At 39.8% G+C, this 72,089-nt stretch overlaps 2 non-coding genes and 1 pseudogene across 2 annotated transcripts; 1 reads left to right on the plus strand and 2 right to left on the minus strand.

Annotated features, from left to right (window-relative positions):
• Nucleotides 1-215: 215 nt before the first annotated feature.
• LOC113001036 (small nucleolar RNA R71) lies at nt 216-322 on the minus strand. The gene has a single exon (XR_003266369.1). It is a non-coding gene; the product is annotated as a small nucleolar RNA R71 (small nucleolar RNA).
• Nucleotides 323-21,853: 21,531 nt separating this feature from the next.
• On the minus strand, nt 21,854-24,917 carry LOC106797489 (1-aminocyclopropane-1-carboxylate oxidase-like; annotated as a pseudogene).
• Nucleotides 24,918-37,627: 12,710 nt separating this feature from the next.
• LOC113001044 (small nucleolar RNA R71) lies at nt 37,628-37,734 on the plus strand. Its single transcript, XR_003266378.1, has one exon. It is a non-coding gene; the product is annotated as a small nucleolar RNA R71 (small nucleolar RNA).
• The last annotated feature ends 34,355 nt before the right edge of the window (nt 37,735-72,089 follow it).

Below are 72,089 nucleotides of genomic sequence, written 5' to 3' on the forward strand. Positions count from 1 at the left end.
ACCCGCACAAACATTTGAAGGAATTTCATATTGTCTGCTCCACCATGAAACCCCCAGATGTCCAAGAGGATCACATATTTCTGAAGGCTTTTCCTCATTCTTTAGAGGGAGTGGCAAAGGACTGGCTGTATTACCTTGCTCCAAGGTCCATCACGAGCTGGGATGACCTTAAGAGAGTATTGTTAGAAAACATTTTCCCTGCTTCCAGGACCACAACCATCAGGAAGGATATCTCAGGTATTAGACAACTCAGTGGAGAGAGCCTGTATGAATACTGGGGGAGATTAAAAATACTATATGCCAGTTGCCCTCACCATCAGATTTCGGAGCAGATGCTTCTCCAATATTTTTATGAAGGACTTAGTAATATGGAGAGAAGTATGATAGATGCTGCCAGTGGTGGAGCCCTTGGAGACATGACTCCTGCTGAAGCCAAAAATTTAATTGAGAAGATGGCTTCCAACTCCCAGCAGTTTAGCGCCAGCAATGATGCTATAGTCATTAGAGGAGTGCATGAGATAGCTACAAACTCAGCTGCATCATCTGAAACTAAGAAGCTTGAAGGCAAACTGGATGCATTGGTTAACTTGGTAACCCAGCTGGCCTTGAACCAGAAATATGTACCTGTCGCAAGGGTCTATGGTTTGTGCTCCTCTGCTGACCACCATACAGACCATTGCCCTTCCATGCAGCAACCTGGAGCAATTGAGCAGCCCGAAGCTTATGCTGCAAACATTTACAATAGACCTCCTCAACCTCAGCAGCAAAATCAACCACAACAGAACAATTATGACCTCTCCAGCAACAGATACAACCCTGGATGGAGGAATCACCCTAATCTCAGATGGTTTAGCCCTCAGCAACAACAACAACAGCCTACTCCTTCCTTCCAAAATGCTGCTGGCCCAAGCAGACCATACATTCCTCCACCAATCCAACAACAGCAATAGCCCCAGAAATAGCCAACAGTTGAGGCTCCTCCGCAACCTTCCCTCGAAGAACTTGTGAGGCAAAGGACCATGCAGAACATGCAGTTTCAATAAGAGACCAGAGCCTCCATTTAGAGCTTAACCAATCAGATGGGAAAATTGGCTACACAATTAAATCAACAACAGTCCCAGAATTCTGACAAGCTGCCTTCTCAATCTATCCAAAATCCCAAAAATGTCAGTGCCATTTCATTGAGGTCGAGAAAGCAGTGTCAAGGACCTCAACCCGTAACACCTTCCGCATATGCAAATGAACCTGCTAAACTTCACTCTACTCTAGAAAAAGGTGATGACAAAAATTTACCTAACAATTTATGTGCAGGTGAATCTTCCATTGGTAATTATGATTTGCAAAAGCAGCACATCCCTCCTCTTCCATTCCCTCCAAGAGCAGTTTCCAACAAAAAATTGGAAGAGGCAGAGAAAGAGATCTTGGAAACATTTAGAAAAGTAGAGGTAAACATACCTCTGCTGGATGCAATAAAGCAAATTCCAAGATATGCTAAATTCTTGAAGGAGCTGTGCACTAATAAGCGGAAGCTTAAAGGAAGTGAACAAATTAGCATGGGTAGAAATGTCTCCGAACTAATTGGTAAATTTGTTCCCCAAATTCCTGAAAAATGTAAAGATCCAGGTACATTCAGCATACCTTGTATTATAGGGAATAATAAGTTTGACAATGCCATGCTAGATTTAGGAGCTTCTGTTAGTGTTATGCCTCTGTCTATTTTTAATTCTCTATCTCTAGGTCCCTTGCAGTCAACTGATGTGGTAATTCATTTAGCTAATAGAAGTGTTGCCTACCCTGTTGGTTTCATAGAAGATGTCTTAGTTAGAGTTGGTGAACTGATTTTCCCTGTTGATTTTTATATTTTGAATATGGAAGATGGATTTTCTCAAGGATCAGTTCCCATCATTCTAGGCAGACCCTTTATGAAAACTGCAAGAACTAAGATAGATGTTTATGCAGACACACTATCCATGGAGTTTGGTGATATAACTGTTCATTTTAATATTCTGGATGCTATGAAATACCCATCTGAAGATCTTTCTATATTTCGTGCTGAAATAATTGACCATGTTGTTGATGAATACATGACTGATCTTTACTCTAATCTGCATGCCTCTCACTCTTCATGCATTGAGTCTGAAATTGTACTTGATCATATGTCTGAATTTGATGCTGAGAGTGAATCTGAAAGTGATATTGATTGCATGTCTGGTGGTGGTGTTTTACCTCTTGAGATTGATTTTATAGAGTCAGATAGGACTAACCATGTTTCAAGAAGTACACATACCTCTGACTTTCTTTATGAGGTACAGGCTGAGAAACCATCTCCTTCTACCACTATCCAGCCGACCACACCAGAATTGAAGCCTCTGCCATCAAATTTAAAATATGCTTACTTGGATGATAGCAAAAGTTTTTCGGGGATTATATCTGCCTCCCTTGCTGATGAGCAAGAGGAGAAGTTGTTGTCTGTTCTCAAGAAGCATAAGAAGGCTATAGGCTGGACCTTGGCAGACATTCCTGGTATTAGCCCATCCACATGTATGCATCGAATAAATTTAGAGGATGGAGCTAAACCAGTAAGACAGCCACAGAGAAGACTCAACCCGGTGATTCTTGATGTAGTGAAGAAGGAGATAACCAAGCTTTTGCAAGCTGGAATCATTTATCCTATCTCTGACAGCCAATGGGTGAGTCCCGTCCAGGTAGTCCCGAAGAAGACCGGCCTCACAGTGATAAAAAATGAGAAGAAGGAGCTGATTCCTACTCGGGTGCAGAATAGTTGGAGAGTCTGCATTGACTATAGGAGGCTGAACCAGGTTACCAAAAAGGACCATTTTCCCATGCCATTCATTGACCAGATGCTTGAACGCCTGGCAGGTAAATCTCACTACTGTTTCCTTGATGGTTTTTCTGGTTATATGCAAATTACTATTGCTCCTGAGGATCAGGAAAAGACCACATTCACCTGCCCCTTCGGCACTTTTGCCTATAGGAGGATGCCTTTCGGCCTGTGCAATGTCCCTGGTACCTTCCAACGGTGCATGATTAGTATTTTCAGTGATTTCTTAGAAAATTTCATAGAGGTGTTTATGGATGATTTCACTGTGTATGGATCCTCTTTTGATGGTTGTTTGTATAGTTTGGAAAAAGTTTTGAATAGATGCATTGAAACTAACCTTGTTCTAAATTTTGAAAAATGTCATTTTATGGTTGAGCAAGGTATAGTTTTAGGCCACATTATTTCCAATAAGGGTATTGAAGTAGATCCTGCAAAAATTTCTGTTATTTCACAATTGCCTTACCCCTCTTGTGTGCGAGAGGTGCGATCTTTTCTTGGTCATGCAGGATTCTACAGGCGCTTTATAAGGGATTTTAGCAAAGTAGCCCTTCCACTGTCCAACTTGTTGCAAAAGGAGGTGGAGTTTGACTTCAATGACAGATGCAAAGAGGCTTTTGATTGCCTCAAAAGAGCGCTGACTACCACCCCCATCATCCAGGGACCCGATTGGACAGCCCCTTTTGAGCTTATGTGTGATGCATCAAATTATGCATTGGGGGCTGTCCTTGCTTAGAAAATTGATAAATTGCCCAGGGTGATATACTATGCTTCTAGGACTTTAGATGCTGCCCAAGCGAATTATACTACTACTGAGAAGGAGCTTCTAGCCATAGTTTTTGCTCTTGAAAAATTTCGATCTTATTTGCTTGGTACCCGCATTATTGTTTATACTGACCATGCAGCTCTGAAGTACTTGTTGAAGAAGGCTGATTCTAAGCCTAGGTTGATCTGATGGAAGCTGTGGCTCCAAGAGTTTGACTTGGAGATCCGTGATAGGAGCGGAGCACAAAATCTAGTTGCCGATCATTTGAGTCGGATTGAACATGTATCAGATGCGGATTCACCCATTCGGGATGATTTCCCGGATGATCATTTGTATATACTGTATAGTATTTCTGACTCTCTTTCTACTCCTTGGTTTGCCAACATTGTCAATTATTTAGTTGCTTCTGTTTTTCCTCCCTTAGCATCTAAGGCCCAAAAAGATAAAATTAAAAGTGATGCTAAGCATTTTATTTGGGATGACCCCTACCATTGGAAATTGTGCAGTGATCAGGTCATTAGACAGTGCATTCCAGATCATGAGACTGACTCAGTCCTGCAGTTCTGTCATTCTTCCGCACCGGGAGGCCATCTGGGTGTTCAAAGGACAGCTCGCAAAGTGCTTGATTGTGGTTTTTATTGGCCCACCATCTTTAAAGATGCGTGGAAGATCTGCAGCACTTGTGACCAGTGTCAGTGAGTAGGAAATACACTTACATGGCGACAACAAATGCCTCAGCAACCTATGCTATTCTGTGAGGTGTTTGATGTCTGGGGTATAGATTTCATGGGCCATTTTCCTGTCTCTTTTGGTTATGTTTACATTCTCCTTGCAGTTGACTATGTTTCAAAATGGGTGGAAGCCAAGCCCACTAGAACTAATGATGCTAAAGTTGTTGCAGATTTTGTCAGGTCTAATCTGTTTTGCAGGTTTGGAGTACCTAAAGCAATTGTTAGTGATCAAGGAACCCATTTTTGCAACAGAACAATGCATGCCCTGCTTAAAAAGTATAGGGTGGTACACAGGTTATCCACACCATACCACCCCCAGACCAATGGACAGGCAGAAATTTCTAACAAGGAGATCAAAAGAATTTTAGAGAAGATTGTACAGCCAAGCAGGAAAGATTGGAGTACCAGGCTTGATGATGCTCTCTGGGAACATCGGACTACCTACAAAGCACCCATAGGAATGTCTCCTTATCGTGTTGTCTTTGGAAAGGCATGTCATCTTCCAGTGGAAATTGAGCACAAAGCATACTGGGCAGTGAAGACTTGCAACTTCTCTATGGATCAAGCTGGTGAGGAAAGAAAGTTGCAACTGAGTGAGTTAGATGAAATCCGCCTAGAAGCCTACGAGAATGCCAAGTTCTACAAAGAAAAGACCAAGAAGTTCCATGATAGCATGATAGTTAAGAAGGACTTCATGGTTGGGCAACAAGTGTTATTGTATAATTCTAAGCTCAATGTTTGACTGATCCAGACTATGATGAGATCTCACCACGTGCTTGCCGGTGGATTGACAATTCCTGATGTTTGTTGGATGCCATATGGTGAGTGCTGAGAAGTTCGGGAGTTTGATTTGATTTCATGCTTTTTAGGTCATCTACGATGGGGGCCCATTGTCGTCAGACACCGACCAGAGAGGGTGATGCGACAATTTGGAAACGTTCAAACCATTCCTCTAGAGACTACGGGTTCCAGGTTTTCATTTGAAGATATTGACGACAGGTGGATGCATTACTCTAACTATCTTGCAGCAACGGGGCAGATTTGTGTTGTGCCAGGACAGTGTGCATCCGATTACATGGACTAGTTCTTCTTGATTTCTCATCCGTTGATGACACCTGCACAACTTGCTGATCCGCCCAGACAACCACCTGTGACGCAAGATGACACATATGTGGAGCCACATATCCATGAGGTCCCAATGCCACCAGCCGCAGGACCAACACATGCCCCTTCTAATGTGGAGCAACCTAGACATGCCGTGGTAAGTAATCTTGCTTTAATGTTTTATCAAATGTCATTTAGTTCACTTATTTTGATACTATATGGGTTGTTTTCAATGTCATAGGAGGCTTGCCAAGCGATCGCAGAAAGGTTGGAGCGTCTTCTTAACCTAAGGATAGTCACCGTAGGTACAGAAATACACGAGGTCATGGAAGACTACATAAGGATCGCTAAGGGTGTAACACCAGATGGCAATGTTTATGTCAGGTCATGACAAAGGTGGCGCACGGATCAGCCATAGACGTCATCCATTTTATATATATATATATATATATATATATATATATATATATATATATATATATATATATATATATATATATGGATAATGTTTATATTTTTCTTGTATTTGACAACATTGTGGATTTCCCAAACATTTTGTAAATGTTAACTTATTTTGGTTTATAATTTTTATGCTATGTTTATTCGTCTAAATATTAGAGTTGACATTCAAAAATTATTTTAAATTACGTAACCATTAAATGTACTAGGTATTCCTGTTAATGATGTAACAATATTTCCATAACTTCTACACGTCTGGAAATTAAATTTAATGTAATAAACCAACTGACAATTATGTTAATTTGTAGTGTAACAATTATATATTCATGTATGACATTATAAAGGCCACTGCTGCATGTTCAGTCTTCAATTATGTCAACATAGTCTCTTTTCAACATCATGAAGCTTTTGTACTGCTGCATTCTACTAATATATGGAGTTGGCCATTACTTTGCTCGAGGATGACAATTCCTAGACCATAACAATACTTGAGGCAGTAAAGGACAACGGTCTTTTAAATAAACCCGTTGTACATGCACAAAGAATATTACATCAATAGAACACAAATGATTGCATAAATTTAAAAATAGGAGTATCTTCAATGTACTTGAACAAAATGATTGCCATAGATGTGACCGATACATATTATGCGATGCACAGAAGAATCTGTCGGTGGTTGACTTCTAAGAGGAAAGAACGTCATGCTTATTGTAGCAACAGTGATACAAGGATTACATTATATATTGATGCAATCACATATCCCATCTCGGTTATATCCATCCATTTATCCACAGTAACCTGAATCAAACAAATATACACATCAAAGTTATTTAAAGTTAATTCTTAAAAAGCAAAACATAAATTACATATCATGGATAATCCATCAACAAGTAGGGACCTCCTTAATTCCTCGAATCTGTCTGCGGCACCGAAGAGCTTTATATAGTCATCTGACCATTTGCTAAGTTCAATAAGAAAATGGTTGCACACCAATGATCAAGAATCTTCACCCATACCTAATACAGTGGCAATCGAGCGATATCCACAGTTACCGTCAACTTTGACATCCACAATGTTGTCAGTGAAATCGTGTATAAATGGCTGAAATTGATCCAACATCGGCATAGTCCTTATTAGAGTCGGCTGGTCAGATGATGATGCCCTACACTTCACTGAAGAATTGCTATTTTGCATAAAATGTAAAGCATCAATATACTCCCAGTAAGATGGATCATGCTTTGTTGATCTTTGGTTTCTTCTGTGCACCTTTAGTGTTGACCTTTTGTAGAGGAGGGCACATAGAGTTTTGATTAGGGTATGCAATTTCCCGAAGTTTACTCTTTAGAGTTACTTTACCACAAACGTCAAGTTCCTCAAATCTTTTAGATATAGTTTCCATCTCTTTCTTTATGGTCACTTGCAGTTTAGATAACCCTTGGTCTGAAAAACTCAGTCTCCTCCAAAACATATGGATTGAATCTAGTGGGATGCTACTAAGAACATATTTAGATAGCTCACATGCACAAGGAAGACCGTGCGTAGTTCTCATGACACAACCACAAGAAGAAGGATTCCTGCCAGCATAATGTACATGCTCAAACTTAGCAGCAATCTGATTTAAAGCATACCTTGAAACCATACCAACAAGCCTCTTGTATAAGGTAACTTTAAAAACATGTCCAACCACATGTGTACTTGTTTCAAAGGATGTTTTAATTTCAGTGTGTTGCAGCATGATCATGTTGTTCATGGCATCCCAAACACTACATAAGTCTCTAAGGCTATTTTGTAATACTCTTTTTAAAGCCCAATGAGCAATTTCAACCCTACATTTGAAATACACAAAAAACAATAAACAAATACAATAATTAAAATCCATCAATTCATCAACCTTAATAGAAAAACTTGAACATTTTCATACCTGTTTGTTGTTGTGTTTCCTAAGTGCATCATCTTATTTGTCCAGACTGTAACAAATTTTTCCTTGTGAGGGATTCTCCATGTTTCGTTAACATAGTCAACAAACATTGGCCAAGGTGAACAAGAAATTTCAAACTTCTTAAGACATTCATCGAACTTCTGTTCTGAAGGACAATCAACCAGACTTCCCTAGGCATCTATGACATACGCCTAAGCATTTTTTTGACCAATTAGGGATTTACATTTTACCTTGACATTCTTGTCGATGTGAAACCTGCACAACAAATTTGTACACTCAGGGAATACAGTATTCACTGCATTCATCAATGTTAGGTCTCTGTCAGTCACAATAACTCTAGGGAGGGCATCACTTCTTAGAAATATACCTCGAAACCGTTCTAAAGCCCATACCACATTATTAACACGTTCACCCTCCAGATATACGAAACTAGTAGAGAATGTCATCCTCGTTGGTGTCACACCAACAAAGTCAAGTAGTGAGAGTCTGTACCTGTTTGTTTTGTAGGTACTATCTATCAAAAACACCAAATTACATGCATTGGATAACTTCACTACATTAGGGTGACACCAAAGGATATCACGTACCACATTTTCATCCTTTAATCTATGCTAATGAATATATTGATCCCATTCAAGAAGCTTTATTAGATGTTGCATTTCAGTATCACTTCCTCTAATGGAAGAACGGTATGCACTTCTTGCATTGTACATCTGTTTGATTGTTGTACAACTATTGGCATTGTGCTCCTTCAACGTTAGCAGAATGTTTCTTGGTTTCACTATTGACTTGGTCATATCAGCAATAATTGTCTTTTCATCCTTAGTCAATTGCCCAACATATGGATGTTCAACTAATTGTTAGACAAGTGGCCTCAGATATCTTAAGAAGGGGGGGTTGAATTAAGATATTCCAAACTACTTCCCCAATTAAAAATCTATTTCACTTTTTATTCAAGTTATGAATTCCCTTAATGACAATCTTCTTAAATATTGATTCAAATAAAACAATTTGAATATGAATATAAAGCAATAATAAATAAAGGAGATTAAGGGAAGCGAAAGTGCAAACTCAGATTTATACTGGTTCAGCCACACCCTTGTGCCTACGTCCAGTCCCCAAGCAACCCGCTTGAGAGTTCCACTATCTTGTAAATTCCTTTTACAAGTTCTAAACACACAAGGAAAATCCTTCCTTTGTGTTTAGAATTCCTTTACAACAAGAGACTCACGGTCTCTTAATCCCTTAGAGAATGAGAAGAAGAAGAAGAATAAATCTCTCTAGAAAGAGATGGATTTTACAGATTGAGCACTCAAATAATTCCTTAATGAATTGCAATTGAATTGGCCAAGGAATTCTTAAGAGGATAAAATGATTTTGCTCTTTGAGAGGATAAACACTTGTTGTTCTGAAAAATCTCTTAGCAAATTCGTGTTTAAGTCACATATATATAGACCATTGGTGGTCAACAATAAAGCCTTTGAAAAGTTGTGACTCTTAGAATTATTTTTCTGAAAATCCTGTCTGGTAATCGATTACAGGAATTGTGTAATCGATTACAGCTTTTAAAATTTGAATTAAAACGTTTATTAACTGCTAGTAATCGATTACCAAAATTGTGTAATCGATTACACAGTCTAAAATTTCGAATTCAAATTTCAGTAGCTGTTATAAAATATATTTGGCCACTGGTAATCGATTACATCCTCTGGTAATCGATTACCAGAGAGTAAAACCTTTGAAAAACACTTTTTAATTAAAATTACTTGGCCAAACCTTTTGCTAATTCAATTAGGAATTCCCTTCCTAATTTACTAGTGATCATCTTGATGTTGTGACTTGTAATCTTGAAGTATTGTCTTGAATTTTAATCTTGAAAAGCCCATTTGCATCAATTGCATCATATCATCATGATCATCACCAAAACACCAAAGGCATTTGCATCTACAATCTCCCCCTTTTTGATGATGACAATACAATACCTGAAATCAAGATTCAAGCAAGCAACAAACAATTGTATATAGATAAAATGTGCGTTTACTCCCCCTATATTTCGGAATTTATGATCACTTGATTTCTAAGGTTGTTAAGCTTTTTCTACAACCAACCTTTTCTCCCCCTTTGGCAACATCAAAAAGCCAAAGAACTAGGGAATCAACACAGATATAACAATGGAGTAGAAAGATATAAAGATCAGAGTATAAAGCATAACCATCCAAACTCATAAACAAGAAATAATCAATCCAGAATCCAAATAACTCAAAATGTCAACAACCACAAAATGTCAAAGCAGAAAAAACAAGGCTGAAATTTAAATACCACAAGATAAATAAGCAAAGTACTTAACATAATAATTTAAACCCTAAGAGACTAAATAGCCAAAATACACGGCTTATAAAAGACATATAATCAGAAACTAAAATCTAAGAAGACGGAGGTGGTGGTGGAAGATCGAAACTCTGACGAATGTATCCGACATCCTCTTCAAGCTGTGTGAGGTGAATGTCCATACCGCCAAAGCGTGAATCTAACGAGTCGAAGCGGTCACCAACATAAGAACGAAGACCCCGTAATTCGGAGAGGACTTCATTCATGAGTGCAGAATCTTCGCGTTGAGGAGGAGGTGAAGGAGTACGTTCATCTTGAGGAGGGAGTGCATCCTTCTTCATCCATTGACCATTCCGATCTTTACGGTACCCAAAGGAGGTCACTGCACCAGCACCAATTACAAAGGAACGCTTGACTTGAACAAAGGGTTTATCATCAAGCGGAATTTGAAAGTGACGCAAAAACAGAGTAATCAAATGTGGATAAGGAAGAGGTGCATTGGCCCGTAATGCCTTATGCATTCGGTACCGAACCAAATGGGCCCAGTCGATCTGACGACCGGTAAGAAAAGCCCACATAAGAATCAGATCCTCCTCAGAGGCCTGTGCTAAATTTGAAGACCGAGGAAGCAAAATTCTAACAATGATATAATGCATGATGCGATTATCAAATGTTAATGACCCGGCCAGCAATCTACCGGTCATTTCAGCTTGATCATTGCAGACCATGCGACGAGCATCATGACTCAAATAATCGAATTTCCAGTCATCAACAATGGTGCCCTCAAAAGGTGCACCTTGACTGGGTAAATGAGTCAAAGAAAAGAATAGTGACTGATCAATGATCATAGAAATACCATGCACCTCAGACATAATAATACCATCCTGAATTTTTAAATTGCAGTAGAAGACCTTTACAAGTTCAGGATAATATGGCAATTTTAATGACATGAAATCAACAAGACCAGAATTTTGAAACACTTGATAGCAATCAAACGTTTCATCATTAAAGAATTCTACATCTAGGTACTTAGGGTCTAAGATTATTCTAGAAGAAAACTGAGAAAGGTACCATAGACGCTGATCATCGGATGAAAACAATGTTGATGATCTTGGAGATGACAAAGAAGGAGGAATAGGTGCTGTGGGTGCTCCGGATGGGCCGTGGCGGCGATGGGCAGCAGCAGCAGCGGTGGAAGATGATCCCTTTCTCTTCTTCGATGGCTCTGCCATTTGATGAAGTTTTTGTGAATTTTAATCGGTGGAAGTGAAAGAGGAGTGAAAAAGAAGAAGATTGGGCTTTACGGGACGTGATTTGGTGAAGAATTGAGTGAGAATCGAAGATTTGAAGTTTTAGGTATGGAGGAAAATGTGGAGGAGGCTTTGGCTGCGCAGCAGCTCTGATTTCATGAGTATTTATAGAAGATGACGTATTGTAATCGATTACAGGTATTGGTAATCGATTGCAGGACCAATAAGCCTACTGGTAATCGATTACAGGATGTTGTAATCGATTACAGGCTGCCTGTTCATGTGTAATCGATTACACTGGATGGTAATCGATTACCAGAGCCTATCCTAGGCTAGTTTCTTAAGAGAATATCTATGTTTATGCTAAAATACATCCTATATGATTAATTTTCACTATTAATACACTAAATTCAATCATTCAATTATTATATACACAAGAAATCATAAATTCTATCATAAAAACAAGAATTCAAACAAGATCAAACAAACAAAATAATCTACAAACAATAAATAATAGTAAATCAATCAATCAATCAACCAATCAATCCCTATTTTTCTAAATCTCTTACATCTAAGAGACCTAATTCTCTTCTAATAGAGAAGAACACTTCCTTGGGGAGAGGTTTTGTGAAAATATCAGCAAGTTGATTCTTAGTATCAACAAACTCTAATACACAATCTCCCTTTAGGACATGATCTCTAAGAAAGTGGTGTCTAATCTCTATATGTTTAGTTCTAGAGTGTTGAACTGGGTTTTTGGATAGATTTATGGCACTAGTATTATCACACTTAATAGGTATGCGATCAAGAATGATGCCATAGTCAGATAATTGTTGCTTCATCCATAAAATCTGTGCACAACAACTACCGGCAGAGATATACTCCGCTTCAGTAGTAGATAAAGCAACACTGTTTTGCTTCTTACTATGCCACGAGACAAGAGCCGATCCAATGAATTGACAAGTTCCACTTGTACTTTTTCTATCAGTTTTAGATCCGGCAAAATCAGAATCAGAATATCCTATTAAGTTACATGTTGAATTCTTAGGATACCATAATCCTAAATTGATTGTTCCTAATAGATATCTCATGATTCTCTTTACTGCACTTAAATGTGATTTTTTGGGGTTGGATTGAAACCTAGCACACATACATACACTAAACATAATATCAGGTCTACTAGCAGATAAATAAAGAAGAGATCCGATCATACCTCGATATTGTTTTATGTCTATAGACTGACCAGATTCATCTTTATCTAAGTAACAACTAGTGCTCATAGGTGTGGACATGTGTTTTGCACTATCCATCCCAAATCTTTTGATCAATTCCTTGCAGTACTTGGATTGATTGATGAATATACCTTCTTGAGTTTGATTGATTTGTAATCCCAGAAAGTACTTTAGTTCTCCCATCATTGACATTTCAAATTCACTTTGCATATCAAGGGAAAACTCCTTGCACAATGAATCATTAGTGGATCCAAAATTTATATCATCAACATATATTTGAACCAACAAAATATCATTATGCTTTCTCTTTATGAACAATGTGGTATCCACTTTACCTCTAGAGAATTCTTTTTCTAGAAGAAAATTGCTTAAGCATTCATACCACGCCCTAGGGGCTTGTTTCAAACCATAAAGAGCCTTTTGTAATTTATAAACATGGTTTGGTTTATCAGGAATTTCAAAACCAGGGGGTTGTTCAACATATACCTCTTCTTGAATTAAGCCATTTAGAAAGGCGCTCTTAACATCCATTTGATAAAGTTTAAAATCCATTATGGATGCATATGCCAAAAGCATTCTAATGGCTTCTAATCTTGCAACAAGAGCATATGTTTCTTCATAGTCTATTCCTTCTTCTTGATTGTATCCTTTTGCTACTAACCTGGCTTTATTTCTAATAATTATACCATGTTCATCTAATTTATTTCTAAAAACCCATTTTGTTCCTATAACAGGATAATTTTCAGGTTTTTCTACTAATTTCCACACATTGTTTCTTTCAAATTGGTTAAGTTCTTCTTGCATGGCAATGATCCAGTTATCATCTACTATGGCTTCTTTTATATTCTTAGGTTCAATCATAGATACAAAAGCCATATTATTGCATAAATCTTTAAGAGAATGTCTAGTTGTTACCCCTTTTGAGATATCACCAATAATGTTGTCGAGGGGATGATCTCTTGAAGCTTTCCATTCTCTTGGAAGTTCATCATTGGATTTGACTTCTTCTGGAGGATCTTCATTGTTTCCTTTATCATTTCCTTTGGAATCTTGTTCATGAATGTTCATATGTTCTAAAGAATCTGCAATGTCATCTAGCATATTCTTTCTTGACAATATAGCATTAGATTCATCAAAGGTAACATGAATGGATTCCTCGATATTCATAGTTCTTTTATTATATATCCTATATGCTTTGTTTTGTAATGAATATCCAAGAAAAACACCTTCATCAGATTTTGCATCGAATTTTCCTAGATTATCTTTACCATTATTAAGCACAAAGCACTTGCAACCAAAAACATGTAGATGAGAAATATTAGGTTTTCTACCATTATATAACTCATATGGGGTTTTCTTTAAAATGGGTCTTATCAAGGCCCTATTCATGATGTAACATGCAGTATTGACAGCTTCAGCCCAAAAATACTTTGGAAGAGAAGTATCATTTAATAAAGTTCTTGCAATTTCTTCCAATGACCTATTTTTCCTCTCAACAACTCCATTTTGTTGAGGGGTTCTAGGTGCAGAAAAATTGTGTTCAATGCCATGTTCTTCACAAAATAATTCAAAATCTTTATTTTCAAATTCACCCCCATGATCACTTCTAATGGATGCAATCTTAAGATTTTTCTTGTTTTGTATGACTTTAGCTAGTTTTCTAAATGCTTGGAATGAATCACTTTTATGTGTAATAAATAATGTCCAAGTATATCTAGAGAAATCATCAACTATAACTAAAGCATAGTAATTTCCTCCAAAACTCATGGTTCTAGATGGACCAAATAAATCCATATGCAATAATTGTAAGGGTTGAGTGGTTGAAACAACATTTTTAGGTTTGAATGAGACTCTTGTTTGTTTGCCCTTTTGACATGCATCACATAGTTTATCTTTTTCAAATTTCAATTTAGGCAAACCAACTACTAAATCTTTTGAAATTAATTTATTTAAGTGATCCATGTTTATGTGAGCAATTCTTTTATGCCATAACCATGGATCTTCATCTTTACTAAGAAAGCAATGATTGTTTTCTTGTTTTATGCTTAAGTCTATCATGTAAACATTATTGACTCTATGTCCTATATGCTTTATATTAATGTCATGCTTATGTTCTATAAGACATTTCTGAGAATCAAATGATACTAGATAGCCTTTGTCGCATAGTTGACTAACGCTAAGCAGGCTATGCTTAAGTCCTTCAACAAGTAGAACATTTTCAATGGAGTTTGAAGAATTTGTACCTATTTTACCCACTCCAAGGATTCTACCTTTGTTGTTGTCACCATATGTTACATGCCCGCTTTTCTTTGGAGAGAGATATGTAAAATTTGATGCATCTCCAGTCATATGTTTTGAGCATCCACTATCTATGTACCACTTCTTTCTCAAAGATACCTGCATAATTAAGTTTTTGACTTAGGTACCCAAATTTTATTGGGTCCTTGCATGTTAGTATAAACAGAGGATCCTTTTGGGACCCATATCATTTTAATGTTACTGTAATTTTTCTTGAAGTAGCAAGTTGATATGCCATGTCCTCTTCTTCCACAGTAAAAACAAGTGACAGAATTAGAATTACATTTTTGTGTGGAAGTGGAAAAGTTTTTATGAAACTTTTGTTGTTTATCAGATTTATACCCTAGTCCATTTTTATTAGACACATATCTTTGTTTACTTAATATAACATCTAAATTATTTTTACTATATGAAAATTTTGCAAGTGAATTCTTCAACTCTTTAATTTCTTTTACATATTTATCACAACAACTACAAGAATCTGATATTTTCTTGTCAGAAATAGTGGAAATATTAACTTTTTCATTTGTTTTAGAAATTGAGACTTCATTTCTAAGAAGATCTAATTCTTTGTTTAATTTTGAAATCTCATTTTCTAAATTTGAAATTGTTTTCTTTGAAGATGAAACTAATTTTGCAAGTTTAATTGACTCTTTATGCAGATCAGCAAATGCATCTTGCAATTCATCAAAAGAAATAGATAAGTTATTCGAAGCTGTTACCTCTTCATCACTTTCGTAACTTTTAGCCATAAGGCAGAGATTTATCTCTTCATTTTCAGAATCTTCAGAGGATTCCATATCATTTTCATCCCATGTGATGTATGCTTTCTTCAGTTTCTTTTCACTATGATTTTTCTTTTCAGATTTTTCCATCTTTTTCTTGAAGATGGGACAATCAACCCTTAGATGTCCAGGTTGATTGCATTCAAAGCATTTTAGAGTAGAGGATGAATTTTCTGTCCTTCTCTTTGATTTAAAATTGGGTCGCCTCTGATTTCCTCTTATTTTAAGAAACTTGTTGAATCTTCTTACAAAAAGACTTAGATCATCATCATCATCTGGATCATTATCCTGATCACTTTCTTCTTGAATTGAGGATGATGCTTTAAGAGCAATTCCTTTCTTTTTCTTGTCATTTTCTTCATGTTGGTGTAATCTCAATAATTCCATCTCGTGTTCCTGCAACTTTCCAAATAGAGTGGCAAGGGACATGTTAGATAAATCTCTTGATTCAGAAATGGTCGTTACTTTGGGTTGCCATTCTCTACTTAAACATCTTAACACCTTGTTTATGAGATCCTCATTTTGAAATTCTTTGCCTAAGGCTGCTAGATGATTTACTATGTGTGTAAATCTCTTTTGCATGCTTTGAATATTTTTATTTGCATTCATTCTAAATAATTCATACTCATGAGTTAGTGCATTTATCCTAGATCTTTCAACATCTGTAGTTCCTTCATGTGTTAATCGAAGAGTGTCCCACATTTCCTTAGCACTCTTACAATTTGAAACCTTGAAATATTCATTCATTCCCAGGGCAGATGTTATTATATTTTTGGCTTTTAAGTTGTATTGTACTCCTTTTCTATCCTCTTCAGACCATCTATCTCTAGGTTTTTCTATAGTTATGCTTTCACTTGATGAACTACCATCTATTGAAACTCTTTCTACTGTGGTGGGTATATAAGGCCCTATTTCTATGGCTTCCCAGATATTTAGATCTATTGCCTCAATAAAAATTTGCATTCGGGTTTTCCAGTAGTGGTAACCCTCTCCATTAAAGATTGGAGGTCTATTGATAGAATTCCCTTCTGGAAATAAGGAATTTGCTGAGGCCATCTTTTTCTTGAAGCTTGTAAACTTTATACAAGAATGAAGCTCTGATACCACTTGTTAGACAAGTGGCCTCAGATATCTTAAGAAGGGAGGGTTGAATTAAGATATTCCAAACTACTTCCCCAATTAAAAATCTATTTCACTTTTTATTCAAGTTATGAATTCCCTTAATGACAATCTTCTTAAATATTGATTCAAATAAAACAATTTGAATATGAATATAAAGCAATAATAAATAAAGGAGATTAAGGGAAGAGAGTGCAAACTCAGATTTATACTGGTTCGGCCACACCCTTGTGCCTACGTCCAGTCCCCAAGCAACCCGCTTGAGAGTTCCACTATCTTGTAAATTCCTTTTACAAGTTCTAAACACACAAGGACAATCCTTCCTTTGTGTTTAGAATTCCTTTACAACAAGAGACTCACGGTCTCTTAATCCCTTAGAGAATGAGAAGAAGAAGAAGAATAAATCTCTCTAGAAAGAGATGGATTTTACAGATTGAGCACTCAAATAATTCCTTAATGAATTGCAATTGAATTGGCCAAAGAATTCTTAAGAGGATAAAATGATTTTTCTCTTTGAGAGGATAAACACTTGTTGTTCTGAAAAATCTCTTAGCAAATTCGTGTTTAAGTCACATATATATAGACCATTGGTGGTCAAGAATAAAGCCTTTGAAAAGTTGTGACTCTTAGAATTATTTTTCTGAAAATCCTGTCTGGTAATCGATTACAGGAATTGTGTAATCGATTACAGCTTTTAAAATTTGAATTAAAACATTTATTAACTGCTGGTAATCGATTACCAAAATTGTGTAATCGATTACACAGTCTAAAATTTCGAATTCAAATTTTAGTAGTTGTTATAAAATATATTTGGCCACTGGTAATCGATTACCAGAGAGTAAAACCTTTGAAAAACACTTTTTAATTAAAATTACTTGGCCAAACCTTTTGCTAATTCAATTAGGAATTCCCTTCCTAATTTACTAGTGATCATCTTGATGTTGTGACTTGTAATCTTGAAGTATTGTCTTGAATTTTAATCTTGAAAAGCCCATTTGCATCAATTGCATCATATCATCATGATCATCATCAAAACACCAAAGGCATTTGCATCTACACTAATGACTTGGCCAATTCATGATTATGACTCCCACACATCAACTTCACCATCCAACCTTGTCCTCCAACCACTGGTTTCCCACGAAGCTTGAAGGGACACCCACATTTCCTACTCCCAATATCTCTTCTAACAAAATCTTTCTTCCTAGACCTATACTAACCACTCCTTTCACAACCAATTAACACAAATGAAGTCCTTCCTCTACTACCAGTGTTTGTGTCAAACCTCATAATGATCGCCACAAATCTGTTTTCATGAGCAACTAATCGAGCCCACTGCAAAACATCATCTCGGGTACCAAACACCTACAACGCAACCCAGGCAATTTTAGTCTTCTAAGGGACATTCATTTTATGAAATTAATAACAATAATGAACATTATTACCTGAGAAGTATTGAATGCATCCGAACAATCAACATGTTGTTCATTTACACCACATTCTTGTTCATTTTGATCATCCATATAAACTTCTTCAGACATTATACTATCATACATCCATTGATCTTCGTCCATCTTAACAACAAATAAAAATTTCCACATGACAAACATACAACTCTTAACCACACTATACATATAATATCATACAAAACTCTACATAATCTTTTAGTGCGCACCATTTTATAAACACTACAATTCATAGTCATATATATGAACAAACAAAAGCCCTATATCAATCTACATACGAATTATTTCAAATACACATATAAACAAATAATTTTTAAAAAAAACAAATTCATACAAAGATATTAATAATTAAAAAAATAAAACTATCAGGAATTTTAAAAAAAAATCAAAATCTGTAAGCAATACTGATCAAGTTGATCCGTATGGTTTATACGGATCATGTTGATCCATTTGTTTAATATCAACTTACATATCAACTTCATCTGTATAATTCATATGAATCAAGTTGATCAGTATGTTGAAATTTGCCTTACGGATCATCTAACACACTCACCTAGCAACAGTGTACTTGGTGTACCTCCGATGACGACAAACCAACCTCTGCAACAATCACCGACCCGTAACACTTTCACCTCGACCGAAGCAACACCTCTCTCAACAATGGAAAACCAACACGAAAGGGAGAAAGGGAAGTAGAAACCATACACGCGTAAATGAAAAAAAGCAGAGAAACCAACTTAAAAAGGAAGAAGAAGGCACAGGGGCATTTACAAAATTAATTAAAATTGTTGGGTGCATAAGCAATAACTCCGGTGCACCTAGCATCACCCCTATAGTGTGGGTGTGATCTTTTCTAAAATCTGAAGTGAGCTTGAATTCACACTTTTGATGGCGTGATGGATGTCAACCGCCCATGGTCTTTCGCAAATGTAAAGGAATTCTAGTGCTTTTTTTTTATCAAATAGCTGTAAATTGTTTTTACGCTTTTTTTCATATGGGTTGATTTTAAATTATCATTAAAAATGAAATAAGATTTAGCATGTGTCATAACTTAATAACTTTTACTTTTTTAACTGAAATTATAAAATGTTGTATGATTTCAATTTTTTTATTTACGACTTCAAAGTCGTATATGTTATTTTTTATTTTATGAATTTGAAGTCATAAGTTTTTCTTTTTTTGTATATATTTTACAAGTTTGAAGTCATAATTTTTACTTTACCTGTAAAGTTTTTTTTAGGATTTTTTTTAGTTTTTTCTTTCAATTTTTTTAACAAAAATGGTAAATAATTTCATTTATTTATTTAATTATTAAGTAAATAATTTTAATTTTGCATGTTATTAGTTTTATTTAATATCTTGTATATATTTTTAATGGTTTTATTTAATATGTATATATTTTTTAAATAATTTTTAATTAAAATATTTTATATATTTTTTGAATATTATTTTATTTAATAAATTTTGTATATTTAAAATTTAGATAATTTTTTAATAATGTTATTGAATTCAATTTTCGTAAATGATATAGATAATAATTAATACTTAAATTTTAAAAGATGCTCATTGTATAGAAATGAAGAATATAATCATAGTAATTGTCTATACAAAAGTAAACGGTTAATATAGTTTCTATTTTTATTATAAGTTAATATTAGTAACAAAATATAAATTTATTTGTTTTAAAATTTAGTTTTTCAAAATTTAAGTATTTTTTATTATTTGTTTCATTACAAAACAAATCAAATTCAATAACATTATTAAAAATTTATCTAAATTTTAAATATACAAAATATATTAAATAAAACAATATTCAAAAAATATATAAAATACTTTAAATAAAACAATATTAAAAAAAACATATACGACTTTGAAGTTGTAAAAAAGTTACAACTTCAAATTCATAATATATATATATATATATATATTTACGACTTCAAATTCGTAAAATAAAAAAAACATATACGACTTTGAAGTCGTAAATAAAAAAAATAAAATTGAAGTTGCAAAAAAATTTATAACTTTAGTTAAAAAAAATAATAAGTCATAACAGATGTTACGACTTCTAACTCAAGAAGTCATAACACCTCCTACGACTTATCCCATTTTCGATAATAATTTAAAATCGATCCTCATATGAAAAAAGCGTAAAATATTTACACCCATTTGATAAAAAAGCCAAAGTCTAGAACGACGCAGGTCATGGCAGGGATGAACATCACCCTCATGCCCAATTTGAATTTTTTTAATGTTAAAAAGGGCAATGCTAGTTCAATGGCTAGATGTCACCCATACCCACCTAAGACATAAAACAAAAAGAAAAGAAAGCATAAAGTGGAATAAGGAAATAAAAAATATTACGAGAAAAACTGAAGGAGTTGGGTTGCCCCTAACAAGTGCTCGTTTAACACCATGAGCTCGACAGTTGAACATCTTTAACTACTCTAGGTTGGAATAAGAAGGACAATTGACATTGTCTCTCGATTTTTTGTCCATGGAAGTACAACTTCAACTACTGCCCATTTACATTGAAGAAGTCAGTTTCTTTGTAACACTCTAGGCGAATCACACCAGAATGAGAGAGATCCAGAGGTTGTATATGTATGGAAATGTACAGTTGAGAATGACTTAAAAGAATTAATTGTACTACCTATACGATCAAGATACATCTACTTTTTAGTAGCTCATCACTTAAAAACTCCATATTTTAGCATGTTTGACTTGGAGCAATTATGGGATGAGTGATCTTTTAGGAATCTTATCAGAAAGCATGTGAGTAAGGACAAAACACGTTAAAAAGTCTTGTGTTGGTTTGTGGGAACAATCATTGATCCTAAAAGCAATTAAAACAGAGTGTCGAAGTCTCAGAAAGGGCTACCTATAGAGGGTTCTAATTGGTGGAGAGTTTTGACCAACAAGGAGTTGAATGAAGTGTCACCGTGTGAAGTGTCATAATATGTGAGGCACGAAGAAGTCGACAATGAAGATGTTACATTGTTCACTTCCAATTTTCCACAGCTCACTACTACAAAGGTGTTGTTTTACAATAATGATTCTAAGACGGTTCCGTGGAACCGTCTTAGAATATGATGCGGTGACATTTTTGTAATTAGGGAAATGAAAATAGTTCTTTACGACTACCGTCTTAGAATGTGTCTCGGTGGAAATCTCGTAATTAGGTGTATTGAAAACAAAGACGGTTTTACGTATAAAACCGTCATCGTTTTGTCAACTTTTTTTCCCCTCCCGTGCACCCTAGCTTCAAGCTTTGTTTACCACTATGTCTTGCTGCCTAGCTCCCTCACGCTCCACTCGATCATTCTCGTCCCTCACTCGATCACTCTCCTCCCTCACTCAATCATTCTCCTCCCTCACTTGATCAGTCACTCTGCTGCCTCCCTCATTGCGTTACTCGGTGCGTCATTTGCGTATCATCATAGAGGTACATTTTCTTTGTACTCCCATGTTTGTAGGAACTATCGTGTCTGCTGCCAATTTTTCCAAGGATGGATTTTGAGGTTTACATGAAGAAATATTTCAAAACTTCAATCTGTTTGTGCTATCACACATAGAGAATGAGGCAATAGACATTTGGTCCCATCTGTTTGTGCTATCACATGGTGCTCCACACTCTTGTACTTACCATTGGTGATAACCTGTTTTTTCACCAAGTAGTGTTTGATATTAGTAATTTTGTTGCATCTAAATTCTTTGTAAAAATGTCTACTAGGCATTATTACAAGAGTCAACAATTTTTGAATAGATGACAATTTATGATTGAACGAGAGCATAAAAAACTTTTACATTATCAGTGTATTCTAATGAAATAAATTTACCTCAAGCTGATCACCAATATTAGTGTTAATAGTGGTGGAGTGGCGCATATGAGGCACATAAACCCACTAGCCATCTTTGAGAAGCTACAGTCCATTGACCTTGTCATCCTGGAAGAGAAGGATAATTCCACCAGCATTAGTGTGGGGACGAAGACCCTTCTTCACCAGCACTAGGTTGGGGCATGGAGGGTAGTTGGCAACCTTGGTGCCAAAAGTTGGTCCTCTTGATCCATAAAAAGCCTTCTAGAGGTACCCTTTCCATAGGCCAAGATTCTAACACAACAAGTCCAGCAGCTGCTCTACTAGTTTCTCTAACCTCAAACCAAAATCCTTCATCACCTTCCTGCACCATTACCTCATCTTAGAATCTTGTAAAAGAGATATACATAGCTGCTTGTAAGAAATGATGTTCAATCTTAAGGACTTGTTCTTGTATCCATTTTGTCAAGTCAAAATATAGGGGCAAATTCTGTCTATTTTTTGGGACTTTGTGCTAACTTGTATTTGTAAAATACTTCATGTCATCCATATGCAATATTGTGTAATGTTATTATAAATGTTTTGTTTTATTGTAACATGTACTCATCAATGAGATTAGGGATCTCTGAGATGTTTGATTCAGGGAGGTGACACAAGTGGAAGGTGCTCTACCAATCCATATCCTTGGCCTTAGTTTGGACAGCATGTAGACCTTTGCTTGCCACTAATTCCTTGAACCTCTCTTCCATGCATTTCATATAGTGCTCTTTGGTGAACCTCTCTTCCATGCATTAATGCCATGATTCACCAGCTATAAGAATTTTGAAAGCAATGAAACAGTAAGAGACATTAAGTGTGTGTTATTTTTTCCCTTGGGGAAGTTCCAAATGTACGTTCAAGGAGAAAATGGTGCCCGACAAGTTGTTGGCTACTAAATTGCTTTTGGAACAACTTGTTTAGTCAAAGTTGGGTTCCTACTTTTACCTTCGACCGTACAACTTATGTTTTTGTAATAATAAGGATTCCTAGAATTTGTCCCCATATTTTGTGGTTCTCTAGTGGGGTGAGCAGAAGGAATTATGTTTAAGACTATTCTGTTTTGGGAGATATCTTAGTGTTCTGTTTTGGGATGTTCTCCACATGGTTTAACGTATTTTGAATTTTTTATTTATTGATGTTGCATTTGTTTCTCTATTTAGATGGATGCTTTATTGGATTACGTATTTGTACAGTCTGGTTCTCCCTATTTTTATAAGTTAACTTCATTTCTGCTCCTGCCAAGACTTTAACAGTAGCAGAATTGGAGAATTTTTATTTTCTTGTTTTTTCTTGTGTTAAACTGAGGTTATTCATATGTGATTTATTCATTTTTTCCTTGTAGTCCATATAATTCTGGTGTCAGGCTAGACTATAGCCCAACTTCCCCCCAATCTAGGTATGCATATTATTTATGTATTGATCGTTCTTTTAACAGCTGAAATAGTATGGAAGGCATATTACTAAGCGTGGTTTGTTGTTCTTATTTTTTTGTTTGATTATTTGCAGTCCCAGTGCGTGTTACTCACCAAATCAACCCAGTTAGTCACCGTCGACAAGCACCCAGGGCACTCCACAAACTAGTGACAATGATGAATGATAGAGCCACTAGATGAGGTAAACTAACAGGTTGTCTAAAGGACGAATATATGGCTTATCTTATTGGATGGATCATTTATAATCTAAATAGATAAGAGGTACTACAGTCAAACATAGGTAAATCCAAAGAGTAACAACTTCTTTACCAGTAATATATACAAAATTTAGCCAATTAACTTTACTACTTATGAGATAATATCAGAGTGATAGTGAAGGTGATTTGTTAATAAAAATGGGGAAACAAGAGATTAACAAATTCCCTTCATCAACAAAACTTGATAAATGCCTAGAGATGTGTCCTCTCTCTCTGTTCAAATTAAATTACTACTCTAGTTGTGTTAACCTTGGTATTTTGAAAAGTATTCAAACCAATTTGATGGCATCCATGCTCAATTCAAAATAATAGATACATGACCAACAAACTAAATTATAAAAATAAATGTAATTACATAATTAAATGCGTGGACTTAAACTTGAGGATCAATCTCCAACTTAGAATTGGACCAACTGTTCTTGGTCTTGTGATTTGTGAATACCCAAACACAGAAGCTAGTAACTTTACTACATACTAGAAGTTAGAATGCACAAAAAATAATACTATGTCATTGAAAGACCATATGATTAATGAAATTGATTAGAATATACTATATTGCCATGAATCTAAGGCATAATTGTTAAGACATTGAACTATAGTAACCAAATTCAAGTTAAACCAATCACACTATTTCAAAATTATGAAAATTAGCCCTCTAACTTAGATGATGTTGATACATCAAATTAAATTGAAACTAACCATGACTCTCATTTTTTGTGATCTCGTGCTTCAATCTGTAACGTGCATAAAAAAGGAAGGAGATTTGGCAGGAAATTCTATTAGAAGGGAGGGACATGTGGCTCATGAACCGCACAGTGAGGGAGGCAGGCGTAGCACAAGGTTGAGGAGGGAGAATATAAGGCTGGAGGATTACACGTTGTAGGATGATTCAGAGGTGATTCCTTTCCCCTGTTCTCTACTTCTTCTCTGCTGAGAGCTATTCTCTTCCCTTTGTTAATCCTTCTCTCATCTTACCCCTTTCTCTCAGGTGATCTTGTTGCCAGTATACGACCGAGGAGTATGCCACAATCTTCATGCTTCCTCTACTTCGTTGCATCGCTGTTATTGTAGCTTATCTTGATTTTGTTCTCTGTTCATTGTAAACAATTGATGCTGCATAATTCAATTGTTTGCTGCATAATTCAATTTTTTCATTGGTGCTTTCATTGTGCTTCCATGGTTGAGAACACGGGTTTGAAGGATTTGCAAAGAGAAATTCGTACACATTCGGATGATATTCTTCGTATCGGTCAAATGATGGATATGCATTATCAAGAGCAAAATGATAAGATGCTTCAGATCCAGAATTCCATGGATCAAATTCAGTTAGCAATGAATATGTTATTGCATAATGCTTCACAACCTCCTGGAAGTTCTACTTGAAGTTCTCCATATGGTCCTATTTCTAAGCCATTTTGAAATTCCTATAATCACAAATATTCCCAAATTTCTTCTACCCTAGTCTCTATCAATGCTCAACCAAAAACACAAATGAAATCCAATTTACCTCCGCTTTTACCTACTCCACCAGGCCCTCCAATTAGGTCCTCGAATGTAAAAAGGATTACTCCTGTTGAAATGCGATTGAGAAAGGAAAAAGGATTGTGTTATTTTTGTGATGAGAAATTTTCTTTTAATCATAAATATCCTAATAGGCAATTTCTATTGTTGCAAATGGAAGATGATAATGAGGATCTTATGAGTACAATTGTACCCCAAGGTACTCAAGAAGATGAAATAACAGAATCTGAAGATCATCATTTGTCTTTCAATGCTTTGAAAGGTGGTAGGGGAGTTGGTACTATCAGGTTTATAGCGTATATCGAAAAGTTACCAGTGACTGTGTTGATTGATGGTGGTAGTTCTGATAATTTTTTGCAGCCAAGGGTGGCCAAGTTTTTGAAATTACCTGTGGAACCAGCTACTCAATTTAGAGTAATGGTTGGTAATGGTAATTATATGTCTACTGAAGGATTGGTTAAGCAATTGAAGGTATAGGCTCAAGGCAATACCTTTCAGTTACTAGTATTTTTGCTTCCTATTTCTGGTGCTGATCTCATTTTAGGAGCTAGTTGGTTGAAGAATATTGGCTCTCACATTGCTGATTATGATGCTCTACAATTGAATTTTTTTTGGAAGGGTAAATTTACTACTTTACAAGGAGATTGTGAACTGGTACCTGAGCAAGCTCAATTACATTGTATAAGAAGAATGGTGGCCACTAATTCCATTGCTGAAGTTTATAGTCAGCAGTTGATGGAGCCAGATGTTGCTCCTAAGTCTATGCTTGACTTACCAATTATGAATTAGCCTTATTATTGCACACTTACAGTGTGGTTTTTGATACTCCTAGCAGCTTACCTCCATAGAGATCCCATGATCATTCTATTCCTTTATTGAGTGGTTCACAACCTGTTAAGGTTAAGCCTTACAGATACCCTCATAGTCAAAAGGAAGAAATTGAGAGATTAGTATCAGGATTGTTAGATGAAGGCATCATACAGCCTAGTAAGAGTCCCTTTTCTTCTCCCATTATATTGGTTAAAAAGAAAGATGGTTCATGGGGTGTGTGTACTGATTATAGGGCTCTTAATGCAATTACTATCAAGGACAGCTTCCCTATTCCTACTGTGGATGAGTTGATTGATGAGCTTTTTGGAGCTTCCTTCTTTTCTAAATTGGATCTAAGGTCTGGTTATCACCAATTTTTTTTAAATTTGGATGACAGACATAAGATAGCCTTTAGAACTCACCATGGTCACTATGAGTGGTTGGTTATGCCATTTGGCTTAACCAATGCTCCTGCTACTTTTCAGAGCCTTATGAATGACATTTTTGCGGGAATATTAAGAAAGTTTGTACTGGTTTTCTTTGATGATATTCTGGTGTATAGTGCTAATTGCAAAGATCATTTATACCATTTGGTAGTGGTTTTAAGTATCTTGAAACAACATCAATTGTTTGCAAGGCTTTCTAAATGTTGTTTTGGAGTTCAACAGATGGATTACTTGGGACATACACTGTCTGGTTCAGGAGTAGCTATGGATGGAACTAAATTGGAAGCTATTCAAAAGTGGCCTGAGCCTCATAATCTCAAACAGTTAAGGGCATTTTTAGGACTCACAGGTTATTATAGGGAAGGAAAATATACCTTTTGATACTTTATCTAGGAGTTTCATGATGGCTATATCTACTCCTATACATTCGTGGATTAATAGAGTGATGGATTTGACTCAAACTGATTCTCAAATATAAAAAATTTATCAAAGCTGTTTGCAAGGTCAGAATCCATCTTCTGAATATAGTATTCATAATGGCTTATTGTTCTTTAAAGGAAAAATTGTGTTACCTCATGATGTTGGGTTGCTTAATCAAATCATGGAGGAATTTCACAGTTCTATGATTGGTGGACATGTTGTAGTTAATAGAACAACAACTAGAATTGGTGCTCAATTTTATTGGAATGGTATGAGAAGTGATATTAGTACATTTGTGAGGGAATGTGCCATATGTCAACAAGCTAAAGTTGATCATGTGTTTCCAGCGGGGTTGTTACAGCCTCTGCCTATTCCTCAACAAATATGGGAAGACATAGCAATGGACTTTATTGTTCAATTGCCTCCTACGCAAGGATTTACAACCATTTTTACAGTAGTTGATAGATTGTCCAAATTTGGGTACTTTATCCCTTTGAAGTTTGAGTTTAACAGCAAGGTTGTGGCTGAAGTTTTCGTTACCAACATTGTCAAAATTCATGGTTTGCCAAAAACCATTGTTTCTGATAGTGAGAGAATTTTTATCAGCACTTTTTGGCAACAATTATTCAAAGTTCAAGGCACCACATTGGCCATGAGTTCTTCATATCATCCTCAGTCTGATGGCCAGATTGAGAATCTTAATAAGACCATTGAGATGTATCTAAGGTGTTTTATATTTGAACATCCTAAGAGATGGGTTACTATGCTACCTTGGGCTCAATTTTGGTATAGTACTTCCTTCCACCAAAGCTTGGGTATGACACCATTTCAAGTAGTTTTTGGTAGACCTCCACCAACGGTGATGCACTACGAGGTTGATCCTAAAGATCCTGATCCACTCAAGGATTTATTACAACTCTGTGATCAACTTTTGAGCAAGCTTAAAGGTAATTTACTTAAGGCTCAACAATATATGAAGATGCAAGCTGATAAGAAAAGGAGAGATTTGCAATTTCAGGTTGGTGATTTGGTTTTAGTGAAGCTACAATCCTATAGGCAACATTCAGTGGCTTTGAGGAAGCATCAGAAGCTAGGCCTGTGTTATTTTGGTCCATTTCCGGTGATTGAAATAATTGGTACTGTTGCATATAAAGTACAGCTGCCAGAGTCTACTAAAATACATCATGTATTTCATATTGCTCTTCTGAAACCATTTAATGGCAAAAGTTCTTCACCATATCTTCCTTTTCCACTCACTTCTAGTGAACTAGGACCAACGCTTTGCCTATGGAAGGTGTTGGATGTTCAAGTTGTCAAATGTTTAGAAGCTACTGAAGCTAAGGATGCTACTTGGGAAGACTTGCAGGATATATATGAATCTTATCCTCAGTTCAACCTTGAGGACAAGGTTGTTTTTGATGAGGAGGGTAATGTGACGTGCATAAAGAAGGAAGGAGATTTGGTGTGAAATTCTGTTGGAAGGGAGGGACATGTGGCTCACGAACCGCACAATGAGGGAGGCAGGTGTAGCACAAGGTTGAGGAGGGAGAATATAAGACTGGAGGATTACATGTTGTAGGATGATTCGGAGGTGATTCCTTTCCACTGTTCTCTACTTCTTCTTTGCTGAGAGACATTCTCTTCCCTCTGTTAATCCTTCTCTCATCTTACCCCTTTCTCTTAGGTGATCTTGTTGCCGGTTGTCGCAACCTACCCTTCGGCGGGAGGGCGACGCGTGACTCGCGGGATGCGTGTTCCACGAAAGGAATACGCGCGGAGTCGCCACCAACGTTTATTTGAGGAAAACGTCGGAAAAACCGGAAAAGACGCGATCTACGATCTTTTAAGTGAAAGGTTCGGGAGTTGTATTTACGCACGGGGAAGGTATTAGCACCCCACTCGTCCGTCCCAAGGGATGGCAGCCTTTAATCGAATGTGCAAACATGACTTTGATTTTTTATGTTCCCTTTTTATGTCTATATATCCTTATACCCTTTTTATATTTTTCTCTTTTTGTGGTCGACAAGGGTGTTTCCCTTTGCTCCTACGTATTCCTCAATTTGTGATGAGGAAATCAGACCTACGTAGTTCTTTCTTATCAAGTGATTTCTTTTTTACTTAAGAGGTGATCATTTTAAGGCGTTGGACCTTGAAAATGATCCATTTTACTTAGTAAGAAATTGAAATGACAAACTTCAAAAACCTATTTTTATGGACGAGCTTGACTAGGCGAGTTAATTTTAGCCTTAGTTTCACTTTAGTTATTAGTCAATTCGGTTAAGAATGAGAAATCCCAAAGAGAAAACGTCCGATTGATTTTCCGCTTTATTTTACTAAAAGATGTTTTTTTATTATTATATTGTTATTTTACCTCTTTTTTTTTTATTTCCAACGTGGTTACGGCACGACCGAACGGTCGGAATTCATTTTAACCAAAGTTAACGGATAATACAATTCAAACGATCGGTGGAAATTTATTTTATTTTTAGGTTAAGCGAGAAATGACTTAAGTAAAATGGCTTAAGCACGTCAAGAGGGGGTATAAAAAGTAAATGAAACGAGAATAAAAATACACGAAACACAATGTGGACCACCATGGGTGCATAGAATGAATCGAAAAGCTTGGTTCGAGGTACTTACCTGTTGAAGATCGAAGAACGATGAAAAAAGAATGAAGAATGTCAAAGAACGGTCGAAACCTTTGCGAAATTCTTCACGGAAAACGTTACGGAAACGTTTCAGAAGCGCCTCGGCTTAGATTTTCTTCACGGAAACAATTTTTCCAAGCAAATTCGAAAGAGAGAGAAGTGCCTAAGGGGCTGAACCCTTTTCCTTCTCACTTCCTCCCCTATTTATAGCAAAATAGGGGAGATGCTTGCCGCCCAGCTCGCCCAGGCGAGCTCAGCTCGCCCAGGTGATCGAGGCCGTACCCGAATCAAATAAACATGAAAATGCAATAACTAGGAAGTGATCCTAGGTCGTTTCCCAACGAGCAGTGACAAGCCAAATGTTCATAATATACTTGCAGTAACAGTAACGATGGGGGGGGGGGGGGTTTGGTTGTTTGGTAATTAAAGAGTAGAACAAATAAAATGGAATACGAAACTACTAATATTAAAAACGGGTTGTTTCCTCTGATTCAGAAGCCACTCTCTTATCCTGGGTTATGGAGAATTCGTCCCTAACAGTCAACCACTTAGTCCAACCCTATTTCAATTTACTAAGCGAAAGTCAACTTAGGGTTTTCAATACGTGATTAGGCACCACATACACCAGTTAGCCCTTCGTCCATTAAGCATGAACGCAAGTTAGGCTCAGAGGCAATTAATCGAACACGAAGCGTGCACTGATTAATATTCACAAAATTGGGATAACTGGTGAAGGGAAAACTGCCAGGAAACCACATTACAAACGAAACCTCAAAGAGAGTTGGGCTTCGTCCTCAAAAGGAAATAACACCAGAAAATCTAGCCTTCCATGGATTCAAACAGAAAACGCAAATGAAGCATGAAGCAGAAACGTAAATGAACAAGAACGTAAATGAACAGAAACGTAAATGAAAGTAGAAGAAGAAGCAAGAATGAACTCGTAATTAGAAGCAAAAAACGGAAATTTGCATTAAGAACGAAAACTGTAACAAGGGAACAGAAAAACGTGAAAACCTAAAACCAAAGCTCTGAATAATGAAAATAGCATAGCATAATAGAATGCCCTGCACGAATCCCAAGGCAGCTATTTAAAAAGAGTCACTCAAAGTCACTGGGCCCTATTACAATACTCTGGCCCAAAACGAAATAAACACTGAACAACATAAAATAAAATTGCAAAATTTCCTAATTAGAAATTAACTAAGGTAAGCGCTGCTTTATTTGCCCTCTTCAAGTCCACAACCAAAATCCGGATTAAGCCCAATGTTTCATTAATTCCTGAAATTAGATTAAAAACATCAAATTAGCTAAATGAGCCCAAATAATAAAACTGCCTAATTAATTGACAATTAAGACCAATCAATAATTAAAATGGTGCAAAAAGGGTTTAGAAGATAGAAGAAAATGATGGCACATCAAAACCCCCCATACTTAGCCTTTTGCACTCCTGGGCAAAATGAAACAAAGAACAAAATCCAAGGATATCAAAGGGAGACAAACAAAAACATTCACATATTTCTCAATGAACATCAAGGAATGAAAGGAATGGGTAACATCTAACATAAGGAGATCCAAAAAGTCAAGACATTCATGAAAATCATCCAAGCAACCCAATCATGGCAAAATAGTTAATCAGCTCAAGAATGAAAAGTGATAAAGCCTCACAAGATATACACTCTATCTCTCAAGTGTCTAGGCTACTATTTACCCTCAAAGCACCCATGAAAGCAAATACCACATAAACTTGGCAAGATTCTAAAATTGACAATCAACCCATAAACACAAGCACATGAGGATCAAAAGGTCTTTTAAGGTTGTAATGGGGCCAAGGACAAGGTATGGAGAAATATGGAATAAGTGGCTAAATCCCAAAGGAATAGAGGAGCAAAGGGGAATAAGTGCATATTAAGAAAAAAAATAAGAAAATAAAAAGAAGTAAAGATAAAAATTAAACATGAAGAGTAGAACCAAGAGTTTCATCATTCTTGTGCCATTTAAGATCTTATTCACTCAACTTTATTGCTTTTCTTTTTCATTTTTCGAATTTTTTTTTTTTTTCGAATTTTTTTTTTTTTTACTCTTTAGCCTTTGAGAAACAACATTTCATTCAGCATGTCCAACATTTAACCAATATACAATGTACATCAAGTATGGCCCAAAATACATCATGAAGCATAGCCAACAAAACAAGTTGTCCAATGAAACAAAAACCCCCCACACTTATTCCCAAAACAATTCCAAAGCTCCAAAATTCCTTAAGGATATGGTAATATCATGGTTTTTCACTTAAGGCTTGTAGTGAGCTTCAAAACAAGGAAAGGGAAACAAGGCTCAAAAGGGCTATCAAAGGAATTAATTCAAGGTAAGTCCATTTGGCTAGAAGCTTATAAGAACAAAATTGCCTTAATCATTTCCAAATATGCATGTGAATTAGGACGCATCAACAAGAATCAAGCCAAGGCTATTGTGCAAGCAATCAATGGGGCAAAACACACCAAATGATTATAATGATGGATGGCTCAAATTCTCACAAAGGTAAAATCATCACTTTCAAATTGAGCTTTCAAAACTATCATGACATGTAGAGAAGAATCAAGGATTTCAAGTCACAAAATGTCAAGAACTTTTATTTTCAAAACAATTACCCATTTCTTGAACATATCCTATCATTCAAAGAAAAACATGCAAAGTCGTACGTGCACACGAAATTGACCCAAAATATTAAACTGAAAATCCGACGAAACTAACAACATTAACAAATTAACACAACTAACAACTTAACAAAACCAACAAAACTAGCAAAACCAAAGAACACTCCCCCCCCCCCCCCATACTTAAACAACACATTGTCCTCAATGTAGCACAATTAACAGATTAAAAACAATTAAATCATCAAAGAGAATCGGACAAGTGTAATAAAAGCAAAGAAGGAGATAGGAAAAGAAAAACTCTCTAAGTCATGGTGGAGGAAGAGTAGGGTGGAGTAAGGAAGTCTCTTCCCCCACTACATCCACTAAAGAAGGGTTCGTGAGGAATGGCTTAAGTCGATGTCCGTTGACCTTGAAGCTCTTGTTTGTGGAGTCGCTTTTGATCTCAACTGTACCATAAGGAAAAACATTAGTAACAACAAAAGGACCAATCCACTTAGACCTCAACTTACCACTCATGAGTCCAAGCCTAGAATTATACAATAACACTTTTTGCCCAACCACGAAGTCTTTTTTAACTATCATGCTATCATGGAACTTCTTGGTCTTTTCTTTGTAGAACTTGGCATTCTCGTAGGCTTCTAGGCGGATTTCATCTAACTCACTCAGTTGCAACTTCCTTTCCTCGCCAGCTTGATCCATAGAGAAGTTGCAAGTCTTCACTGCCCAGTATGCTTTGTGCTCAATTTCCACTGGAAGATGACATGCCTTTCCAAAGACAACCCGATAAGGAGACATTCCTATGGGTGCTTTGTAGGCAGTCCGATGTGCCCAGAGAGCATCATCAAGCCTGGTACTCCAATCTTTCCTGCTTGGCTGCACAATCTTCTCTAGAATTCTCTTGATTTCCCTGTTAGAAATTTCTGCCTGTCCATTAGTCTGGGGGTGGTATGGTGTGGATACCCTGTGTACCACCCCGTACTTTTTAAGCAGGGCATGCATTGTCCTGTTGCAAAAATGGGTTCCTTGATCACTAACAATTGCTTTAGGTACTCCAAACCTGCAAAATAGATTAGACCTGACAAAGTCTGCAACAACTTTAGCATCATTAGTTCTAGTGGGCTTGGCTTCCACCCATTTTGAAACATAATCAACTGCAAGGAGAATATAAACATAACCAAAAGAGACAGGAAAAGGACCCATGAAATATATACCCCAGACATCAAACACCTCACAGAATAGCATAGGTTGCTGAGGCATTTGTTGTCGCCATGTAAGTGTATTTCCTGCTCTCTGACACTGCTCACAAGTGCTGCAGATCTTCCACGCATCTTTAAAGATGGTGGGCCAATAAAAACCACAATCAAGCACTTTGCGAGCTATCCTTTGAACACCCAGATGACCTCCCGGTGCGGAAGAATGACAGAACTGCAGGACTGAGTCAGTCTCATGATCTGGAATGCACCGTCTAATGACCTGATCATTGCACAATTTCCACAAGTAGGGGTCATCCCAAATAAAATGCTTAGCATCACTTTTAATCTTATCTTTTTGGGCCTTAGATGCTAAGGGAGGAAAAACAGAGGCAACTAAATAATTGACAATGTTAGCAAACCAAGGAGTAGAAAGAGAGTCAGAAATACTATACAATATATACAAATGATCATCCGGGAAATCATCCCGAATAGGTGAATCTGCATCAGAGACACGTTCGATCCGACTCAAATGATCAGCAACTAGATTTTGTGCTCCGCTCCTATCACGGATCTCCAAGTCAAACTCTTGGAGCCAGATCATCCATCGGATCAACCTAGGCTTAGAATCAGCCTTCTTCAACAAGTACTTTAGAGCTGCATGGTCAGTATAAACAATAATGCGAGTACCAAGCAAATAAGATTGAAATTTTTCAAGAGCAAAAACTATGGCTAGAAGCTCTTTCTCAGTAGTAGTATAATTTGCTTGGGCAGCATCTAAAGTCCTAGAAGCATAATATATCACCCTGGGCAATTTATCAATTTTCTGAGCAAGGACAGCCCCCAATGCATAATTTGATGCATCACACATAAGCTCGAAAGCGGCTGTCCAATCGGGTGCCTGGATGATGGGGGTGGTAGTCAACGCTCTTTTGAGGCAATCAAAAGCCTCTTTGCATCTGTCATTAAAGTCAAATTCCACCTCCTTTTGCAACAAGTTGGACAGTGGAAGGGCTACTTTGCTAAAATCCCTTATAAAGCGCCTGTAGAATCCTGCATGACCAAGAAAAGATCGCACCTCTCGCACACAAGAGGGGTAAGGCAATTGTGAAATAACAGAAATTTTTGCAGGATCTACTTCAATACCCTTATTGGAAATAATGTGGCCTAAAACTATACCTTGCTCAACCATAAAATGACATTTTTCAAAATTTAGAACAAGGTTAGTTTCAATGCATCTATTCAAAACTTTTTCCAAACTATTCAAACAACCATCAAAAGAGGATCCATATACAGTGAAATCATCCATAAACACCTCTATGCAATTTTATAAAAAATCACTGAAAATACTAATCATGCACCGCTGGAAGGTACCAGGGGCATTGCACAGGCCGAAAGGCATCCTCCTATAAGCAAAAGTGCCAAAGGGGCAGGTGAATGTGGTCTTTTCCTGATCCTCAGGAGCAATAGTAATTTGCATATAACCAGAAAAACCATCAAGGAAATAGTAGTGGGATTTACCTGCCAGGCGTTCAAGCATCTGGTCAATGAATGGCAGGGGAAAATGGTCCTTTTTGGTAACCTGGTTCAGCCTCCTATAGTCAATGCAGACTCTCCAACTATTCTGCACCCGAGTAGGAATCAGCTCCTCCTTCTCATTTCTGATCACTGTGAGGCCAGTCTTTTTCAGGACTACCTGGACAGGACTCACCCATTGGCTGTCGGAGATAGGATAAATGATTCCAGCTTGCAAAAACTTGGTTATCTCCTTCTTCACTACATCAAGGATCACCGGGTTGAGTCTTCTCTATGGCTGTCTTACTGGTTTAGCTCCATCCTCTAAATTTATTCGATGCATACATGTGGATGGGCTAATACCAGGAATGTCCGCCAGGGTCCAGCCTATAGCCTTCTTATGCTTCTTGAGAACTGACAACAACTTCTCCTCTTGCTCATCAGCAAGGGAGGCAGATATAATCACTGGAAAACTCTTGCTATCATCCAAGTAAGCGTATTTTAAATTTGATGGCAGAGGCTTCAATTCTGGTGTGGTCGGCTGGACAGTGGTAGAAGGAGATGGTTTCTCAGCCTTTACCTCATAAAGAAAGTCAGAGGTATGTGTACTTCCTGAAACATGGTTAGTCCTATCTGACTCTATAAAATCAATCTCAAGAGGTAAAACACCACCACCAGGCATGCAATCAATATCACTCTCAGATTCACTCTCAGCATCAAATTCAGACATATGATCAAGTACAATTTCAGACTCAATGCATGAAGAGTGAGAGGCATGCAGATTAGAATAAAGATCAGTCATGTATTCATCAACAACATGGTCAATTATTTCAGCACGAAATACAGAAAGATCTTCAGATTGGTATTTCATAGCATCCAGAATATTAAAATGAACAGTTATATCACCAAACTCCATGGACAGTTTGCCTGCATAAACATCTATCTTAGTTCTAGCAGTTTTCATAAAGGGTCTGCCTAGAATGATGGGAACTGATCCTTGAGAAAATCCATCTTGCATATTCAAGATATAAAAATCAATAGGGAAAATCAGTTCACCAACTCTAACTAAGACATCTTCTATGAAACCAACATGATAGGCAACACTTCTATTAGCTAAATGAATTACCACATCAGTTGACTGCAAGGGACCTAGAGATAGAGAATTAAAAATCGACAGAGGCATAACACTAACAGAGGCTCCTAAATCTAGCATGGCATTGTCAAACTTACTATTCCCTATAATACAAGGTATGCTGAATGTACCTGGATCTTTGCATTTTTCAGGAATTTGAGGAACAGATTTACCAATCAATGCGGAGACATTTCTGCCCATGCTAATTCGTTCACTTCCTTTAAGCTTCCGCTTATTAGTGCGCAGCTCCTTCAAGAATTTGGCATATCTTGGAATTTGCTTTATTGCATCCAACAGAGGTATGTTTACCTCTACTTTTCTAAACGTTTCCAAGATCTCTTTCTCTGCCTCTTCCATTTTTTGTTGGAAACTGCTCTTGGAGGGAATGGAAGAGGGGGAATGTGCTGCTTCTGCAAATCAGAATTACCTGTGGAAGAAGATTCACCTGCACAGAAATTGTTAGGTAGATTTTTGTCATCACCTTTTTCTGGAATAGAGTGAAGTTTGGCAGGTTCATTTGCAGATGAGGAAGGTGCTACGGGTTGAGGTCCTTGACACTGCTTTCCCGACCTCAATGAAATGGCACTGACATTTTTGGGATTTTGGACAGCTTGAGAAGGCAGCTTGTCAGAATTCTGGGACTGTTGTTGATTCAATTGGGTAGCTAATTGTCCCATCTGATTGGTTAAGCTCTGAATGGAGGCTCTGGTCTCTTGCTGAAACTGCATGTTCTGCATAGTCATTTGCCTCACAAGTTCTTCGAGGGAAGATTGTGGAGGGGCCTCAACTCTTGGCTGTTTCTGGGGTTGTTGCTGTTGTTGGATTGGTGGAGGAATGTATGGTCTGCTTGGGCTAGCAGCATTTTGGAAGGAAGGAGCAGGCTGCTGTTGTTGTTGCTGAGGGCTGGACCATCTGAGGTTAGGGTGATTCCTCCATCCAGGGTTGTATCTATTGCTGGAAAGGTCATAATTGCTCTGCTGTGGTTGATTTTGCTGCTGAGGTTGAGGAGGTCTATTGTAAATATTTGCAGCATAAGCTTCAGGCTGCTCAATTGCTCCAGGTTGCTGCATGGAAGGGCAAAGGTCTGTATGGTGGTCAGCAGAGGAGCACAAACCACAAACCCTTGCGACAGGTACAGATTTCTGATTTAAGGCCAGCTGGGTTACCAAGTTGACCAACGCATCCAGTTTGCCTTCAAGCTTCTTAGTTTCAGATGATGCAGATGGGTTTGTAGCTACCTCATGCACTCCTCTAATGACTATGGCATCATTTCTGGCGCTAAACTGCTGGGAGTTGGAGGCCATCTTCTCAATTAAATTTCTGGCTTCAGCAGGAGTCATGTCTCCAAGGGCTCCACCACTGGCAGCATCTATCATACTTCTCTCCATATTACTGAGTCCTTCATAAAAATATTGGAGAAGAAGTTGTTCTGAAATCTGATGGTGGGGGCAACTGGCACATAGTTTCTTAAATCTCTCCCAGTACTCATACAGGCTCTCTCCACTGAGTTGTCTAATACCTGAGATATCCTTCCTGATGGCTGTGGTCCTGGAAGCAGGGAAAATTTTTTCTAAGAATACTCTCTTAAGGTCATCCCAGCTCGTGATGGACCTTGGAGCAAGGTAATACAGCCAGTCCTTTGCCACTCCCTCTAATGAATGAGGAAAAGCCTTCAGAAATATGTGATCCTCTTGGACATCTGGGGTTTTCATGGTGGAGCAGACAATGTGAAATTCTTTCAAATGTTTGTGCGGGTCTTCACCTGCAAGGCCATGAAACTTTGGAAGCAAATGAATCAGTCCAGTTTTAAGAACATATGGGACATCCTCATCAGGGTATTGGATGCACAAGCTTTCATAGGTGAAATCAGGTGCAGCCATTTCCCTTAGAGTCCTCTCACGAGGTGGAGGTTGTTCCATGTTCTCAGAATGTGCAAAATCAGAATGCTCAGAATCAGAATGCTCAAAATTATAATGCTCAAGATCAGGATGTTCAAAATCACCAATAACAGAATGCACAGATTCACCAGTTATGGAATGCTCAGAATGATCAAAAGGTATAAAATGATGCCTAACTAATCTATGAAATGTCCTATCTATCTCAGGATCAAAGGGTTGTAAGTCAGATGGATTGCCTCTAGTCATACACTACATTCAGCATGCACACAACTAGTTGCCTTGTCATGTAAATAAAGGTGTAGGTTTGAACTACAGCTACCCTCAAATGATATCCAAATGACTTGAAATTTTGTGAGCAACCTTATAAAATGATGAGAAGATAGCACAAAAAATTTCAGACAAAAATTCAAAGTCTAACTATGAAAGCTAAAATTGGCAGGTTAAGAAAAATAAGTGAATAAAACTTGAAAAATAAAAAACTTTTGACAGAATCGCTCTTTTAGGCGTAGGAAATTTTTTTCTACCCCAAATGCATATATAATAATTGCGATTCTGATAACCGGAGCAAAAGTTATGGCCGTTTGAAGTTTTGACAAACACAAAATTTGCTAGTTTTTTGGAACTTTCAAATCTGACCAAACTAAAGGCTCTAGCTATTTTTCCCACAAAATATGGATTAAAAGAAGTTACCACAAAAAAATTCAGCCAAAAATAACAACCCTAGATACTAAAACAAAAAATCCCAAATAATTCAGCATAGGTGGTCGCTAAAATCCATCTCTAATTGATTTCTACTACTACTCTATTTTTCCGCAAGCTGATTTCTACTACTACTCTGTTTTCAAGCACAATCTTCACAGCAAAACACCCAAGACTGAAACAGGGGAAACACTTAATGGGAAAACTGAAACAGAACACACATTAAACAAAATACCAGGACACTAAACAACACTAACACACATACTAACACAATACTAACAATTAAACATAAAACACGAAAGGATTAAACACACAACACTAGCTAGCTATTATGAACCTTTGGACACTGCTCCCCGGCAACGGCACCAAATTTGATCAAGGTTGTACCCGAATCAAATAAACATGAAAATGCAGTAACTAGGAAGTGATCCTAGGTCGTTTCCCAACGAGCAGTGACAAGCCAAATGTTCATAATATACTTGCAGTAACAGTAACGATGGGGGGGGGGGGTTTGGTTGTTTGGTAATTAAAGAGCAGAACAAATAAAATGGAATACGAAACTACTAATATTAAAAACGGGTTGTTTCCTCTGATTCAGAAGCCACTCTCTTATCCTGGGTTATGGAGAATTCGTCCCTAACAGTCAACCACTTAGTCCAACCCTATTTCAATTTACTAAGCGAAAATCAACTTAGGGTTTTCAATACGTGATTAGGAACCACATACACCAGTTAGCCCTTCGTCCATTAAGCATGAACGCAAGTTAGGCTCAGAGGCAATTAATCGAACACGAAGCGTGCACTGATTAATATTCACGAAATTGGGATAACTGGTGAAGGAAAAACTGCCAGGAAACCACATTACAAACGAAACCTCAAAGAGAGTTGGGCTTCATCCTCAAAAGGAAACAACACCAGAAAATCTAGCCTTCCATGGATTCAAACAGAAAACGCAAATGAAGCATTAAGCAAAAACGTAAATGAACAAGAACGTAAATGAACAGAAACATAAATGAACAGAAACGTAAATGAAAGTAGAAGAAGAAGCAAGAATGAACTCGTAATTAGAAGCAAAAAACAGAAATTTGCATTAAGAACGAAAAATGTAACAAGGGAACAGAAAAACGTGAAAACCTAAAACCAAAGCTCTGAATAATGAAAATAGCATAGCATAATAGAATGTCCTGCACGAATCCCAAGGCAGCTATTTAAAAAGAGTCACTCAAAGTCACTGGGCCCTATTACAATACTCTGGCCCAAAACGAAATAAACACTGAACAACATAAAATAAAATTGCAAAATTTCCTAATTAGAAATTAACTAAGGTAAGCGCTGCTTTATTTGCCCTCTTCAAGTCCACAACCAAAATCCGGATTAAGCCCAATGTTTCATTAATTCCTTGAATTAGATTAAAAACATCAAATTAGCTAAATGAGCCCAAATAATAAAACTGCCTAATTAATTGACAATTAAGACCAATCAATAATTAAAATGGTGCAAAAAGGGTTTAGAAGATAGAAGAAAATGATGGCACATCACCAGGCGAGCAGGGTTGCTTCCTCCAGAAGCAACAGCCTTCTGGAGGAATATTCTGGAGGGCCCAAGTGGGCCTGGTTGCTATTTGCACCCCCATTTTTACTAAGTACACCCCCCTGCCTTTTTTTTGGTGATTCTTTTTTCGTTAAGTTACGGAAACTTACGAATTTCGTAACGATACTTGTTTTCTTTCCGTAATGTTACGGAACCTTGCGGATTACATAATCATCCCCTTTTTGACTTACGGAATGTTACAAAACCTCACTTATTTGTGCAACGATGCTTCCATTTGATTTCCGATGTGTCACGGAACCTTACGGATTGTGCATCAATATTTTCTTTTGTTTTTCGGCATGTCCCGGAATTTCACAAATTGCCTAATGATGGGTGCCAAGCACCTCACAAGGACCAAAGAAAAGTCGCATGTCATCAAGCAAAGGTCCCCGGACGAAATTAGGGTATGACAGTTGCCCTTCTTTACTTGTCTTTTATTGGAAATAAAAGGAAAGTAAAGATAAGACACTAATTTCGTTCCTCTCGGTTGACGAGAGTCGCGGGTGACCATAAAATTTCCGCATGCAAATGACTTGTTGTTCCCGGGAGAACAAAAGGTGCAGAAGACTATGTCAGTCTCTGCATGCTATCAAGCTTTCTGTCTTACAGATAGCAAAAGAATGTTTATACGGATAACCACTCGGTTATTTCCGCCCGTCAGCATGACTCAAAAGTCAGTATGACAGATCTTGTAAGTGCGGAAGATGATGTAAATCTCCGCGTGTCAACGGGCTTGTCGGCCGCGACTGACGAAGGGTGCAGAATGACCACATTGGCCGCTGCTTGTCATCGGGCCCGCCGCCTCTGGATGACAAAAGGGTGCGGATAACCGTAAGGTGTCTCCACTTGTCATCGGGCTCGCCGCCTCTGGATGACAAAAGGGTGCAGAATGACCAAATTTTGTCTCTGCGTGTCATCGGGCCCGCCGCCTCTGGATGACAAAAAGGTGAGGATAACCGTAAGGTGTCTCCACTTGTCATCGGGCCCGCCGCCTCTGGATGACAAAAGGGTGCAGAATGACCAAATTTTGTCTCTGCGTGTCATCGGGCCCGTCGCCTCTGGATGACAAAAGGGTGCGGATAACCGTAAGGTGTCTCCGCTTGTCATTGGGCCCGCCGCCTCTGGATGACAAAAGGGTGCAGAATGACCAAATTTTGTCTCTGCGTGTCATCGAGCCCGCCGCCTCTGGATGACAAAAGGGTGCGGATAACCGTAAGGTGTCTCCGCTTGTCATCGGGCCCGCCGCCTCTGGATGACAAAAGGGTGCGGATAACCGTAAGGTGTCTCCGCGTGTCATCGGGCCCGCCGCCTCTGGATGACAAAAGGGTGCGGATAACCGTAAGGTGTCTCCGCTTGTCATCGGGCCCGCCGCCTCTGGATGACAAAAGGGTGCATGTCACATGACCTCAGGGTCAGTATGACAAAGATTATGGGGCAGCCGACAAAAGCAAGGCTCTTGCTCCTACGTATCCTCCAATGAGGAACTCAGACCTACGTAGTTCTAGATAACTTGTGAGACTTGAAAAAGTCTCCACCAGAAGATGCCGACATCTCCGGAAAGGGCGCAGATGACCATATTGGCCTCTGCTCATCAATCACACTTGGGGTCACTGAATGACGAGGTGCGGATAACCGTAAGGTGTCTCCGCGGGTTACCAGCTCTTGGGTCATGGTAACAGAAAGCGGTGTGGTCGACAAAAGCGAGGCTTTTGCTCCTACGTATCGTCCAATGAGGAACTCAGACCTACGTAGTTCTGGATAACTTGCGAGACTTGAAAAAGTCTCACTTTTTTCTCCACTAAAATGCAAACATGCTTTAGCAAAGGAGACAAATATTCCAACTGGTTAGAGCAGCATATGCCTTTTTGAGTGAAAAACAATGCGTCTACCGGGGAAGGAGAGTCTGCTGATGAAATTTTCTCATAACCATAAATGAGATTTAGGATGTTTAGCATTTCATTTCTAAATGACCATTTAGAGGAAACACTGGGTTCGACAAAAATAGAAGAAATCCACTCAAAGTGTATCAATCTCGCACAGGTAAGTGTTTCATCCTAATTCCGAACCATTGATATGTCATGACTTGACTTTGCAAATTATTTCCTATCAAATCAAAAATTACATGCGTGATCATGGATCAATAGGACTTCCCTTGGGAATGGGTTCTTTTGGTGAGTTTTTCGGCTTTTGATTTTTTTGGCTTTTTCCTTTTCTGTTTTTGTTTGACGCGGGGCGAACAAGTCTACAACGCACATGATTTTGGTTGGTAATCAGAGGGAGAATACCACTTTAGGTCATGGTTTCCTTTCCTTCTTTTTTGTTCATTTGGTGACAATTCTGTATATGTCCAGATATTGTCTGATCCAAAGACCTCTCTGTACATTTCTTCTGGTTTCTTTGACCAGGAGCTTTCTTCTTTTTTACTTTCTCCCATTCTTTGGTTGGGAATTTTCTTTCTTTTTTCTTTTTTCTTTCTCCCACGCTTTGATTGGGAATTTCCTTTCCTTCTTTTTTTTGCTTTCTCTTTGATTGGAAATTTCCTTTCCTTCCTTTTTTGCTTTCGAGGGTAAGGTTTATGGCGAGTCAGGATTTCGGCTCAAGGCTTGTAGAATGGCTAGACATGATACATGTCAGGGTTTGGTTTGGTTCAAGGATAAAAGGGATGCCCCACATTATTTCCATGACACAAATGCAAAAATGATGATTTGGAAACTTTATGCAAAACTGGTCATGCATGCACCTATGTGGACACTCAAGTGTCAAATTTTTATGGTCATGTGATGCTAGGGCTCAGGATTCATTTCCTTTATTTTTAGTCAACCCAATGTTTCCAAAATATGTTCTTTTATTAATTTGTGCATTCATCCTAGTCCATTTTGGGCGTCCGAGAAAATTTTCACAGCATTCACCCTTCGGGTGTACACACACATTTCTTCCAAAAATAGCTATGATCAGCGAATTTTTTTTCAAAGAAAAGTTGGAAGTCATCTCTTTTTCAAAAGCATGTTGATTTTTCAGCTAGACAACTTATTTTCCTTTTCTTTTTCCTCTCTTTTTTTCTTACGTGCTCTCCCCTTTTTTATTTTCTTATTTGCTCTCTTTTTTTTTGTTTTGTTTTTGATTTTTATTATTTTTTTCTAGTTTTGGACGATGTTCCTAAACGAAGAACTCTACACGGTTCCAGAGTTTCAAACGTCATTGATAGTAATGATATAAACACTAACGCAAAAATCCAAACAAAAATGTATGCGCTGTACAAATGACAATCGAGACAACAAAAACAAACATTAGTATCTCAAGTCAAAACATAACATAAAAATGATAAACGAAATATGAAAGAAAACATGAATCTGGGGATCTCCCAGTCATGTAGCTCCACTCCCTCCCAAGAAGTCAAGCAAATCGGCCATCTCCTCGTCCTCGTGGACCTCCTCTCCATCGCCGGGTACTTCTGGGGGCGCCTCTCCTGCTTGGGCCTCGGGCCAATCCCCGGGCCATGCAACCTCTGCCCTGAACTGGTCTGGAGTAGGGCATGAAAAGGAAGCGAAGCCTTGGCTCTGCATGCTGAGGCTCATCTGGTACAGACAATCATGGGTCTGTACATGTGCCCGGTGGTTGGCCGCCTGCTGGCGAACCAAATGCCGTAAATACTGCTCCATGTCAAATGACCCAGCCTGATGAGGTGGTGGGGGCGCACCTGCGGCCTGTGGAGCGTCACCCTGAGCCTGTCTCTGGGTACAGTACTTCTCAATAAAAGCCCGGGTGATGGGCGGCCGAATCAACTTGGTAGGTGCCACGGGGACTCCGAACGACTAGCAGAGTCCTGTGATCAGTGCGGGAAATCCGAGGGCCCTGTTGGACTTATCTGGGTCCAAAGGGTGCCTGGTAGGCGCCATACCTGCAAAAATATAGATGGCATCAGCGATTAACTGAGCCACATGAACACTCATCCGTGTCAGGATGGCGTACACCAGCTGACACTTCGGCAGGGGGAGGTCGGAATTATGATCGGTGGGCAGGATGTTGCTGAGCAGCAAAGTCATCCATATCTGTGTCAAGGTGGTCATGTTGGTGCGCATGATCCGCACCCGTCTTCCGGCAGCAGTCCAGGCAAAATCCTGCCCCGGTATATATAGCAATTGGGCAATGGCCTCCTCATCGAACCCATCAGACCGGTTCCTCCTCTGGCCATACTCGCACTCCTGGCCCTCTTCCAACACCAACGGATATCCCAGGAGCTGGCCGATAGCATCGGCATCAAACGGGATCCACTGTCCCCTTACCCAGGACCTCATGTCACGCACGCCCTCCTCTGTTGGCCAAGCATTGGCATAAAACTCGAGGACTATTTCTGGATCGAACTTGGCCATCGGGGTAACCAGAGATGTCCACCGCCGGCGACCTATTTCTTCCTGGAAATCGGTATACTCATCGTCCCTGAGCTGGACGCGTCGCTCTCGGAGAAATGGCCATCCCTTGATGGCCTCGAAGTGCTGCTGGTGTACCGCGCTCCTAAAACGGTGACTGTCATACTCAGGAGCAGAACTAGTTCCTTCGGCCGCCTTATCCTTCCTGGACCTCTTTGAGGCAAGCTTCCTCGGAGCCATTTCCTGCGAAGGCAAACATTTGGAAAGTTAGTTTTACCAAGAAATGCTACTCTTAAAACAAAAATGGCATACAACCTCCTCCAATAAACACAAACATCAATGTAAATTTAGAGCAAACTTATGCACATACTTCTTTAGGAACGTTCACTTGCACAAGACATTCTTATAACTAAAAAACATGCACCCATGTACAATCAAGGCACCTCCGTTACCTAAATTATTTATATGTACTTCCAAGGTGTATTTGCTACCTACATCACATGCACTTCCTTAGCTAAATTTACAATACATGCATACTCAAAGCATTTGGGGTACCAAAAATTGCACATGTGCACATTCCGGTATTTCTAATACTTATGCATATACAAGCTTTGTGATGAATCTTGGCTATCTACACAATAAGGTGCTACATTTCATGCTTTATTCAAGTGTTTTTGCCACCTAAAGCCGCATGCAATTTCAAGTATATTTTCTTTTGCTAACTAAAATTGTATTCAAATTAAAAGGTATTTTTGTAAGGCATTTTCTTTACATAACATGCAACATATTTATATTTTTTTGTGAGACATTTTGACTACCAAAAATTATACGTACATGCATCCAAGTATTTTGCTACCACACCCAAAGTGTAAATTGCCAAAGGTATTTTGCTACCTATTCTAAACCTACACATTTATGATGAACAAAATTCCTAAACATCTAGGCGTAGGGAAACTTATTGTAGCGTGGCCCATAGCCGATTGCTGGCCAAAAGGGTAACTTTACCCAATATGCACCTCTTCTTGTGTTCTTTTGCATAAAAACTTTGGTTCCTAGGCCTAGGATATATGTGGGGCAATTACTCTAGCCCTTTCGAAACTGAATGCATGTCCCAAAAAATAGAAAATATGTGCAAACCAAATTGCCCCATGGGTTGTTTCCTTACAAAAATCACGCGCTAATGCCATTGAGGCATTTCACCGAACACTTGGTGGGCGCGTGTTTAGGCATCAATAGCAAGAGAACGGGGACAATGTGGCATGTCCCATCGCTTCAAACTGCATTATAGGCCTAGGGCCATCCCATACAAACCCCCAATTCAACCCAATCAAGCAAGAAAACAAACCAAAATTGCCCCACATATTTGAGCATATTCCCACATTTTAGAGCACCAAAAGGAGATCAAAATACACCAATGAAAAGCTAGAAAGCTTAGGGATGGAATACTTACTTGTTGGTGATGAACAAAAGCGCAAAACAGAATCAAAGAATGCGAAAAATGATGACCCTAGGGCTGCAAATTCGTAAATCCCGTGGGTATGGCTTTTGAAAGGGGGGAAAAGAAGTTTTTGAATGCAAAAACGTCCCCCCTTTCGTCATTTTTATATTTTAGTGCAGGGGTTGCTCGCCCAGGCGAGCCCAGCTCGCCCAGGCGAGCTAACCTGCACTTTTTTTTTTTGAGAGGAACATTAACCATGTCCCCTCCTTCCTTAAGGGTTAGCGTTTTGCCTAACTTGAACTTACTTAAGTTAGAATTAGGCGTTGATTACTTATTTTTAAAACAAACAAATAGTAAAAGAAAATTGCGAACACAAAGGATACGGGGCCGCCTTGCAGCGACGTTCTCTGCTCGTTTAGCGCGGAGAAGGGGCGACGATCAGTCGGTCGTGACCCTATCCCCTCTTGCATCCGTCCCTGTGTACCTGCAAGTAAGAAACAACCTGGTGTGGCCAATCTTGACCGCATCGTGGCCTTACCTTGATTGGTTTCTGCTGTTCATGTTTTGTCTCTACCCCAGAAGGTAGCTCAAGATGATCCTGCCTCTGTTTTACCACAACAATATGTATGCGTATGCGTATGCGTATGCATGAATGTTTTCAAACGCAGCAAATTTTTAGGGAAAGTTGGTTTAGGTTCAATTTTAATTAAGCGCTTGGGGCATCCCATGAACTGAGCGGAAGGGCTCAGGTGATCAACGCAAGGTTTGAAACCAACGTGAGGACTAAAGCCTCGAATCCACGTTCATTTCTTTGAAAGATTGTAACGAGAGATACAGCAGACGGGAAATCCCTGGGGGAAATCCAGAAAACGCATAAAGATAAAGAACATGCAGCGACATCCTTAATTGCCCCAGATTCTAAGCATAATATCGCTTGACGACATCAGAATTCACGGGTGAAGATAGCTCTTCGCCATCCATGTTGATAAGCACCAGGGCTCCTCCGGAAAAAGCCCTCTTCACAACAAAAGGACCTTCGTAGTTCGGGGCCCATTTTCCTCGATTGTCCTTGACAGCATGGGACATTTTCTTTAGCACAAGGTCTCCCTCATGGAACTTGCGCAAACGTACTTTCTTGTCGAATGCATTCTTCATTCTTTGCTGGTACAAGCGCCCATGACTCATGGCCGTTAAGCGCTTACCCTCAATGAGGTTGAGCTGGTCATAGCGCGTTTGAGCCCACTCTAATTCCTTTAATCTGGATTCTGCCAAGATCCTTAATGACGGGACTTCTACCTCAAACGGTAACACAGCCTCCATCCCATATACCAATGAGAACGGCGTTGCCACAGTTGACGTCCGCACTGAAGTTCGGTAACCGTGTAATGCGAATGGGAGCATTTCGTGCCAATCCTTGTATGACACGGTCATCTTTTGGATAATCTTTTTGATATTCTTATTGGCCGCTTCCACGGCTCCATTCATCTTTGGCCGGTAGGGTGTGGAATTGTGATGCTGGATTTTAAACTCCTCGCACATTTCCCCCATCATCTTGTTATTCAGGTTGGTGCCGTTGTCTGTGATAATCTTCCTTGGCAAACCATATCGGCAGATGATCTCCTTCTTAATGAACCTGACCACCACACCCCTCGTGACATTGGTATAGGAGGCCGCCTCGACCCACTTGGTAAAATAGTCTATTGCTACGAGGATGAAGCGATGACCATTCGAGGCCTTGGGCTCAATGGCCCCGATGACATCTATTCCCCACATGGAGAAAGGCCAAGGGGCGGACATGACATTCAGAGGATGTGGTGGGGCATTGACATTATCTATGAACGCTTGACATTTGTGGCATTTCCTCACATGGACACAACAATCACTTTCCATGGTAAGCCAGTAATAACCTACTCTTAGGATCTTCCTGGCCATAGCATGCCCGTTGGCGTGCGTTCCAAACGAGCCCTCATGGACTTCCTCGATCATGTGGTTTGCCTCCCTGGCATCCACACACCGCATGAGTGTCATGTCGTGATTTCTCTTATACAGTATACTTCCACTCATGAAGAAACCGACTGCCAACCTTCTCAATGTCCTCTTATCATTGTCGGCAATCTCTGGCGGGTATTCTTTGCTTACGACATATCGCTCGATGTCGAAATACCAAGGCTTTCCGTCCCGTTCCTCTTCCACTTGGCAACAATGCGCGGGTTTGCCATGACACCAAAATTCAATATAGGGTAGATCCCCGTGCGGCGTTAGCTGGAACATAGACGCCAAAGTAGCAAGCGCATCCGCCATTTGATTTTCCTCGCGGGGAACATGATGGAAGGAGATCTCATCAAAGGTTTTAGCCAATTCCTTGATATAGGCTTTGTAGGGTATCAGCTTGGGATCTCTGGTTTCCCATTCCCCTCTCAGTTGATGGATTACCAACGCTGAGTCGCCGTACACCTTGAGTAGTTTGACATTGGAGTCAATTGCTGCCTGGACGGCTAGGGCACATGCTTCATATTCGGCCATGTTGTTGGTGCAGTCGAATCCTAGTCTGGCTGTGAAAGGTACGCATTGATTGTCCGGAGAGACCAATACTGCCCCAACGCCATGGCCTAGAATGTTTGACACTCCGTCAAACCATATGGTCCATTTGTCCCGATTTTCGTCCAATTTTTCCTCAAACAAGGCCATGATGTCCTCATCAGGGAATTCAGGATGCATGGGCTGATAGTCGTTAAGAGGCTGTTGAGCCAAATAATCTGCTAAGGCGCTTCCTTTTATCGCCTTTTGGGTGGCGTAAACTATATCAAACTCAGATAGCAGGACTTGCCACCGGGCGATTCGTCCCGTGAAAGCTGGCTTTTCAAAGATGTACTTAATCGGGTCCATCTTGGATATCAACCAGGTAGTATGGCTCAGCATGTACTGCCTTAGACGATGGGATGCCCATACTAAAGCACAACACGTTCTTTCGAGCAAGGAGTAGTTCATTTCACAGGTTGTGAACTTCTTACTTAGGTAGTAAACAACGCGCTCTTTCTTTCCGGATTCGTCATGTTGCCCTAGCATACACCCCATTGACTCGTCTAAGATTGTCATGTACAAGATGAGAGGCCTTCCAGGTACTGGTGGCATAAGCACGGGAGGCCTTCCAGGTACTGGTGGCATAAGCACTGGTGGCACTTCTTGATCCTTCCAAAAGCCTCTTGGCAATCCTCATTCCAGCGATCAGTTTGGTTTTTGCGTAAGAGTTTGAACAACGGCTCACAAATGGCAGTGAGCTATGATATGAATCTGGCGATATAATTCAAGCGTCCCAGGAAACCTCGGACTTGCCTTTCTGTACGGGGTTCCGGCATCTCAAGGATAGCCTTCACCTTTTCGGGGTCTACCTCTATCCCTTTCTGGCTTACAATGTAACCAAGTAATTTCCCTGATTTGACCCCAAAGGTACACTTGGCGGGGTTCAACCTTAATTGATATTTCTTAAGCGTTTCGAACAACTTCCGCAGGTTGACAAGGTGTTCTTCCTCGGATTTAGATTTAGCAATTATGTCGTCCACGTAGACCTCGATCTCTTGATGCATCATATCATGGAACAAAGCTACCATGGCCCGTTGATAAGTTGCCCCGGCATTCTTGAGTCCGAAAGACATCACCTTGTAACAGAACGTCCCCCACAGGGTGACGAAAGTAGTCTTTTCCATATCCTCTGGCGCCATCTTTATCTGATTGTAACCGGAGAAACCGTCCATGAAGGAAAATAAAGCGAAATTGGCCGTGTTATCCACGAGGATATCGATGTGTGGCAGAGGAAAATTGTCCTTGGGACTGGCCCGATTCAGGTCCCGATAATCCACACACATTCGTACTTTCCCATCTTTCTTAGGGACCGGTACAATGTTAGCAACCCATTCCAGATACCAAGCGACGACCAGAAAACCAGCGTCAAATTGCTTTTTCACTTCTTCTTTTATCTTCAAGGATGTTTCGGGCTTCATCCTTCTCAGTTTCTGCTTTACCGGGGAACACTCGAGTTTTAGAGGTAATCGGTGCTGTACAATGTCAGAACTCAAACCGGGCATATCTTGGTGTGACCAAGCAAAGATGTCTTGGTAGTCTCTTAGCAGGATTATTAATTCTTCACGGATAGGTGCGGTAATACCTGTGCCTATCTTTACTTCCCTTTTTCCACTGCCAATTCCCAAGTCTACCAGTTCCGTTTCTTCTTGATGAGGCCCCATTTCTTGGTCCTCACGGGCGATCATCCTTTCTAATTCTGGGGGAAGCCCCACATCCTCATTCCCTTCATCTTCCGTTTGATTCGTTTCTTGCTCGAAGTTGATAAGCGGGTCCCAGGTATTAGTACCTTCGGGGGACTCTTCATCGAATCTGCCGTTTTCAGAAATAAAGAAGTAAACATGCAAATGAATGAGAATGGGTAGAGACGTAGGAACAGATGAAGAAAGATCCTTGTATTATAAATTCGAAAACAAAAGACACAAAGCCTTAACAAAAGGAAAAACTCTAAAGCCTAGGCCCAACTATAGAGCTTTTAAAACCGTAAAGGTTTACATTATGCTCGTTGCGTAAATGCCGGGGCGTTCCTCCACTCGCCAATTTCCCAGCTGGAAATCAGGAGGGCATGGTCGTACCACATCCAATGTACTCGGAACATCATCTTCGTATATCGCGACCACTTGACCTTCGTCTCCCAGACCCGCGCTTATAAAGCTTCTACTTATGTGGCAGGGCGGGCTTCCTTCACTTTCTTGTCTCAACCGCGAGCTTTGACCATTGCTCTTCCTTCTCGCGATGCTTCTCTTTATATCTGCCTGAGTAGGCTTATAGCCTAACCCATACTTCCCACGATTTCCTTTGGCATTTATCAGGCTAGTTATGCCGCCGTTGTCTTTGCCCAAACCCATTCCGGGTTCATAACCGTTTCCCAACATAACTCGAGCCATCATTACTGCTGCATCGGACAGGCAAGCTTGCCCAGAGAATGAGTCCACGGAGGAAATGCTTACCACCTCAAAAGACTGGAAAGCGGTTTCTAATGATTCCTCTGCGGCTTCCACATAAGGCATAGAGGACGGGCAACTCACCAAGAGGTCTTCCTCGCCTGACACGATGACCAAATGCCCTTCCACTACGAATTTCAACTTTTGGTGGAGTGTAGAGGGAACAACTCCCACTGAGTGGATCCACGGGCGCCCCAACAGACAGCTGTAGGGGGGGTTAATATCCATTATTTGGAAGGTGACTTGACAGGTGTGAGGGCCTATTTGTACTGGGAGATCGATCTCTCCCCTAACCTCTCGGCGGGTGCCGTCGAAGGCACGAACCACCATTGAACTCGGCTTTAAGTGGGAGGCATTGAATGGTAATTTCTCCAAAGTGCTTTTAGGCATCACGTTTAAACTGGAACCATTATCGATGAGCACTTTGGCTACAACATGGTCCATACACTTGACTGATACGTGCAAAGCTTTATTATGCCCTCTCCCCTCGGCGGGGATTTCCTCTTCGGCGAAGGCAAGATAGTTGTTGGCAGTGATATTATTGACCAGCCCTTCGAAACCTTCTACCGAGATGTCTTGGGCCACATGGGCCTCGTTCAGAACTTTTACTAGCAGAGCCCGATGAGGCTCGGAGCTCATGAGTAACTCCAACAGCGAGACCCTGGCCGGAGTTTTGTTGAGCTGTTCGATAACCTTGAATTCGCTCTGCTGAATTATTCGGAGGAACTCACTGGCTTCCTCTAGCGACACCTCCTTTTTACCCTCCTTTTTCTCTGGAAGACCTTTTGCAGGAATATCTTTATTTGAAGCGTGGGGTGTTTCACCATCTTGTTCCTCCCCCACTTTTCCTTTTCCCTTGACGTCCGCGGGTTGGACTGGTAGGTCTGGAGGCGCGAACACACGACCACTACGGGTCACACCACTCAGTCCCGTGATATTTGTTACTTTAGCCGACAACGAGCTGACGTCAGTGGCTTCTTCTTCCCTCTCCCTCGGAGGTGTATATCTCCATGGGACTGCGTGGCTATTTTGGTACGGGAAAGGAACAGGTTTAGCTGCTAAGGGGTGTCCGGGCTTTTGCGAAGCTGTGCCTTTAGTGAAGTATATCACCAAGGGTTTGGGCTTCGCAACTCTGCTCCCATCCGTGGACTGCATGCATATATGCTGCTCTTCTTTTCCCTCACTGCCAACTTCCAGTCGACCTTGATCTATCATTCGCTGCAACAACTTCTCTACTCCCAAACACGTCTCCATGTCATGCAGCTCGCCGGAATGCAGCAAACAGGAATCCTCCTTACACCCACTATGGGGAATCACACCTTCCTTTTGTAGGGCCTCAAAGATAAACCTCCTAGGGGTTGCCACATCCCTTAAAGGTTTAGACCTGTGCGGCCTATCCGACTCAACGGCGTTAACCGCTCCCCCTCCATGATTGGCGAGCGGGTTGGTTCTCACATTGGGCCAATCCTCTTGGAAAGTCAGCCATCCAGCATCCATTAAAAGTTGGACCTTGTATTTAAGGGCCAAGCATTTTTCAACGGAATGCCCCGGGACACCCCCATGGTACTTGCAAGTTGCGTTAGGGTCATACCACTTCAGGAAAGGGGGTTGGAGGACCCTTCCGGGAGTTACCACAGCCAAATGATTGGCGATGAGGGATGGCAAAAGGTCTTCGTACGTCATTGGGAGTGGGGTGAATTCCGGAAATGGCCTCGGAGGGAAGTTCCTTGTTGCGTTGGAAATACCGGCCGGGCGAGTTGTGTTCGGAGTTGGAACTTGGGGAGCTTCCCTCGGGGTGGGTGCCTTAGGCTGCACAGGTGCCGAACTAGAGGCGTTCCCGGTATGAGCCGAGAAGCTCGGGTGATGTTGCGCGTACTGATGGGTACCATGGGGTGTCTGCGGGGGTTTGACCCACGCGGGTGTCGAAGAGACGGCATGGGCATCTCCTTCTTTCCTTTTTGCTCCCGTTGTCCCGATTCTTTTGGCATTCGCACTCGTGGAGGAAACGTAATCGAACTTTCCTCTTTTCAACCCTACCTCGATTCTTTCCTCGGCGAACACTAGGTCCGCGAAGCTGGACGACATATAGCCTACTAGCTTCTCATAGTAGAACACTAGCAAAGTGTCTACCATCATGGTGATCATCTCTCTCTCAACCATGGGAGGAGCTATATGACCCGCATCGTCTTGCAAGACGGATGGTGAGTAGTTGGGCGGCAATCCATAAGGGTAAGCCGCTCGGTTGTATCCCAGGTGGGGGTTGCCATCGTGCCCCAGTGTGTCCCTTCCCCGTCCTACTATGTTTGAGGGAGGATGGTGCACAGTTGCCAAAAGAGTTGGGTCTGCTTCGGCAGCCGAACTGACAGCGGCAGCGGTGGCCGCGTTTTTCTCCATGAGCTGTCTCATGCCTAACATGGCCTCCATCATGGAAGCCATCTGTTCTTTCAGAGCCGACATGTCGGCTTTCATCTGTTCCTGTGTCTCCTCTTGATCACCCATCGTTCTAGATTTGGATCTGGTGCGATAGGGATGCCTTGCGGCGCGTTTAGTTATGGTGTTTTTTCCCTAAAAAACCAAACGTGAGGAGTGGGTAAAGAAAAAAAAGAATGCATGCTAGAGATAAAATGCAGGAGTGATTTGATTTGCACAAGCTTTTTGGAGTAGAAACATGGGACCAACTCATTTTATTTCAAAAAAAAGGTTGTATCTGGCCAAGGTCTGAGAGACCATACAAGTTTCCTAGCGATTTCTAATTATGTGGGCCATTAAGTCTATCATATGCTGACAATAGTTGAGAAGCCCATGAATCTCTTCGGGGGCGGAGTAGGTGTCCGCCATCGCCTTGGCCTTGGCTAACAAGTGCGGAAGTTCTTGACTCCCGTTCAAGGTAAGAGCAAACCGATCCATCCACATGGTTGCCTCTTGGTGTAAAGAGTCGATCACCCTTTCTCTAGCCTCTTTTTCCGCGTATACTTGAGCATACTCGTCCGCGATCTTATGCTCGTGGGCCGTGGCTAGACCTAACTCTTCTTGGTACTTGGCGATGATAGCTAGCATGTTGGTCTCCGTCTCACATAAACGCTGAGACAAGCTCTTTTTGGACCTTGAACAGGCAACTAACTCCTCTTTCAAGACCATGCTGTGGGCTCGCGACTGGTCCCTCTCTTCCCTTCGCAGCTTGAGTTCACTGTTGCTACCCCACAGAGCTCCGCGAAATTTATTCCGGCCATACTCTTCCTTGCGAGCCCTCTTGGTCTCTTGTTCAAGGGCCCGTGCGGTGGTTGCATTCTCTTCCCGTAATCCGGCACACTCCTTCCGGATGTGTGTAGCGGCCAACTTGAACTTCTCCTTGGCAAGTTTCGCCTTTCCTAACTCGCTTTTGAGAGCTTGGACTTCCTCGTCCTCTTCCGGTGCTTCGAAACTCTCTTCGCTGACGACTTTTAACTTGGCGAGCCAATCTAAACCTCGTATATAAACCTTCAGCCATTCATGGTACCCACCAATGATGCCATTACGAATGCCCCTAAGTTCTTGATCTTTCCTTAACGGGGTTTCCCATGCCTTATGGATTCTTTGTATAGCCTTGGAATTTTGTGCGCCGAAATCCCTCACAAGGAAAGGAGACATGCCTTCTTCCGTCGGTGCTCCCCTCATGGGGTACCCTAATTGTCTTATAGCGAGCGCGGGATTGTAGTTAATACAACCCCTCGTTCCTATCAGCGGAATGTTTGGGTATCCTCCACATGAGAAAAGGACTCCTTCTTTTCCTTCCTTCCATCGGGGGAACCAATTGATTGTTCTACCTCCTATCCCGGCCAAAAGCTGGTCCCAATCTATTCTCCTCCTTTCAGTACACGAGCGATGGCTCAGGAGCGGACATGGATGCCTTGTGTCTTGCTGGAACAAGTGCGAAACCAACCAAACATAGAGGGCGGGTAAGCAACAGATGATCCGTGCGCTACTTTTTTTGCACCTTCGGTCAAATGTGTCAAATAAATCTGCCAGAACAGCTACCACTGGGCTTTCCTTGCTATGGTGGTATGCAAGGAAAGCGTCGATTGCTGCTAGGTCCACCAAACCATCCACGTTTGGAAAGAGGACGACCCCAAAAATTAGCAAAGCTAACACATCCATAAACGGGACCCAATCTCCTTGATTGGCCATACCCCTCGCCTTGTCTTCTAGGTACCTCCGTGGTAGGCCCGCTATGCCGTTCTGAGTCTGTTTTATGCGGTCCAAACCTCTTGCTGAATCCTTGACCAAAGTTGCAATTCTACTCAAAGAGGGGAGACACCCGGAGGAAAGATATGGTTTTCTTCCCCCGAGAGGACATCCTAGAATTTCCTCAAATTCTTCAATGGTTGGTACTAATTGGAAGTCTCTGAACGTGAAGCATCTCAAAGGCTGGTCGTAGTATTGGGTGAGTGATGCAATGGCTTCTATGGATACCTCTGCTATGGTCAACTCTAAGATCTTTCCGTAAGTCTTGCGGAAGGCTTGCATTTGGAGAGGTTCCATCAACCGCCCTAATTCCTTGATGCTGGTGGTATCTAAGCTTTTAACCTTGACTTGGTAAAACCTCTTGCCGGTTTGATTTGTTCCCATGCTTACTAAGGTGAGACAAAAAGCTGGTGCAAATCAAAACTCCGATATCTCATGAATGGAATGGATGAATGCATGAAGGAATGCATATGACACAGATGTAATCTAGGAATGCGGGGGCCCGAGGAATTGTCTCCTTCTTAGATACAACGTCTAGGGGTAGCAAAGTGCCCCAACGTACGTTTTTAAGAAGGCGACGCGGACCCTCCGTTGGTTTGTTTACAGAGGGGATCAAGACAGAACCCATATGTAATGCATATGCAAAAGACGCAAAGCGGGAATGTACATAGTATTCACTGAACATAAGCAAAAGGGTATATGATACTTATGCATGGCAGTGTGAAAAATGGCACGCACCGTGTTTGCTCTGTGCCCCTATTTAAGGGACCTACAAGGGAGAGAACTAACTAGGCATTTAGCGATAACCCCCCAAGGTAGTCATATCTCTCTTGATGGTTTCTAGAGGTATTATCCTCTTTGAAGAACATATTGCAGCAGTAGGGACTACTAGCAACAATAAGTTCTCAAAGAGAAAAGCACTAGATGAGGGTTCACTGTAATCAAGCAAGTCGGAGACCTAGCATGATCACAGATTCACCTCCACTCCTTATGTTCCCATGAACCCGGGTATAAGGCCCTTTTTCACTCACAGTGTGTGCAAATAGTGTTGGTGTTTGTGTGCATCAAATGAATAAATATTTACCTAATGCATACATTTTAAAACGCACTAAAAGCAATAAAGAGTTTATATACACAAGAACATAATGAAGGGAACCTATCAAAGGGATAAGTCATGGTAAAACATTGCACAAGATTAAATGGCCTAACTCTCTAAAAAACAGTCCCTAGTGGAGTCGCCAACTGTCGCAACCTACCCTTCGGCGGGAGGGCGACGCGTGACTCGCGGGATGCGTGTTCCACGAAAGGAATACGCGCGGAGTCGCCACCAACGTTTATTTGAGGAAAATGTCGGAAAAACCGGAAAAGACGCGATCTACGATCTTTTAAGAGAAAGGTTCGGGAGTTGTATTTACGCACGGGGAAGGTATTAGCACCCCACACGTCCGTCCCAAGGGACGGCAGCCTTTAATCGAATGTGCAAACATGACTTTGATTTTTTATGTTCCCTTTTTATGTCTATATATCCTTATACCCTTTTTATATTTTTCTCTTTTTGTGGTCGACAAGGGTGTTTCCCTTTGCTCCTACGTATTCCTCAATTTGTGATGAGGAAATCAGACCTACGTAGTTCTTTCTTATCAAGTGATTTCTTTTTTACTTAAGAGGTGATCATTTTAAGGCGTTGGACCTTGAAAATGATCCATTTTACTTAGTAAGAAATTGAAATGACAAACTTCAAAAACCTATTTTTATGGACAAGCTTGACTAGGCGAGTTAATTTTAGCCTTAGTTTCACTTTAGTTATTAGTCAATTCGGTTAAGAATGAGAAATCCCAAAGAGAAAACGTCCGATTGATTTTCCGCTTTATTTTACTAAAAGATGTTTTTTTATTATTATATTGTTATTTTACCTCTTTTTTTTTATTTCCAACGTGGTTACGGCACGACCGAACGGTCGGAATTCATTTTAACCGAAGTTAACGGATAATACAATTCAAACGATCGGTGGAAATTTATTTTATTTTTAGGTTAAGCGAGAAATGACTTAAGTAAAATGGCTTAAGCACGTCAAGAGGGGGTATAAAAAGTAAATGAAACGAGAATAAAAATACACGAAACACAATGTGGACCACCATCGGTGCATAGAATGAATCGAAAAGCTTGGTTCGAGGTACTTACCCGTTGAAGATCGAAGAACGATGAAGAACGAATGAAGAACGTCGAAGAATGGTCGAAACCTTTGCGAAATTCTTCACGGAAAACGTTACGGAAACGTTTCGGAAGCGCCTCGGCTTAGATTTTCTTCACGGAAACAATTTTTCCAAGCAAATTCGAAAGAGAGAGAAGTGCCTAAGGGGTTGAACCCTTTTCCTTCTCACTTCCTCCCCTATTTATAGCAAAATAGGGGAGATGCTTGCCGCCCAGCTCGCCCAGGCGAGCAGGGTTGCTTCCTCCAGAAGCAACAGCCTTCTGGAGGAATATTCTGGAGGGCCCAAGTGTGCCTGGTTGCTATTTGCACCCCCATTTTTGCTAAGTACACCCCCCTGCCTTTTTTTTTGTGATTCTTTTTTCGTAAAGTTACGGAAACTTACGAATTTCGTAACGATACTTGTTTTCTTTTCGTAATGTTACGGAACCTTGCGGATTACATAATCATCCCCTTTTTGACTTACGGAATGTTACGGAACCTCACTTATTTGTGCAACGATGCTTCCATTTGATTTCCGGTGTGTCATGGAACCTTACGGATTGTGCATCAATATTTTCTTTTGTTTTTCGGCATGTCCCGGAATTTCACAAATTTCCTAATGATGGGTGCCAAGCACCTCACAAGGACCAAAGAAAAGTCGCATGTCATCAAGCAAAGGTCCCCAGACGAAATTAGGGTATGACACCGGTATACGACCGAGGAGTGTGCCGCGATCTTCGTGCTTCCTCTACTTCGTTGCATCATTGTTATTGTAGCTTATCCTGATTTTGTTCTCTATTCATTGTAAACAATTGCTGCTGCATAATTCAATTCTTTCACAATCCACATGCTCCCTGTCACCTCTACCAATAGGTTCCTCCCCCTTTGGAAATAGATTCAGCTTGACATCTTCAGATACCTCTTCCTCTTCATTCTTTTTTTCTAGCAGAGGAGCTACTGTAGAAACTCCATGACTATTAATATCATGATTCATGCTCACTGTCATTCCATTAGCATCACCATTCCCTTTTAACCCAATTTTGTTGTCACCATCACCAGCCAAATGCATACAAATTTTTAACTTTTTGTGGCTATTTAAATATGTCAAGTCTCAACCTTTGATTTCCTAATCAATGGGTATAACTTTCACTTTAGTCTCTAGAGTGTTAGATCAAGTGACCTAGGAATAATTAAGAAGGGGGGGGGGGGTTGAATTAATTATTACTAGACCTTTACTAATTAAAAATTATCCTTCTTAGGCTTTACTATAATGTTATGAAAATAAAGAACAGAGATAGAAACTTAACCAAAAGTAAAATCGATAATTAAAGTGCACAACGGAAAATAAAGAGTCTAGGGAAGAAGAAGACAAACACAAGAGTTTTATACTGGTTCGGCAACAACCCATGCCTACATCCAGTCCCCAAGCGACCTGCGGTCCTTGAGATTTCTTTTCAACCTTGTAAAATCCTTTACAAGAAAAGATCCACAAGGGATGTACCCTCCCTTGTTCTCTTTGAACAACCTAGTGGATGTACCCTCCACTAGAACTGATCCACAAGAGATGTACCCTCTCTTGTTCTCAGTCACAACAACCCAAGTAGATGTACCCTCTACATGTACCACAAAGGATGTACCCTCCAATGTGTTAAGACAAAGTTCTCAGGCGATTAATCCTTCGAAACTTTGTGAAGGGGGAAACAAAAGAATTCTCAGGCAGTTAGTCCTTTGAAATCTTTTGTTTATGGGAAAGGGAAGAATCAAAAGAATTCTCAGACTGTGTCATTTTGAATTCTTTGACAGGGGAGAAGGGAGACACAAAAGAATTTAGGCGGTTAGTCCTTTGTTCTTTTGGAAAAGGGAGAAGAGAGACACAAAAAGAATTCAGGCGGTTAGTCCTTTGTTCTTTTGGAAAAGGGAGAAGAGAGACACAAAAAGAATTCAGGCGGTTAGTCCTTGGCGAATTCTTCTTGGCAAAGGGAGAAGAGAATGAAAAAGATGAATAGCACAAGTTTTGTTTTCAAGGTTTGGAAAAATAGAAAACTTAAGAAAGTTCTTTTAAAGGAAGAAGAAGAAGAAGTTCAAGAGGATGCTCAAAGAGATTCAGAGGATGTAAAAGATTGTAATCAATGTTATTCAATTGTATTTTTTAAAATGCAAGTTATGGTCTTGCTTTTATAGACTCTTCATGTCTAGTCAAGAAAACCATTAGAAGAGTTATAACCTTTAGAAAAGCTTAAAAACCATTGGAAGAGTTACATCTTCTGATTTTTATTCAAAACTTATCACTGGTAATCGATTACCAAATCATTGTAATCGATTACACAAAGCATTTTTGTGAAAGGATGTGACTCTTCACATTTGAATTTGAATTTCAACGTTCAAACACACTGGTCAGCGAGTGTTTTGTTAGGAACCTTGAATGTGGTCATCCAAACACTCTTAGGATTCGCCTACTTTACATTTTCTGGCTTACTTTCATAGCTTATTTTCCTTTACCTTCCATTGTCAAACCACCTAGATAGCTTTCCTTTTACCAATTAGTTTTTTTTTTACCTTATCTTTCACACCTCTTTTAGTGTTTATTTTGGCTAGTTTCAACCATAGTTTCTTTTACCTTTTGTTTTCAAACCTCCAACAAGAAAGAACCACAACTTAGGAACTAACATGAGTCATCATTCATCTAGTGTTAATGGCGAGGGTACTGGTCATAAAGACCCTTTATCTAGAATCTTAGATGAGTTGAGTTTCCTCAAGTTATGGAAAGAAAAACAAGAGAGAAAAGAAAAAGGGGAAAAAAAGTGGAAGAAATAAGTCAAGATGAAAGAAAGAAAATAAGAGAGGAAGAAAGAAGAAAAATAATGAAAGAAATGAAAAGAGAAAAGCATGCCTCCTATAGTAGTCATAACTCTTGCAAGAGCCTAAGTGAAGAACTTTGTGACTATTACGAAGGAAGGCATAGGTCACATCTTAGACCTCACTCCCATAGAAGATAAAAGGAAAGAAAGCCTCAAGAGGCTAACATTAACCTCCCATACTTCCATGGGAAGGACAATGTAGAGGCTAACTTAGATTGGGAAATAAGGGTAGAGCAACAACTTAAAAAGAAGTATACTTCAAAATCTTATGGCTCTCACTCTTATCCAAAGAAAGACCACGGTCAAGGCATCTTAGGGGTGACACCTTCTAATCCCTAAGATGATAAGGGGAAGACAATAGAAAAGCAAGCCCCTAAGGCTAGTATGCAAGAGAAAACTAGCTCTATAAAGTGCTTTAAATGTCTTGGAAGATGACACATTACTTCTCAATAAGGGGAAGAATCTAGTGATGAAATCTACCCCCAAGAAGAAGGACAACCATTAGTGGTTAAAGAGAAGTGTAAGGAGGTAAGTGTCTCCTCCAAGAGTTTAGCTAAGAAGGAAACTCATTTTACAATAAAGACAAACATTAAAGAAACTTTCCTTCTTAGACAACCTCCACATTTTCTCTTTTGTAAAAATACACTTGCTAGCATTGTCACACCTCTTGGGCTTGAGTTTATTCCTCAAGTAAAGAAGTTGTTGGATGAGGGTTTGGTTCGCAAGAGCTTAAATCCTTGTGCTTTGTTGGTGCCCAAAATAGGTATTATTAGGCACCAAGTCCCTAAAATATGTGGTATGATGAATGTTTTGAATGGTGCAACCCTCTTTAGTAAAATCACTCGTGTACCCAAAATCTTCATGGTGTGTGTACATAAGGACCCATTAGGTAGGTTTGTTCTTATTTTTAGTTTCAAATCAAACTTAGGTACTCATATGGGACACCTTAGGTTTGTCATACTTTTTGGTAGGAATAATCAATATGAAAATACAGAAAAAGGTATGTTTTATTGCATTACTTTTCTTAATTTTTCAAATAGTGATCAAGGGGTTCCCATGAACCCTAAGAGAATAAAGGTCATTCCTGAGTGGCCCACTCCACCAAGTATAATAAAAATTTGGGGCTTCCATGACTTAACAAACTTTTAAAAAAGGTTTGTCCCATATTTTTCTATACTTGTAGCACCACTCATTGAGTTGGTGAGAAACCATGTTCCTTCATGGGAAGATGCCTAGGAAATAGGTTTTCAGACCTTACCTTACTTCAACATACCAAACACCACTAATACATATGTTTTTTTTATTTTTACAAGTGTTGAAGGAAGGAGCCCAGAGTATGAAGAACCTCGAGATTTTAGGTCAAATCGTTCCAAGGTGGAGGGAATGATGCAATCCTACCCCGCAAGGGCATTGGATAGAAGACTCCAAGTAGATTGGGCCAAAGATCCAAGGGAAGGCCCTAGGGTTCTCATGAGCCTTAGGGTAGATTTCGAGCTCATGGGCTAAGTATGAGCCCACTTATCTTTGTAAAAATTAGAATAGGTTTTTCCTTCGTTTGGCCTTATATTTTGGCCATTCTAGTAGTATAGGGTTTTAGCCTTGTATTTCGAGGCATTTTGAGTAGTCTTTGTAGTAGAGACTTTTTTGTATTTTCATGTATTTTGTCATGGGGGTGAACTTAGCTATTATAGGGGGTGTGTAGCTAAGCTCTAGCTTCTCATCTCAAGGAGGTGAGCTTAGCTATTAGAGAGGTGTGTGTAGCTAAGCTCTAGCTTCTTTAGGAATCTTCTTAAAGAAGCTTATGAAGGAGGTGAGTTTAGTTATGAGAGGGGTGTGTGTAGCTAAGCTCTAGCTTCTCAAGAAAGCTTCTCAAGGAAGCTACCTAGTCTATAAATAGAAGCATGTGTAACACTTGTTGTAACTTTGATGAATGAGAGTCTTGAGAGACACAACTCAAAGTTCAACTTCTCTCCCTTTCTCGTCCTTCAATTTCGTGCTCCCCCCTCTGTCTTTCTCTCCCTATTTCTTTTCCTCCATTGAAGCATCCTCTCCAAGCTTCTTATCCAAGGCTCATCTTGGTGGTGAAGCTCCTTCTTCCATGGCTTATTCCCTAGTGGATGGCGCCTCTTCTCACCTCTTCTCCTTTGTCTTTCGCTGCATCTCCATGGTGGAAAATCACCATTAAAGGACCTCATTGAAGCTCAAAGATCCAGCCTCCATAGAAGCTCCACAAGCAAGCTTCCATCAACAAGGCTATCATTATGTGATTAAGCAACACATACATCAATTAATCCCTCTCAATTAAGCACAAAGATAATTAATCAAGCATTAAGCATGCATGGATTAATATCAACAACAACTACAGAATAATTGGTGAAGGGGAAAAACTGATTAGAATTTAATATTAATAACAAAGCCTCAAAGAGAGCTATGCTTAATCCTCAAGAGAAAACAACACTAGGGATTCAGCCTTCTATTAACAGAAGAAACGAAAAGGAAAGTAGAAAATGAACTGAAGTTAGAAGACAGAAATGAAAATGAAACTAGAATTTCTACATGAACAGTGCGCGTGAATAGTAACACGAAAAGAAGCTGAAAAATGAAACCCAACAACCTGTCTCTTCGTGAACAGTGACCAGCCACCCTTAACACCCTAGCAGATAGGCTCACTAAAATAAGGTCTGGTGGCCCAATTACAAAAATACATCCCAAAAACAAAATGAAATAAAACTGGACGAAAAATAAAATTGTCTGCTCTCTTCAAGTCCAAGCCGGTTCATCCCAATTCTAGATCCAAACACAATTGCTTATAATTCTCCTGAAATTAAATTAAAACACAAAATTAGTCAAGTAGGCCCAAATGATAAAACTGCATAATTAATTTGACAATTAAGGCTAATTAGTAATTAAAATGGTTACAGAAAGGGGTAAGAAATAGGAGAAAATAATTACACATCAGCTGGTCACCATATTTGCTTGACTCATGATTTGTTTTCTATTTAGTTAACGATAGGATTAGTATAGATAAGGGTTAGTGTTGTAACATATATCACATTATGAATATGTTATGACAATCTTATACATCATAATATTGAACATAATATTATTCAGTTTTCCAAACGTAAAAACATTTACATATTTCTCAATGAATCTCAAGGAATAAAAGGAATGGGTGACATCCAACACGAAAGAGTTAAAGAATCAAGACAGTCATGAAAATCATCCAAGTACCTCAAACATGGCAAGGTAGTCAATCAACCCTAGAATTGACTGAAAAGTGATAAAGCCTCACAAGATATGCACTCTATCTCTCAAGTGTCTAGGCTACTGTTTACTCTTAGAGCACCCATGAAAACAAACACCACATAGACTTGGCAAGACTCTAAAATTGACAACCAAACACCACAAACACATGCACATCAGGATCAAAAGGTCTTTTAAGGTTGTAATAGGTATAGGAAAGTATGGGTGATGTGCCATCATTTTCTTCTATTTTCTAAACCCTTTTTGCACCATTTTAATTACTGATTGGTCTTAATTGTCAATTAATTAGACAGTTTCATTATTTGGGCTCATTTAGCTAATTTAATGTTTTTAATCTAATTTCAGGAATTAATGAAACATTGGGCTTAATCCAGATTTTGGTTGTGGGCTTGAAGAGGGCAAATAAAGCAGCGCTTAGCTTAGTTAATTTCTAATTAGGAAATTTCGTAATTTTATTTTATGTGGTTCAGTGTTTATTTTGTTTTGGGCCAGAGTATTGTAATAGGGCCCAGTGACTTTGAGTGACTCTTTTTAAATAGTAGCCTTGGGATTCGTGCAAGGCATTCTGTTAGACTATTATTCAGAGCTTAGGGTTTATGGTTTTAAAGTTTTTCTGTTCTAATACTACTGTTTCGTTCTTAATGCAATTTTCCATTTCCTGCTTCTATTTATAATTTCGTTCTTGTTTCTTCTTCTACTTTCATTTACGTTTCTGTTTTCATTTTCGTTTCTGTCCCATTTACGTTTTTGTTTATTTACGTTTCTGCTTCACTTTTCATTTACATTTTCTGTTTGAATCTATGGAAGGCTAAATATTCAGGTGTTGTTTCCTTCTGAGGACGAAGCCCAACTCTCTTTGAGGTTTCGTTTATAATGTGGTTCCCTGGCAGTTTTCCCTTCACCAGTTAACCCAAATTGTGAACATTAATCAGTGCACACTTCGTGTTCGATTAATTGCCTCTGAGCCTAACGTGCGTTCATGCTTAATGGATGAAGGGCTAACTGGTGTATGTGGTGCCTAATCACGTATTAACAACCCTAAGTTGATTTTCGCTTAGTAAATTGAAATAGGGTTGGATTAAGTGGTTAACTGTTAGGGACGAATTCTCCATAACCCAGGATAAGAGAATGGCTTCTGAATCAGAGGAAACAACCCATTTTTAATATTATTAGTTTCGTATTCTAGTTTACTTGTTCCGCTCCTTAAATCACAAAACAAACAACCCCCCCCCCCAATCGTTACTGTTACTGCAAGTATATTATGAACATTTGGTTTATCATTGCTCGTTGGGAAACGGCCTAGGATCACTTTCTAGTTACTGCATTTTCATGTTTATTTGATTCGGGTATGGCCTCGATCAATGGGATAAGTAGCTAAAACCCAAAGGAATAGAGGAGCAATGGGGAATATAAGTGGAAATTAAGCAAAAGTAGTAAACCCAAAATCTCCAATATCAACAAAATCAACCAAGTCCTCAAACCAGTCCAAGTCCTCAAAACAAGACCTCATTTATTCAACTTCATTCTTTTTCTGTTTTTCTTTTTTTTTGCCATTTTTTTGTTAGAAAACGAAAATTTGAAAGCATTTTGAATATTTGAAAAATAAAGCAACAATTAGGAAATATATGTATATACATCAAGCATGGCAAAAGTACATCATCAAGCATGGAAAAAGAAACATATCATCCAATGAAACATACCCCCCCCCCCCCCCCACACTTATTCCCAAAACAATTCCAAAGCTCCAAAATTCCTTAAGGGTAGGGTGAGATCATGGTTTTTCACTTAAGGCTTGTAATGAGCTTCAAAACAAAGAAAGGGGAACATAGGCTCAAAAGGGCTATCAAAGGAATTAATTCAAGGTAGGCTCATTTGGCTGGAGGCTTATAAGAACAAAATGCCTAAATCATCTCCCAACATGCATGTGAACCAAGAAGTATCAACAAGAGTCAAGCCAAGGCTATTGTGCAAGCAATCGATGGGGCGAAACACACCGAATAAAATAGATGATGATGGCTCAAAATCTCACCAAGGGTAAATCTATCACTTTCAATTCAACCTTTCAAAACTAACTTGACATGTAGAGAAAAACAAGGATTTCAATTCACAAAATGCCAAGAAACTCCTATTTCAAAAACAATTACCCATTACCTGTACATAACCTAAAATCCAAAGAGAAACATGCAATGTTGTACACAAAACACAAAACCAAAATAACAAAATAAACCTAGAAAACCCCAAACAAAGAACAATCTCCCCCCCACACTTAAACAATACATTGTCCTCAATGTAGCACAATCATAAGATCCAGAGCAGTCAGAACAATCAATAAATTTGGACAACTGCAATAAAAGTAAAGAAGGAGACAAAAAAAGAAAACTCCCTAAGTCATGGCGGAAGAGAAGTAGGGTGAAGTAAGGAGGTCTCCTCCACCACAACATCCACCAAGGAAGGATTTGTGAGGAATGGTTTCAGCCGGTGTCCATTGACCTTGAAGCTCTTATCTGTGGATTCACTTTTGATCTCAACTGTACCATAAGGAAAAACATTAGTCACCACAAAAGGACCAATCCACTTTGACCTCAACTTACCACTCATGAGTCCGAGCCTAGAGTTATACAATAAAACTTTCTGTCCAACCACGAAGTCCTTCTTATCTATCAAGTTGTCATGGAACTTCTTGGTCTTCTCCTTGTAGAATTTGGAATTCTCATAGGCTTCTAATCGCATCTCATCTTGCTCATTTAGTTACAACTTCCTTTCCTCTCCAGCCTGATCAATAGAGAAGTTGCAGGTCTTTACAACCCAGTAGGCTCTGTGCTCTATCTCTACAAGAAGATGACATGCCTTGCCAAAGACAACCCGATAGGGAGACATTCCTATGGGTGCTTTGTAGGCAGTCCTATGCGCCCAAAAAGCATCATCCAGCCTAGTACTCCAATCCTTTCTGTTCGGCTGCACAATCTTCTCCAGGTCCTTTTTATCTCCCTATTTGAAATCTCAGCCTGCCCATTAGTTTGGGGGTGGTATGGTGTGGAAATTATGTGCACGACCCCATACTTTTTGAGCAAAGCATACTTGGATCTGTTACAAAAATGGGTGCCTTGATCACTAACAATGGCTCTAGGGACTCCAAACCTGCAAAACATATTAGATCTAACAAAATCCACAACAACCTTAGCATTGTTAGTTCTGGTGGCTTTGGCTTCCACCCATTTTGAAACATAATCAACAGAAAGGAGAATATAAACAAAACCAAAAGAGACAGGGAAGGGCCCCATAAAGTCTATACCCCAGACATCAAACACCTCACAGAACAACATGGGTTGTTGAGGCATTTGTTGTCTCCATGAAAATGAGTCGCCTGCTCTTTGAAAGATGGTGGGCCAATAGAAACCGCAGTCAAGCACCTTACGAGTTGTCCTGTGTATGCCAAGATGGCCACCTGGTGCGGAAGAATGACAGAATTGTAGGACCAAGTCAATCCCATGGTCTGGAATGCATCTCCTAATAACCAGGTCACTGCACAATTTCCACAAATAGGGGTCATCCCAAATATAATGCTTAGCATCGCTCTTAATTTTATTAGTTTGAGCTTTACTGCACAACTTTAGATGCTTAGCATCCCAAATAATTCACAATATTAGCCAACCAAGGAGTGGAGAAGGAATCGAAAATATTTTACAGAATGTACAAATGGTCATCCGGAAAATCATCCCAAATGGGTGAGTCCTCAAATGCACGCTCAATCCTACTCAGGTGGTCAGCCACGAGATTCTGTGCACCGCTCCGATCATGGATCTCCAAATCAAACTCTTGGAGCCAAAGCATCCACCTAATCAATCTAGGCTTTGATTTAGCCTTCTTCAGCAGGTACTTCAGAGCTGCATGGTCAGTATAAACAATAACACGAGTACCAAGCAAATATGAATGAAATTTCTCAAGAGCAAAAACTATCGCTAATAGCTCCTTCTCTGTGGTAGTGTAATTTGCTTGGTCAGCATCCAAAGTTCTGGAAGCGTAGTAGATCACCCGAGGCAGCTTGTCAATCTTTTGAGCAAGGACATCCCCCAATGCATAATTGGATGCATCGCACTTCAGCTCAAATGGGGCTGTCCAATCAGATGCCTAAATGATAGGGGTGGTAGTCAACGCACGCATGACGCAATCAAAAGCCTCTTTGCACCAGTCATCAAAATCAAAATCCACCTTATTTTGCAGCAGATTGGATAATGGAAGAGCCACTTTGCTAAAGTCCTTGATAAAGCGCCTATAAAACCCTGCATGGCCAAGAATAGAACGAACCTCTCGCACGCAAGAGGGGTAAGGCAATTGTGAAATAACAACTATCTTTGCAGAGTCTACCTCTATGCCACTACTGGAAATGATATGCCCTAAAACTATACCTTGTTCTACCATGAAGTGACATTTTTCAAAATTCAGCACAAGGTTAGTTTCAATGCATCTATTAAGAACTCTATCCAGACTATCCAAACATGCATCAAAAAAGGATCCATAAACAGTAAAATCATCCATAAACACCTCTATGCATCTCTCTAAAAAGTCACTGAAAATGCTAAGCATACACTGCTGAAAGGTACCAGGGGCGTTGCATAGGTCAAAGGGCATCCTCCTATAGGCAAAAATGTCAAAGGGACAGGTGAATGTGGTCTTTTCTTGATCCTCAGGAGCAATATGAATTTGTAAATAACCAGAAAAACCATCAAGAAAACAGTAATGAGACTTACCTGCCAAGCGGCCAAGCATTTGATCAATGAATGGCAGGGGAAAATGATCTTTTCTGGTTGCCTGGTTCAGCCTCCTATAATTAATGCAGACTCGCCAGCTGTTCTGCACTCTTGTGGGGATAAGTTCATCCCTCTTATTCTTGATCACTGTGAGGCCTGTTTTCTTAGGAACCACTTGGAATGGACTCACCCACTGGCTGTCAGAAATGGGTAGATGATTCCAGCTTGCCAGAGCTTGGTCACCTCCTTTTTCACCACATCTAGAATGATGGGGTTGAGTCGCCGTTGTGGCTACCTCACTGTCTTAGCTCCATCCTCTAAAAGTATCCTATGCATGCAGGTAGATGGGCTAATACCAGGAATGTCTGCTAAAGTCCATCCAATGGCTTTCTTGTGCTTCTTGAGCACTAGCAACAACTTCTCCTCTTGCTCAGCAGCAAGGAAGGCAGAGATGATCACTGGAAATTTTTCCTTGTCCTCCAAGTAAGCATACTTGAGGTTTACTGATAAGGGCTTCTGTGACCTCCCCAAAATAATGACTGATTTAATAGTAATAATTTAAATAACAAAAACCATGGTAAAATTTTTTTTTCTTCTTTTTCTTTTTCATTTCTTTCTCTTTTCACCATAACTAGGTTTAGAAGGAAAATCCTCACTATAAAGTCCTGAATGGCCAGTTCACAACTCTATTCGGAGTCATTTCTTTCTTACCGCTCATAATTCTCTAAATTATTTTGCTGTTTCAAAAGGAAGAATATACCAGCCATTACTTTAGGTCGTCACGTGAAAATAAAAGGATAAAATACAGTCGATAAACTCTTTTACAAATAAAGTTGCTAATGCTTTCTTTTCAAATAATAAGATCGATCATAAATGCATTCATCATTTAAAGCTGTCCAAAATGTGGGAGTTTTACAAAATATAGTGTCATCCAGAGCAAAGGTGTCCATAGTGGTGGCTTCAGCCACATGTATACAATCATCAAATTCCTATACATCAGGTCTACCCATACAAAAACAAAAGAGTAAACCTAACAGTCAGTCCTAGATACACCCACCCTCAAAAGTATACAAAACTAATCCAAAAAGCTGTCCACTAGGATGAAGAGCCTCCGCTGATCGCCATCTCCCTCGGGCCACTATCCTCCGTAGAGTCTGCCTCAGATGCCGACATGACTTCCTCGGGAGAATCCACCTCAAGAAGTGGATCTTCATCACCCTCTAGAAAGTCAAGGGCATCCACAGCAGGCTCAGGAGGTAGCTCCTCCAGGTCCTCCTCAGGGTCTTCCTCGGATGACGTTACCTCGATCACTTGAACGGGCTCCACTAGACGATATGGTGTAGGCGTGGGTAGTATCCACTCCACAGTGCACTGAAGCGTCCGTGCAGGTTCATCTGGATGCACCAAAGAAGTAGCCGTGAATCGAATGGTGCCCCGAAATCGGCACCTCGTGTTGCCTTCGAGGGTCTCCCAAGCTCCCTCTAGGCACTCCATATCTACTCGATCACGGATTAGCTGCGCCGCCATCACGATCTACAAGAAAGAAGAGAAAGGGGTAGACTCTTTCACAAGAATCTAATTGCGCTACACACAATTTGTCTCATAACCACTACATGCAAGTAAAAGGGGTATTTTAAGGCTTTCCATCTCTGGTAATCGATTACACAGCCTTGGTAATCGATTACCAGAGGCTAAACTTGAATTACACAGCCTCAGGACATGAAATATGCAAAAAAATGCACTGTGTAATCGATTACACATACCTGGTAATCGATTACCAGTGACTCATCCCTCTGTGTAATCGATTACACAGGCTGGTAATCGATTACCAGAGGCTCCCTAAGTTTCCTGACTTCGTTTTCAAGCCTGGTAATCAATTACACCCCTTGGTAATCGATTACCAGAGACCATCTTAGCCCCCTGTCTTCATTTTTAAGCCTTGTAATCGATTACCCACCCTTGGTAATCGATTACCAGAGACCATATCTCACATATCAATCAAGTTTCACAGCTGGCCAGCCACCACAAGCCTCCTTGCTTTGTGGTCTTTGTTCCTTTTATCTGTTGACTGCCAGGAGCTCGCCTGCTTAGGTACATCACAGGTTCTCACTGACCGACTATGCCCGGGTTGGGTCGGGATTGGTCAAGCTTGGTTTTGGGCAATAGCACCCCACCTGACGTCCCCAAGGTCTCCTGACCCCCGCGACATATCTCCAGGTACCACTCTGTGGTCAACAATAAAAGCAGGAAGTTTCACCCTTCAACACTTCCTCATCTCAAGCTTGTAGGATTATGGGGTACCCATCACATGTGGTACTAGGTGGCGGTCGGGCGATGGTGCACAACAAGTTTTCCACATCCACAATGCGCGCATAAACCCACCATCCCCTGTTGCCCACCTCCATCTGAGCTCACGTATTCCCACGTAGCCCATATCCTCGTTTCTCTCAACACCGGGTCCCCATCAATCCTCCCAAGCTTCCACAACATCCAATCAAAACAACATTCAAACAGCACAAGCTATCACAGCCAAGCAAAACAGGGCAAAGGCAGAAAACTCTGCTCAACACACCAACCAAAATCACAGCTTTTCTCACTCAAAGACCCCAGTAACAATTCCTTCGATCCAATTCGTTAACCGTTGGATCGACTCCAAAATTTTACTGGAAGTCTATAGTACATAAGCCTACATTGTGACCGTTGGGATCTACTAGAAAACATCCATAACTCATTCTGCACTACTCTTTCCACAACCAGCGAAAACATAGCATTTTTCTGCACTTGTGCAAAATCCTGTTGCACAATTTCACAGCAAAAATCTGCACAAAGTGCAGATTTCGAAATTCACACTTCCTCTCATCCAATCTTGCCCAAATCAATTCCTACAAGTCCCAAATCATGTATCAATCATGTCTAAACCCAAGTCAAGCTTTAAAGCACAGCAACACAGAATCTAGGTGTCCAACACCCCTCCATTCAATGGGTTTTCTAGGTTTGAAAAGTGAAATTTAGAATGAGGTAAATTTGAAGCAAACTCTCACCTCACACCAGTCCATAACATCCATTTAGACTTGTTCAAACTGGATTTACACCTAAAATCTCACCGAATCAAAATTTGACTCTTCAACACCCAAATTTGCCCTAGAAATGGCTCTTTGTTCACTTTGGTCATTTATTTTTCTCTCTAGCACAGTCCAAGCTTTCTCATAAGTCCTAAATGACATTTCAAGCTAGTATTAACTCACTTTAACCTCCATTTACCACAGAATTCAGACTTAGCCTTCCAACCCTCAAAGCCTCACTCTTTTTCCACTCATAACATCACACTCTCACTTTCTAACCCTAGGTTAGTTCTACCCTTCATCTCTAACAGATTTCCATCAGCAATTTCAGCATATAAACATCACAAACATCATCACAAAAACCCTAAAACAGAATGGGTATGTTTAACTCATCCAAACATGGCAATTTCAACAAGCTTTCAACAAATGTCTTCACAAATAATCATCATACAGCAGAAACCTAGCAAGACTACCCATCATATCTCCCCAAACCCCATACCCACGAAAATCAAAGGAGAAAGAAGTCCACCCAAACCTGAA

Source organism: Glycine max, chromosome 2, assembly GCF_000004515.6.
Source record: "Glycine max cultivar Williams 82 chromosome 2, Glycine_max_v4.0, whole genome shotgun sequence".
Taxonomy (NCBI): Eukaryota; Viridiplantae; Streptophyta; class Magnoliopsida; order Fabales; family Fabaceae; genus Glycine; species Glycine max.